General features: G+C 36.0%; 3 protein-coding genes across 4 annotated transcripts; all 3 read left to right on the top strand.

Moving 5' to 3' along the window:
• Nucleotides 1-684: 684 nt before the first annotated feature.
• On the top strand, nucleotides 685-1,301 carry LOC133795348 (uncharacterized). The gene is made up of 2 exons (XM_062232800.1): nucleotides 685-1,122; nucleotides 1,260-1,301. The coding sequence occupies exons 1-2, from the start codon at nucleotides 685-687 to the stop codon at nucleotides 1,299-1,301; spliced, it is 480 nt and encodes a 159-aa protein (XP_062088784.1).
• Nucleotides 1,302-14,691: 13,390 nt separating this feature from the next.
• LOC133797065 (transcription factor bHLH68-like) lies at nucleotides 14,692-19,176 on the top strand. Of its 2 annotated transcripts, XM_062234841.1 has the most exons (9): nucleotides 14,696-15,525; nucleotides 15,813-16,254; nucleotides 16,835-16,912; nucleotides 17,237-17,302; nucleotides 17,661-17,726; nucleotides 17,902-17,958; nucleotides 18,120-18,164; nucleotides 18,478-18,525; nucleotides 18,669-19,176. In XM_062234841.1, the coding sequence occupies exons 1-9, from the start codon at nucleotides 15,212-15,214 to the stop codon at nucleotides 18,813-18,815; spliced, it is 1,263 nt and encodes a 420-aa protein (XP_062090825.1). In that variant the 5' UTR covers nucleotides 14,696-15,211; the 3' UTR covers nucleotides 18,816-19,176. The 2 variants fall into 2 exon arrangements, with proteins under 2 accessions (XP_062090827.1, XP_062090825.1); XM_062234843.1 differs by lacking the exon at nucleotides 18,478-18,525 and having other exon boundaries at nucleotides 14,692-15,525.
• Nucleotides 19,177-54,480: 35,304 nt separating this feature from the next.
• Nucleotides 54,481-63,593, top strand: LOC133795347 (bark storage protein A-like). The gene is made up of 3 exons (XM_062232799.1): nucleotides 54,481-54,558; nucleotides 55,214-55,477; nucleotides 63,199-63,593. The coding sequence occupies exons 1-3, from the start codon at nucleotides 54,481-54,483 to the stop codon at nucleotides 63,541-63,543; spliced, it is 687 nt and encodes a 228-aa protein (XP_062088783.1). The 3' UTR covers nucleotides 63,544-63,593.
• Nucleotides 63,594-72,089: the final 8,496 nt, after the last annotated feature.

The raw sequence follows: 72,089 nt of genomic DNA, 5'->3' as shown, positions 1-72,089 counted from the left end.
TCGAAATGCGGTTTAAGGGAATGTATGTCGTGGGAAGAAGATTACTTACTATTTATTTATCTATGTCTGCCTCACTACAATAATTTTAATTGGCCTTTTTAACTTATATTTTTGTTTTCATATTCTCCACTTGGACTATACATAATCATATTATTTACTTGGAATGTTTTTCATAAAAAAATCAAACTATTTATAATAATAATAAATATAGCAATATACGTATATTAACACTAACACTAATTATTAGGACTAGCATTATTTGTTTATCCTTTCTGTTGTATTATGACGGTTGTTTGTTACCGTTATTTTGTTTGTTAGCTTAGTTTATTAGTTGAGTTAGTTAAGCAGAGTTGTTGGGTCTTTTTCAACCAATTCTGTTAGGCTTCTGTGAAGCTTAGCTGCTTTGTTCTATATATTAGTCTTGATGCTCGAATGTGAACTTTAACTGATTCAAGCTTAATAAAAGTTTTCTCCATTTTTTCATTCCGCAATATGGTATCAGAGCGGGAAGGTTAAGCTTCCCTGTTTTCCGATCCAATCTCCGGCTTCTCGTGCACAGTTCCGACGACGCCGTGCTCAACTTCCGATCCGTTCTTCATCAAATTTCTTCTGCTGCATTCCATTGTCTTCTGCATTTCAGCGCCTTCTTGATTCTTTCAATTTCGAAACTTCGAACTTTCAGAAATGGCTACAGATCCTCAAACTCAATCTTCGACCGATCAAAGCTCAAATCCTCCTGGAGATCCTCAAACACAGTCAGCCCAAAGTAATCCAAGCATACCGCTCACTATGATCAAGAATCCTCTGGAAGATCCGTCAAATCCCTATTTCTTGCATCATGGAGACAATCCGGGCAACACTCTCGTATCACAGCCATTAACAGGACAAGACAACTACACTTCATGGAGTAGAGCCATGCTTCTTGCCATTTCGGTCAAAAACAAGATCGGCTTCCTTGATGGTTCAATCTCTAAGCCATCAATTTCAGATCCTGTTCTTCACACTGCCTGGATCAGGAACAACAACATGGTAATCTCTTGGATCTTAAATTCTGTTTCTAAAGAAATATCGTCTAGTATATTGTACGATGAATCTGCCTCAACTATCTGGTCAGATCTTAAGGTTAGATTCCACCAAAGAAATGGTCCTCATATTTTTAATTTGAGAAAAGAACTCATGAATCTGAAACAAGAAAATCAGACTATAAGCATGTATTTTACAAAGCTCAAAACTATATGGGAGGAACTAACAAATTATAGGCCAAGTTGTGTTTGTCATGGGTGCACTTGTGGAGGTGTTAAAAAACTTCAAGAACACCATCACATGGAGTACATAATGTCATTTCTCATGGGGCTTTCGGATTCATACTCTCAAGTTCGAGGAAGCATCTTGCTCATGGACCCAATGCCGGAAGTAAACAGAGTCTTTCATCTCGTGACACAAGAAGAACATCAAAAAGGTAATGCTTTTGCAAGTAATGATTCTAATAATGCCATGGCTTTTGCTTTCAAAAGTGACAAGAATTCTGCACCAAAGAATGACAATCAAAACTTCAAGAATCATCCTCAAAAGAAAAGCAGACCTTTTTGTAGCCATTGCAATGTACTTGGGCATACCATAGAAAGGTGTTATAAACTACACGGCTATCCTCCTGGATACAATAAACGCAACAAACCTGATGAAGCTGCTGCAAATCATATACAAACCAAGGATTCTCTCAACACAGCACCATCGGATAATCATGCTTTTCTGCCTCAATTGACAACTGGTCAATATCAGCAATTACTGAGTTTGCTCGCATCTCAGCACAATGGTACGAATAACACAGATCCATCTACTTCCATAGGTAACTCAGGTATTGTGCTATCTCATCATTCCAATTTTACCTTAAATAATTCATGGATTATCGATTCCGGAGCTACAAGGCATATTTGTGGTAATATAAAATTGTTTCAAGTTTTATGTAAAACTTCTTCTACTAAATTAATATTACCTAATAACGAATCTGTATTAGTTAGTAAAAGTGGTACAGTGTGCATAAATGAGTATATCACTCTTAATGATGTGTTGTATGCACCAAATTTCAAATACAACATTGTGTCAGTAAGTTGCCTTACTAACAATACTTCTATTGCTATTGAATTCACATCTGAGTTTTTTCATATACAGGACAAGGCCAACCAGAAGATGATTGGAAGGGGTAGAAATGTCAATGATCTGTATATACTTGACACTACACCGACATCATCTTCAATACTTACTGTTTCTGCTGAAACATGGCATTCACGCCTAGGTCACCTATCCAATAAGAGATTACATTTACTCAAAGATATTTTGCCTTGTAATATTTCTGTTTTGCATAAACATGAACCCTGTTATATCTGTCCGATTGCTAAGCAAAAGAAGCTTTCTTTTAATCATAAAACCAGATTTTCAAGTCAAATTTTTGATCTTATACATTGTGATGTTTGGGGCCCTTATCATATCACATCACACACAAATCACAGATATTTTCTTACTTTAGTAGATGATTATTCTCGATTCACATGGGTATACTTGATGAATTTTAAATCTGATGCTTCAACCATTATTCCTGCTTTCTTGTCCTATGTTCAAAATCAATTTAAATGCATATTTAAAACATTTAGATCTGACAACGCTCCCGAATTGTTATTCAAGGAATTGTTTTCTAAATATGGAATTCTGCATGAGTTCACTTGTGTAGAAACACCTGAACAAAATGCAATTGCTGAAAGAAAGCATCAGCATTTACTTAATGTGGCTCGAGCATTATATTTTCAAGCTAAAATTCCTGTCAAATTCTGGTCTGAGTGCATTTTGACTTCTGCTTATCTAATTAACAGAACACCTACTCCTTTGCTAAAAGGAAAAACACCATATGAGTTACTGTTTAATAAAATTCCTGCTTATGATCATTTACGTGCCTTTGGATGTTTAGTCTTTGCTTCTACTCTCACTGCTCATAGACACAAGTTTTCACCAAGGGCTAGAACTTGTGTATTTATGGGATATCCTAAAGGAATTAAAGGGTATAAACTTTATGATATACATAATAAACTGTTTTTTATTTCTCGCAATGTTGTGTTTCATGAACAAATCTTCCCTTTTCAGAAACTTAATGCTGATAGTCCAAACTTGGACCCTTTTTCTCAAACTGTATTACCTCATACTACTATTACTGATTATATGCATTGTGATTATCCTCCTATGTCTCGCATTACTGCCCCTTCTTCTGCACAGGAAAATAACAATGACATAGCAGATTCACAAACCATGGACATCGACTCATCTGCACCTAATGAAGAACTCATGGAATCAGTTTCTGTCCCTCCTGTTCTTCGAAGATCCAGCAGAGTTACCAAAACACCAGCTTATTTAAGAGATTTTGAATGTTCCTCTTTCATTCAAGATCAATCCTCCACACCTCATCTTTTATCTAAAGTCCTATCTTATTCTAAGTTATCTGAGTCTTACAAAAATTTTGTCTTTGCAGTTTCATCTCATAAAGAACCACAAGTTTATTCAGAGGCTGTGCAGCATGATCATTGGGTAAAAGCTATGCAACAGGAGCTTGATGCACTTAACAACAATCACACTTCGACTATTACAGAATTACCAGCCAACAAAAGGGCAATTGGGTGCCGATGGCTGTACAAAATTAAATATAACAGTGATGGTAGCATTGAACGGTATAAAGCCCGACTTGTTGCTCAAGGTTATACGCAACAAGAAGGGCTTGATTTTTTTTGATACATTCTCTCCTGTTGCTAAAATGGTTACCCTTAAACTACTGCTTGCTATTTCTACTATAAAAAAATGGCATACTTTGCAATTAGATATTAACAATGCCTTTCTTAATGGCGACCTCAATGAAGAGGTGTACATGACTCTACCTAAAGGACTAAATCTATCTACTTCTCTAAATGCAGGTTCTAATTTGGTCTGTAAACTGCATAAGTCCCTGTATGGCCTCAAGCAATCATCCAGACAGTGGTACAAAAAGCTCTCGGATGCCTTGTTACAAGAAGGTTTCACTCAATCTTTGGCCGATTATACTCTGTTCACAAGAGGATCTGAAGACTCTTTTATTGCACTACTTGTGTATGTTGACGACATCATCATCACTGGTCCCAACATCACAGTCTTACACTCACTACAAAACTCCCTGCACCAGAAATTCAAGCTTAAGGCACTTGGCAACCTTCAATACTTTCTAGGCTTTGAAATAGCCAGAAAACAAGACAACTTATTCCTCTCTCAGCGAAAGTACACCTTACAATTACTTGAAGATACTGGCTATACAGGGAGCAAGCCTAGCAAAACACCCATGGATCCTAAGCTCAAATTAAATAATGAAGATGGGGAACTCATTGCCAATCCTTCTCAGTATCGCCAACTCATTGGCCGCTTGCTCTATCTCACCTTGTCTCGTCCAGACATTACCTATGCAGTCAATCATTTGAGTCAATTCATGTCTGCTCCTCGTACACCTCACTTACAAGCCATTCACCATCTACTTCGATATCTTAAGGGAACACCGGGTCAAGGCCTTCTATACTCTGCATCTTCTACTCTGCAATTACGAGGATTCTCAGACTCCGATTGGGCTTCCTGCCCAATCACTCGAAGATCAACAACAGGCTTCTGTATTTTTTTGGGCGATTGCCTCATCTCATGGAGAACCAAGAAACAACCCACCATATCTAAAAGCTCAGCTGAAGCCGAATATCGAGCATTAGCATCTACAACCAGTGAAGTTACTTGGCTTCAATACCTTCTCAAAGATTTCCATATTCCTCAACCGCATCCTTCCTTCATTTATTGTGACAATCAATCCGCCATCCACATAGCTAATAACCCCACTTTTCACGAACGAACTAAACACATAGAGTTGGACTGTCATTTCATTCGGGATAAGATCAAGACATCTCAGATCAGACTCATACCTATATCCAGCACCTTACAACTAGCAGATGCCTTTACGAAGCCCTTGACTTCACCAGTTCTCAACTCTCACATCTCCAAAATGTCTGTATACAACATATACAGTCCATCTTGAGGGGGGGGTATTAGGACTAGCATTATTTGTTTATCCTTTCTGTTGTATTATGACGGTTGTTTGTTACCGTTATTTTGTTTGTTAGCTTAGTTTATTAGTTGAGTTAGTTAAGCAGAGTTGTTGGGTCTTTTTCAACCAATTCTGTTAGGCTTCTGTGAAGCTTAGCTGCTTTGTTCTATATATTAGTCTTGATGCTCGAATGTGAATTTTAACTGATTCAAGCTTAATAAAAGTTTTCTCCATTTTTTCATTCCGCAATACTAATATATATATATATTGCGTTAGTAATCCATTTTTGTCCAGTTTTTAGTAGTAATCCATCTCAGTTTGGTGATTTAAAAGAATAAAATGGTCAATCATCAATTTGCTTACAGAATTTCATATTTATATTAATTTGAAAATTTTGAAAGTTGTTTATTATGATTGTGCTCAAATCACGTTCGTTAAATAAGTATTAATTTATTAAAAAAATTGGATGGAAAAACAAATCTTATAATGGCTATTCATCAGGGTCACGCGAATATCAATTTAATTAGGCTATTCCTGTCACATGTTAAACTTTTTTTTTAGTAGAACACGTATGTACATTACAATAGATTTAACTAAAGCATTTTGAACTTCTTTTTTTTTTAAATATTTTATTTTATAAAACTACGATTTATAATCCATTGAGGAATTTCCAACCTAAAATCAAATAATATTATTATATCTCTCAATTATTATTTTCTGCCAAGAACCATGTGTCTTTCACACTATCAACTAATTTCTTAATAATTCTTTTTACTTTTTCTTCATTAGTTGAAATATTGTCTTAATTAGTTAGTTTATTAATGAAATAATGAAGAAAATAATGATAAGTATGATAGTAAACCATATGGTTGAAGACTTCAAGTATGTGTTTGATATTTTAAGGTCAAATCACACGACTACTTAATTATGATCCAACGTAATATATAGTTTGAAATACGTCACAGATTAATAATCATGGAATAATCGAAGTCTAAGTGGAGATTCTTAAAACAACCAAATTGTGATATTATAACCTCTCACTATTTCTTTTGCAAGAGAATTACTCGTCTTTCTCGCCACAATTTTCCACGTCACGTATGTTCAGAGTTTGAACACGGCAACTAATATATATTATACATATTTATATCCAAAATAACGCGTTTTCACCCCGAAATTTCACTCTCGCCTTCTTTCTCAATTCATAAAATAATGCCAGGCCATAACCGATAAATCAATAGGTTTTTAATTAAACAATATTAGAGCCTTTTATGAAATTAAGTAAGAAGAAAGTGATTTTTTCTTCTTCTTATTATGTAGGTTAAAATAATTAATGCATGCACCTATTCTAAAATTATGAAAAAATGGCAATAGGGTATCAATCCTTTAAAAGTTTAAAATGTTAATAACTAGTCCTCCGATAAATAATAATTTAAGACCTCCACACTATGTTTAGACTTTATGTAGCTTTGAAATTATTGTGAACGGTACGTTTTAATGAATTTTTTTTAAGCAAATCAGTCGGATCTTTTCCTTAATATAAGGTTAGGTTAAAGTAATTGATTTCCGTACGAGTGATTAAGGCATTATCTATAATTCATATTTTAATAATAAATGTTTTAATATATATTTTATTTTGTACTTTATTAATTAAATGATATAATAATAAAAAAAATTGTGTGTAATTTTTAGTATTGTGGTTGGAATGAGATAATATTATAATGTTAAAATTACATTATTTTAGTGTTGATTTAGTATAAACTTTGTGATTGGAGGTCTCATGGAAAGCCAAAAATATTGATTTTTTATAAACTCTTATTCAATTAAGTCTATTAATTATAACTTTGTTATTTATATGCCACCAAAAAATAGTTTGTACTTTATTTTCTCTTACTACAACAATTTTCACTTTCAATAACTCTCTATGATGGCTTACATCTATGGTGTAAGACATTATAAGTATTTAGGGATATTTTAAGTTTAAGGAGGTAAGTCATTAAAAGTTTTTGTTTATAACTAAGTGGGTAAGTCATTAAAAATTGTGGTAGACGTTTTTTATAAATTAATTAATTTATAAAAAAACAGATTCTGAAGACTTTCAACATCTCTCATAGGAAGATGTGTAGGACATCTAATGTCTCATCTGGGAAGACGTGCCACATCGAATGTCTTCTCAAGAGAGACATCAAATATCCTACACGTCTTCATAGGGGAGATGTTATAGGTCTTCCCCTGATATACCCTAACCATTCCTCTTCTTCTTCTTCCCCGAGCCGCACGAACCAAAAAATAGCCGCGTTTCTAGGGCAATTTTCAGGTGCATTATTGCGATTTCGCCCTGTAAAAATCTCATTTCAGGTATGGTTTTAAGATTTAATGAATGTATTATAGTTAGGATAATATTTTTTTTGTTTATTTGTAGCGGATTTGGGCAAATCTTGTCTCAATAAAGTTGATTTCAAACATATTTTAGGTAATGTTTCAAGATTAAAACGATGTATTATAGTTAGAATAATAGAAAAATGATATTTGCGCATTCTTTTTTCTAATTTTTTTGGGTGGTTAAGTATGTATATGTTTTGCTAAAATTTATTTAACAACTTTGTCGTCTAAAGTAAGGAAAATAATTTGAATTTTATTACATAGCAAGTTGCATGTATAGATATAAGTAATTCAAGTATATATTTTTATGATTTTTTTTAATTTTAATTTTTATTTAATTCAAAATTTATATATTTGTATATATATTTTAAATATTTTATTAATATTTAAGTATTTAGGCAAAACAGGGGTCAAATTGATATTTTTTCTATTTGAATTTATATTAATATAATTATTAAGTATGTAGTATTGTATTAAATATTATTATAATAATGATATTTCATAACATTTAAATTTATATTAATATAATTATTAAATATTTAAATTTATATTAAATATTATTATAATAATTATACTTTATAATATTTGAACTTATATTAATATAATTACTAAATATTTATTTATCATATTTTTTTAATTAATTTTAAAAATATATTCTGTTAAATATTTGTAATATTCCGTTAAAGTTAAAAATATTAAAAAATGGTTAAAAATAAGAAAAACTGATAAACACTTATTTTTTATATAAAAAAAGATATTTATGTAACGCCCTGGATAGCCAAGACCGCTACACTGTGTGTTTATAAAGTGCCAGACTTGCTAATCAAGTCATTAAAGTAAAAACGTGTACTAAAATAGTGGAGGAACTAGGATTAAAAGTGTTTTGGTCTCAAAAGTACGTTTTCATTACTAACCATTGTTTACGATCATGGGATCCCAAAATTGACAGTTTAAAAGCCATTTACAAAAGTTACAACGTTTAGATACATCGACTGGCCATACTAAGGCAAAAGCGAGCTGTTAGGTAATCTCTGTCCTCACACACTCCTCGACCGTGGCGATCGAATGGCTGGCTATGTACATTACACCTCGGAGCTCTCCACCTCAGGCCTGGTCCAGCTTGCCCTTGCCCTTACCTGCACCACGAAGCACCCGTGAGCCAAGGCCCAACAAGAAAACACAGAAACAACAGAGCATGAACAATTAGTAACAAATCAATTACACATATAGCATCTCATCAACTCAAGTGTATCAACAGTCAAGTATTTCATAAACTAAGCATCTCAGCTCAAATACATAGTGCACAGACGATAACCAGGGCTAGCGCTCACAGGCAGCTCCCTCTGTTATCCTATTATTCCCGGCACTCAATGGCCAATTCGCGCCCCGTGCGCTAAACTCATGAACGGTACTCTTAGACCGCTTATACGTGTCCCTTGGCATAATACCAACGATGACACAATACAACTTTTGGGAGCACTTAGTCCCATTCACAACCATACATTCGGGTGCAGTTTTCTTACCTTTCAATTCAATAGCTTTAATCCCTCGACACCTTGAGCACGATCCCACTCGAGCCCTAGCGCTCACCTAAACACAATCATGGCCAAAGTCAACATCAACCCTTAAGTTCAAAACCTAGCCCCGGGGCCAAACCCGAGCCCCCGGGATGTCCTAGTTCCACCAAACAAGGTGGTGGAACCAAACCCCAAACCTTAGGTCAAAAACCCTTGCAAATTACCCTAAAATCCCCTTCAGAAGGTAGGGTAGCGCTACAGCGCTCTTGGGAGGGTGCTATAGCGCTACAGACAGAAACTAAAACCCTTCCAGCAAAATGGCCTAGCGCTACAGCGCCCAAAGGCTAGCGCTGTAGTGCTAGTCACAGACAGCCCAACACCAAATTTTCCCCTTGTGCGATTTTCTCGAGCCAACCTCAACCAAACCTCTTCCAACTCTTACCCAAACCTAAAAACAACCTCATGACCACACTCCACTCATCCCAAGCACCCTAAACATCTAAAACCCAAGCACATGCAATCACAAACCCAAAATTCACCATAGCCACCTCCAAACTCTAGAACCCAACATAAACCAGCTGAACATCAGAATTAGAACTTAGAATTCATACCTTTGATAGAATTTCGCCCACAAGCTATCCCTAGGCTCCCTTGGCTTGCTACTCCTCAGCCTTAAGCCTGAATTCCCCAAAGTTCCATTCAATTCAGCTCAAGTACCACAACTTAAAAACCAGAAACAGAAATGGATGAACTCTAGAATCTTACCTCAAGTGTTAGTGAAACCCTGCTAAACCTCTGCCAATTCCTTAATCTTAGGTCAAGATCCTTGATGTTTAGTTATCCCAGCTCTCCTCTAAGCTTTACTCCAAAAATTCTCAAGAAACAGGTGAAGGATAGTGTAAACCGACTTAGAGAAACTCCCTCTGTTTTCCCTCTTTCTTTTCCTTTCTTTTTCAGACTTCTTTCATATTCTACAAATTCCACTAACTTAAAACCCCAGTAATACCCATCCTTAAGAGTCAAATGACCTTTATGCCCTCCCAATTAACTCTAATCCTTTAGTCCACTTAAGGGTATTTTAGTCATTTTGCCTAATTCCCGCTACTTCCTCGAATGTATCTATTATTCCCCGCTTAATTCCCGATACCTAATTAATCACCAATAGCATTCCTCAATGTTACAATAATCTCCAGCTCATCTACTAAATTCCCATTTATACCCCTGAGCTCACCCCGAGCCGGGTATAAATCCCCGCTATGACTTTTCCACTACTTTGCTCACTAGGATCGTCTCGAGTCACTGATCGCGAATATATATCCACATAATAATGTGGTCTCAACAATTATCACATATATCAAAGCAGTTATGCTCATAATGGCCAAAATTACGATTATGCCCTTCTAACCTAATCTGGGCCTATATGCATACAAACACGCATAGTCATGCATCTCAAGTACTCAAGTAATCATATAACATGCTTTAAATCATAATTATACATCTAAATCACTAAAATCACACGTAATCTCCATTATGCCCTCCAGGCATGCTAATCAAGGCCCTTAAGCCTTATTAGCGAATTTGGGTCGTTACAATTTACGTGCACATTGAATATATGTTAGGAGTTAGATGGGTGTGCTTCAACTTTTACTTACAACTTCGGATCTCACCTCAATTTTGGCTTAGGTTTATAATTAGGTTAATGTATGTGGTAAGCTTAGCATTTTAAGGTAGGTAGAGTCAGGTTGTATGAATGAGTATCTCCTCTATAGTCTATACCTATATTTGTGATGATCATACCTAAATCCAAGTTTATATATATATAAGTAGAGCATCATTATAATGTTGGGTGAGAAATTGATAAAATTGACATTAATTATTATATTCATCATGTGTAAATTTATTTATTAAGAAATTAGTCATTTAATTTGTTTTTTATTGATGGAATTATATATCTTGTTTACTTAAGAAACGAGATTTAAAAATTTGAAACTTAAAATAATATTGATGTGACTATATTTTCCCTTAAATAACTTAAATTGTTTTTCTCTCTCCACAGTCCATCCGCTCCCTCTCGAATCAGATCCATATATAGTTTCCTGTCCCATAGAATCACATTTGTCAAACTCTCATGTATGTATCCCAAATATTATTACTTAATATAATTTACAAAAAATAATAGAAAATAAATTTTATAAAATGGTCGCCACGTCAGCATGAAACGTGACGTGAGGAAGAGACCAAATTTGTAATTAGGAGGCAAAAATATCTCTATATACAAAGTACAACTTAAGGCCGTAATTTGGGGGAAAAAAGTAAATTTTGACCCTTCAGGTATTATACGACGATAAGAAAAATATTTTAATACAATATATAACATATGTATTACTTGAAAATTATATATTTATAATTAATATACATTTTGGTTACAATATTAGGATGATTGACTATATTAAAATATATAAGATATTTATGCGGTGCATGCACCTATTAAAAAGGAAGCACTTTTTTTTTTTTTTTCAGTATATGAATTCTAATTTGTTTTACATGATAGTTGTAAATTGTATTGGTATTTAATTAGAATATCAAGTAAATTTTTTAGAAAATTATAAAGAATTTACTATATTGAAAACATGATTCAAACAATTTATTTTACATATAAAAAAATATACAGAATGCAACATTATACTGTTTGAATTATGTTATTTGTATAAAGTAAATTATTCAAAATTTATTAACATTTTGTATAATGTCTAAGTAATAAATACATTGTACACTTTCGTATAACCCACATGTATTGAATTGAGGATATGGTGCACCATAGAATTTCTCTTTATTTATATATAATAAATCAATAAATTTTTAACAAAATTCTTGTGTGTGTAATTGCATGATTCTATTTATTTTTGTAATTATCAAATAAAAATGATCTAAATTTCTCCTTTAATATAATTTATTAGTTTCTGAATTCTTATGTATAGCTAGCTAAATATTCTTTCTGTAATATAATATTATGGAAAGTGTGTGACGGCAGAAGAAAACAAAATAATTTTTGTCTTTGCTGTATATTGAGTTTACTGGTATGGCTTTAATCTTTCCCTTTCCCTTTCCCTTTCCCGTGGTCGAGAGAGTGAGCCAATTATTACATTTTGTTACATTTACATTGTTTTTATTTGTAATAATTAAGCAGCCGGTAGGTGGACCTACATTTAATTAATATTAAATTATATACAAATCTAAACTACTCTTTTTTTTTCTCCTACTTTGAATTTCTGGTGCTATTTTTTCTCAAACCATACAATTAATTTGAAATACTCAAAGTGTTAGATAATATTATATATAAAAGATAGAGGTAGGGGGCGGCCCCAACATTTATATATGGAGATGTAATTAAATGGTTAATTAATAAATGAAATAGTAGTAATTAATTTTAACTTCTAGGAACTTGTAATCATTCTCTTAAAGACCTGAGGTTAGGGATCTCCAAACCCTAGATTTTGACCCCTCGAAAAGTGAAATGTGTCGGTCATATCTCTCAATCTGAAATTTAGTAAAATTTAACCTGTAATTTCACGGGCAATCCACTCTGACAATAACCACATGTTTATTAATTAATTGAATTCTGTATGATATTAGAATTATATTAATTAGTTTAGATCATACATAAATTTGAATAATCGTTACAGCAAAACATACAAGCAGATACGGCCAATGTATGTAATTAGCTAAAACATGGGATAAGCCAATTTTATATAAAGTAGTATATATTGGCTAAATCTGTAATCTTATTACAATCCAAAAGTAAGTAGAAAAAAAACACATTAATATCAGCTTGATGACTATGGTTATCGTCATTATAACAAATATAATATATTATCACCATTGCAGGGCTAGCATGATTGATTATGAGGGGACTTATTTTATAATTTTTGATTTTAGGGTCTTGAATAAACTTTTTCTTAACACGTTAATTAATAACCTTTTAATCTTAAAGACTTTTTTGAAGAAAAAATATGAGAGAGACGCCCCGTCCCTTCCTATATGCATTAGATTCGTACCATATACGGCGAGAGCTTCTTTTCAATAATTATAATTGATTAAGTTTTTAGTACTATCAATATTAATTATTCTTTATTCTTGTGAATATATTGAGAGTATAATGGATTTATTATATGATGTATATTTAAAAAATAATTAAATTATATAATTACTTACTTATTCATGTATCAAGAGATAATACTTATGTGCACGGAAGTGTCAACGATGGTGAAAGGACTAGATCATTACAAGATGTACGTAAAATACACATTGAGAGAGATGGTTTGTCAATACTTATATTCTATGGTGTATTAATTAATTTACAAGAATTGAAAGTTGAGAGAGATGGGGATCAGCTAGTTAGTAATGCCTTGAGTAGTACTACATTAATAAATAAAAATTAAATATGAAAAATATAGTGAGAGTGAATTTCATCTTACCACTTTTTTATAATTTATCTTAATTATTAATATCGACTCCTTTTGTGGTGTTGATTTGATCGGATATGCATATTTATATCTATGAACATGAAAGACGGTTGGTTATGATTCAATTTTGTTTATACTTTAAATTAGATTCCATTCCCTTCTATATGTTGTCAACTAATAAAAATGGAAATGATCATTTTCTAATTTTGAAAATTATTTTTGGAATTTTATTTCTTTATAATTGATTTTCAATTATATATATAGTTATAATAAATAATAAGTTGGTGATCGCTATCCCAAGATTATAACCAAGACTCTCCCATTATTAAAATGAATAAATATATAAAATCCTATCCATCATAAATAATAGAAAATATAATCACTAAACAGGCTTCATCATATAAGTAATATTATAATCTTCAATATATATGTGTTCTTGTAACTATTGAATATATATATATATGTATATATTTTTTTTGTTCATTCCATAATTTCTTTTCATTAATTCATTTTTACTAAGACTTCCCTTTAAAGCAAAACAATGTTGACGATGCATGATGAATGATATGATGACCAAAATATGCACTTCTTTGCCCTCATCTCAAAAGTAGTAACAATATCAAATATGTATTGCTATATTATATATATATATATACGGCTAAATTAGCATAATTTCACACCATTATATATTTATTAGCACATTAATTTGATTGGAATAGCAATCTAGAAACGTATATGATAATTTCATAGAGTGAAAATAAAGATTTCTAATTAAACTATAGTAGTTGTAGCACTTATTATTTGGGTATGTTTCCTTTTTAGCTGAATAGAGCACAATAATCAATTTTATGAATTATTTTGAGTTATTTATAACAGGGCAGAAGTTTAATTAATCCAAAAAATATTCCTATGTTGTTTTGGTTTCATAGAAAAATGATATTATTTTCCAAATCCACATATATATGTGTATACACATTTTGTAGTTCGAAAGATTAATTATGCCATTTGTTACATGTAAGGGGAGTTACTTAACGTCATCATACCAAGACAGATGCCTTGAATATAAGAAGAATTTCGTACACTCAGCTGTCATTCTAGCAAGACCCATATATAATTTTTGTTTTCTTAATTAATGGGAACTGCTACACCTTTTCTGTCCCACTTTGAGATAAAGTAAAAGTTTATCAGAGAGAAAAAAAGCAAGGGAAAAAAGAAAGAAAGAAAGAAAGAAATAAAAAGGAGGGAGAGAGAGAGAGAGAGAAAAAAAAAAGAACAACAAAAGCAAAACCAATAAAGAAATGAAAGAAAGAAAGAGAGAGAAAGAGAAAGAGAAAGGAAACCCAAAGAGACAAAGGTTCTCAAAACTCCATGATTAATTCAAAAATTCTCTCAAAAACAGGACCTATTTTTTCTTTTTTTATTTAAAATTTTTTCTTTCACCCCCACCCCACTTCTCTTACTACTTAATCCAGTGTAAGAAGACCTCTCAAAGGTTCTACAAAGAGTTGTTTTGTTAAGAACTACAAAGCCAAGAGAAAAAAGAAAAAGAAAGAAAGAAAAGAAAGGGAAAGTGGAGATAAACAGAAGAGAAAAAGAAAGAGAAAGAAAAGTTAAAGAAAAGGAGCTAATAAGCTAAGCCATATAGTAGTATTAACAGTACTAGTACCAGTACCAGTAGTTTGTGTAAATCATTTTCAAGTTGTTTGACAGTATCATCAGTTGAGAGAGTTGGAGAAGGCTAAATTGAATTTAAAGGGAATATTATGAATAGAGCTGGTGTCTTGCAACAAAGCTCGCCGGTGCAACAAATGATGGCGGCCGGAAACCCTAACTGGTGGAACTACAACACCATGAGGCCACCAACTCAGCCAGTAGTGCTGCCTTCTCCTAGCTTCTTGTACCCACAATTTATTCCCACTAATACTGCTACTACAACTACCACCACTACCACCACCACTTCTAATTCCTCTTCATCTAATTCTTCTGCTAATTCTTCTCATCTTGAGCTTCCTAATATGCCTTCTTGGCATGATAATAACCAGGACCAGCTTCCCGAGTCTTGGAGCCAACTCCTCCTGTAAATCTCTTCCTTCTCTTAATTTATTTCTCTTTTTTTTTCCCCAGCATGAAACAGACACACATACATAAGTTATTTGATTTATATGAATATGATCTTTTTCATTTTTAATTATCATATTTCGTAAATCGATTTTCATTGTGTGTATGCGTGATCTATTGTGTTTTATTTATATATATGTGTGTGTATATAGATAATTTTTTTCTTGTTTTTATATATATATATATATATCTGTGTGTGTGTGTGTATATACGATTTTTATTAATTTTGTAAACGAAATTTAATAGGGGAGGATTGGTTGGTGAAGAAGAAAAGGCTATTAATATGATGAACCACTTTCAAGTGAAGAAGTTGGAGAATTGGGAAGATCATGATAATCAACACAATCATCATCATCATACTCATCCTCATCCTCATCAGATGCTGAGTAACACAACTCAGGCTTCTAATGCTTCGGTGGTAGATGTGAAGCAAGAAAATACAGCAGCCTATGTGTACGGACATGGAAACCAAGAGTATGAACCGGCGAAACTTGGTAGTCCTTGGTTATCTCCACATCATCAGCACCAATTAATAATGGCAGCAAGTAATAGTAATTCCTCTCCCAAATCATCCTGTGTCACAAGTTTCAGTAGTAACATGTTGGACTTCTCTAACATCAAACCTGATCACCGCACCACCACCACCACTACCCATCCGCCGCCACTACTTCAGGATCGGTCCTCTGAGGTAATTTAATTATAGAAGCTTTTAACTTATGCATATTTTCAACATTATATCTATATCTATATATATATGCATATTTAATTTATCTTTTTTGTTTTGCTAATCATTCTCTAGGGTTTCTAGAACTTGATTACTTTTTCAAGGACACTAGTATAGCTAATGAAGCTTTCTGAGTGAGAAAAAAGCTTTTGAGTTCATGTAAATATAAATATGATCGGGTTTTGAAGTCAACTAACTAGATTAGAGGCCTATATTTTAAGTGAAAATTAACTTAGTTATATAGTAATTATATTACCACTTTTTGTATAATATATGTACACACACATTAGCTTTTTCAGTAGTGGGATTGAATTATAAAGCTGTTTCTAGCACCTTATTAATTAATATATATGTCTCTGAAAATATATACATTTGAAAAATGATCATTATATAAATACTATATAGAGATAGCTTCAATCTCCATCTTTTTTACCCTTTTCTAGCCAAAAAATATCTAGAACAAAACTAAGAATCTATTCTCATAATTATTTTTTTTTTGATGAACAAAGAAAATTCTCATAATTATTTTTCTTCTTCTCAAAAGTGTAACAGCACTGCAACTGAAGGAGCGCCACTCAAGAAAGCTAGGGTTCAACCTTCTTCAACCCAAACAACTTTCAAGGTAATTAATGTTGAACAGAAACCAATTGAAAAGCCCTCATCTTTCCCAAACCCCAATTGATTGATTCTCTTAATTTTCATTCTTTACCTTTCGTTTCTCTCTGACACGCGCCCACGCGCCTGCAAAACATGATATGTAACATACTTACATGTGTTGGGGAAATTGTGTTGTCTTTCATGGTTTGTCCATTTTTCAATTGGAATAATTCTTTTTAGCTAGCTATCTCTTTAGATGTATGAATGAATATACATCCACATCGTACATGAAATTAATCTCTGATATTTCCACACCTCTTATTTCATATCTTCATGACATTATTTATAGGTGAGGAAGGAGAAATTAGGTGACAGAATTACTGCTCTTCACCAGTTAGTTTCCCCATTTGGAAAGGTAACAAATTTTGGAAAGCCTGCTTGTAGATTAGATTTACAAGTTTAAAAAGAATGGAGCATAATATTGAAACTTACAACTACTTTACTCTTGTATGTGCTAGTAATAACCTATATATGTATTAAAGGAACTTCTTTTCACATTTAACAAAGATTCCACATTTCTTTAATGATTTCAAATTTAACTTTTTGTTATTTTTTTAATTTCAACTTTTATTTTAAAGAAAAAAGAAAAATTAAAATCTTAAAGGTTTTGTGGGTTTTCCCTTTAGGCATTAAAGAGACATATAAATGTGACTTTGGTGTTTTGTGACTTTATTTTTTCTAATTTTTATTTTCGTTTCCTGCTCTTTTTGCAGACTGACACAGCCTCTGTCTTGTTAGAAGCTATTGGGTACATCAGATTCCTTCAGAGTCAAATTGAGGTGATGTTTGTTAATTCCCTTTTCTTTTTATTTTTTCTCACTAACAACTATGCTTATGAGCTTACTGTGATGGCACAATCTGATAAACAATTTCCAATTATAATTCTCTCACAATATATTCCTTTTTAACTTATTGTAAATTTCTCCATTTTCTTTTCCAATATTAATATTTCAGGCTCTCAGCTTACCTTACTTGGGCAGTGGATCTGGAAACATGCGACAACAACAGTCTGTAAGAAATCTTATTTATTAATTCTCTCTTCCCAAAGCAAAGAATCTCTCTCACTTTCTCTCTCTCTCCCTCTCTCTCTCTCTAAATTAAGAAAAAAAACACTATTATGGTTAATTATTGGGCATTAATTAATGAATGATTGCTTAATTTTGGTGTGTTAGGTTCATGGGGAGAGGAATTGCATGTTCCCTGAAGACCCTGGTCAGGTATGCTTTTTATTGGATCCATTAATATGCTTCCCTAAAGAGTAAAGAGGTGTTTTATGAACTAATATATATGTTATGTATATGTGTATGCTATTTCAAAAAGTGTTTAGAGCTGACTAGTTTCCATCTTAATTAAACAAATAAGCAAGTTGTTTAATTATATAGGGCATTGCTAGCAGCTTTAAGCAGGATTCTACAATCTCTAAAGATCATACAAAATAATATATATAAAGAAAATAATAAGTTCTAAATAAAAGAAAAATGCACAACACATATGCTAATGTGCTTTGTAACATTGTTATTAAATTTACAGCTATTGAATGATAATTGCATGAAAAGGAAAGGGGCTCCTGATCAACAGGTTTGTAAAATTTTATAATCACATGATAAATTAATATTTGTTTTTCTTTTTTCTAGGGTTTGTGTATATGTTTATACAATTGCAACTTTAATAAGTTTTTTTTTGGGGGGGTTAATTATATTTATATATGTCACCCTTTACAGGATTCTCTCGAGGAGCCAAAGAAAGATCTGAAGAGTAGGGGGCTGTGTTTGGTGCCTGTTTCATGCACACTGCAAGTTGGGAGTGACAACGGAGCAGATTATTGGGCCCCGGCTCTTGGCGGCGGAGGCGGTGGAGGTTTCCGGTAAACAAAGAATTAAGTTGGTCTAATGGCGCGGCAGCACAAAGAGAGTTTTGTTGGAGAACGATATAACATCATGAGCAGTCACTCTGCTAAAAAATCTAAGGCTGATTGCTCATGATGCTATACAATCTTCAACCCTGTTTGTGTTGTTTGCTTATTAAGCTGCTAGCTAGTAGTTTTTAATTGGGGATTTGCAAGTCATCCTTAAGAAAAAAACTCTCCCTCATTTTAAGTCTTTTTATTAAATTTGTCTGTCGTCATATTTCTTTAATTACGTACTCTATACGTACGTACGTACAATATTGCTGTTATTGTACATGCATGCATGCAGTTTTAGAAATGTACTAATTATCATTTCATTAAGATATCATCAACCGCTACTACTTAACTACGTACAAATCTAACTCGGGTGAGCAGAACTCGTCGAAGAAGCTAGCATTAGCAAGACCGATCTATATATTATCAAACAATTATAATATGTATATCAATGTGAAGCAAACAAAGTTAACGCATAATAATAACCTAAATTTTAAATCGCACATGCACCTAGCTTTCAAATTTTGAATTACATATTCCTGTTAAATGTATTTCATATATTGTCGGTTAGTCCAAATGAATAATTTGATGAATATAGTGTCTTAAATATTTTTTTCTGTGATATATATTATGAGGAATTTAAATGATGACACATCGTGAAAATATGTATCTGCACTACACACAAGATATATCATAATAAGTTTTATTTTTAAGTCATCTTGGAATTGATACCAATTACGAATTGTCACACGCACTAATTAACACTATTTCTACTTGATATCAAAAAAAGGAAGAAAAAAAAGTGTAGATTGTTGGTACGGCCTATGAATTAATACTACAAATACTATATATATTCGAACGACATTAGTTCGTACGGTCCATTAATATGATCGATGGAAGCGAATTTCTTTTTTCTACTAATAAAAGTACTATAGATGTGTGTGTGTGTACTATATTCCTAGCTAGAGCTAGCTCTCTAGATTTACGTGGTTTCGATTTCAGATATTTCTTTTGGGGTTAGGCCATATGTCCTATCAGAATCAAAGTAGAGCTATAACTTTTTACGCATGAGGAACATAGGACTTTAAATAATTATTTGGGAATTGAATTTAGTTTGATCGAAGAATAATAAATATATTGCATTGCTTATTACTAGGTTTTCGCAACTTGCAATTTAAGTTGGCTTTTATTATTGGCTGGCTGCTGCCTTTTATAATGACCTGCCGAATTTGACCCACTAATCAAATAGCCTAAATTAAAAACCTACCAAATGCTTGGCCATCTTTAATTTATATATGCTGGTCTCCATTATTAATGTTTTAGCTGGATTACTTTTATTAATTCCTCAAGTTCTGGCCAAGAGTTTCGTATATTAATATATTTATTTAGTTTTCAATATATCCTATACATACCGTTTCTAATATATGTATAATGTGTTATTCAGAACTCGAATGTAGTGTTACATCAAATATAAGTGGTCAATATAGGTTAGACATGACAATACAAAATAATAATAATAATCTTTAATTAACTAAAATACAATATCGATCGGTAGTACTGGACAAAGAAAAAAGGTTAACTTGACCACTATGATGTCGTATTGATGAACAAGCAAAGGTGTTTGCACGCTTTGGCTCAAAAAAGATTATTGTTTCTGAGATTCATCTGCCCGTAACTTCTTTTTTCATGTGTTCCTTTTTCTTTTTCTTGGCAAAAAGTTCTACTATAGCTTTTGTAGAATATATTGATTGGACCATGCGTTTGCATTTGATGGTAAGATCATTCTTCAAAGAAAGTAAGAAAACAACATGTATTTATTATTATTATTATTATTATTTCATTATTTTCATGTTTTTGTGTAGACATGCATAAATAAATCATTTTTTATGGGTACTGATTGTTTGCAATCACTATCTAAAGATATTTTTTTTGATTGATGCATGAATAAATTGTAATTCTATTTTTTTTTTTATGTATAATGTAATTGCAAATGATTCTCTACAAATTTTCAATAAATTCTGAATATAATTTAAAATATGAAAATAAGGATTCAAACAATCCGTCGCACTCACCTATAAATATCATGTTGCGTGCAATAAATTATTTAAATTCTGATTTTCATATCTTAAATTATCTACATATTATTTTTTAAGAAAAAATTATGGGAGGTAGATCATGTAAATAAATTATATACATCATATCATGTATTAAAAATAGAGTTGCAATATTATGTATCCAAAATTTTAGAAGTTGATATAAATAGTGGTTAACTTGTTTATATATCAAAAAGCATAGACAGACATTTCAAGATATAGATATAGATATAGATTCGTGCATAATCAGTACATTTTGTATATTGTAACAAGTCACATAAAACCAAGGTTAAATATCCTAGCGCACATAAATATAAAAATATGAAGTGGCCCTATATTTTATAAATTAAACCATGCATCTTCATTGATGTGACACGTGTCTATGTTAAGGGTACCATGGAATATCACACTGCTAATTGACATGATATAAAGATTGGAAACTGGTCATGTGCATGTTGGTCCATATTATTGAAAACATACTATTTAAATATACATATATAGTTCTTTTCATATCTTTTTATGGAAATAGAATTATTCAAAATTCTCCAATAATACTATCCTAAAACCTCAAGTGATTATTTGCTGTGTTGAATGCGCAATACTATTGCACCAATTATAAGATTTTCAGTATATTATTGTTTCTTTGATCGTGATTTGTTTCAGGTCAGTATTATTTTATTAATTTTTTTCATATATTATAGGTTGTATATTTATTCAGAATCGTTAAGCTAGCGCAGTAATATTGGTTGTCAACTTTATTGGACTTGGATGCTTTTTTTTTGCTTTCTCTTGATATCTTCTTTTGGTCATCGGATATTATCCTTTTCAATATTTAATCCAACTTTTGTTACTAAATCTTTTTTTAGTGAATAGTTGGTTAGAATAAATTTATGTGGTCTTAAATATTCAAAGGAAGTAATCCACGTATATCAGCAATTTCAAGCTAGTACTAGCTAGTACTGGAACGAAAAGCTAGCAGTTATGACCCAGAGGTAGAAGATTTTTGTATCTCTCTCTCTCTCTCTCTCTCTCTCTCTCTTCTAATAGTTAAATTGTATTGTATAATATTTTCAACAAAATGAGCATAAAATCCCTTGAAAAAACGTTCTGAAAATTTTACTTTCACCGCATATATATTTAAAAAGTAGTCCACATCTCTCTCAAAAAAAGGCCAGCATCCACCAATGTTGAAACTTTTCTTACATTGTCTAGTCTTCCTTTAATTTTTTGTCTGACTCTGAGAGAGAAAGGAAAAACAAAACTCATATATATAGTTCATTTTGAATCAAATTTTAAAATAATAATTATGAAGGAATGTGTAAAGAATGATTCTTCATTTTATAATTTGTCTAAACGATAAATGAGTGACTAAAATGTATTTTTAGTCATAATTTCATAATAAAAAAATTACTGGAAGAAAAATAGATAGAGGTATTTTTCATAGACGCACGCGTTTTATATTCCTTAAAAAATAATCACTGAAAACTAATTTCAGACAAGATTACAGGTCCATCATCCCATTCAATTCAAGTTGGGATAACTTGATATATACCCACTTTTAAAATTAATTAATAAAAAATAGTCACTAAATATATTTAGTTTAATATTAACTATTTTTATAGTCACATTTCTCAAAATATCACTTAAAATACACTGTGTTATGACTATTTGAGCAGAAAAAATAACATAATAGAAATAGTAACTAAAGTATTAGGTATAAAAAGAAAAAGTTTCAAAATATGGCTAAATACAATTGAAAGAGGGGGACTTAAAATGATAGTATACTACTTGATTTTTTTTAGGAAAAATTACACCTATCACTATAAATTTCGAAAAAATTTGAAGAATATATAATTTTACAAAAATACGGAAAACAGTCATAATTTTTTACAAATTCCGTATTTTTAGAATTTTTTTTAAAACCTTAAGTATTTTTGTAAATTTCTCTAATTTTTACATTTCATTCCACATTCTCCTCTTCAAGTTGGGCATTTCATTGGGCCTTAATGTTAGACTTGGACCTTACATTTGACTGACTAGAATTAGTGGGTGGCTCATTCAATTCAAGTTGGGCATTTCATTGGGCCTTAATGTTAGACTTGGACCTTACATTTGACTGACTAGAATTAGTAGGTGGCTCATTCAATTCAAGTTGGGCATTTCATTGGGCCTTAATGTTAGACATGGACCTTACATTTGACTGACTAGAATTAGTGGGGTGCTCATTCAATTCAAGTTGGGCATTTCTCTGGGCCTTAATGTTAGACGTGGATCTTACATTTGACTGACTTGAATAAGGGGAGGGCCCATTCATTCAGAGATATCTTTGACTTGATTATTTCATAGTATATAGGAAGTTTTATAAGTAAAATATTTATGTAGATTACAGTTAGCCAAATACGTATGGGGTGCTTCTATATAAATTCCTTTTGTTTTTTTCCCTCTACTTATAATTTTTAATAAATTTATCATAATTTTTTTTAAATTTATTTATACAACTTTTTTTAGTAAAAAATTGCCCCTATTAGTAAATTAGTAATAACTTCCACTTCTACAAATATTTATTCTCAAAAATGATTTTTTGACACTCTCAATTAATTTTTTTATAGAATAAAAAAAGTCCAATTACAATTTTTAATTATATTTTTAACTGAAAATAAGAACTAATATAAATAGTTTAAAATTATGTTTTATTTTATTAGAATTAAAATTATTTGTAAAATTACAATAACAAATTTTTATACTTGTAAAATTATAATATTATAAAAATTAATTAAAATGTTTTAAATTACTTGATATGTAAAAATATTTAATGAAGATATTTATATCAATTTACTAAAATAAGAAATTTGGTAATAATTAAATAATAAAGAGGAATGAAGATTGAAAAAATTGAGTGCTAATAATCTCACCCATACTTAAAATATTTCGATTTTTCTACAATTCTTACAAAACATTCTTCTCTTGTTTTCCTTAACAGCTTCTTATACTAATATTAAGATGAAAAACGACATATATTTTGTCATCCTATCGTCGCTGTAGTTTGTTGGAAATGAAGGAATTTCAAGTTCTGTTGCTTAGTGCTTACATGATAAAGCGACATCGTTTTCATTTACTTACCCTGTTTTCTTTTTTTTTTTGGCTTAAATGACTTGAGTATATTAAACTAGCAAATAGTATGACGCTTTTTTACTTTTTTTTTTTTTCTTTCTGCCACCTTAAACTTTGTTATCGTTAATATCATAAAAGATTAAGATTAATAATAATAATAATAATAATAATAATAATAATGATCTGCTGTCTCCATTTGTGTGCCCCATTTGTTTGTGTGTCCCAGCTTGTCCCACCAATAATAATTTGACATATTGCAAATTAAAATTAATTGAAAAATGAATTAAAAATTTGTTAACAGAAGTTAATTTTGCAAACAGACTTTTAGTATTCTTATTTTTTTTCCATCTTTCTCTCTCTTGCTTGCGATTGAATATCATTGACTCACCATAGTCAATTCTCCACTCCGGCCACCTAATGTCATTCTCACTGAATCTACAACACCAACAAGATTTTTAATCTATTACCCTCCACTTCGATGACGTAACCATCACCATCATTGTTGTAGAATATATATAATACCTTAAGCTTATATTGATCTTTTTTATTTAAACATAATAGATTTCTGGGTGGATTCAAAAGTGACCATCAAAAAATAAAAAGCATCACAAAACAAGTTATCCATGAAGTGAAGGTGCCAATTTTGGACAAGCAAGCTTCGCACTCCAATAAATAGATAATTTCTCAACCCATTTTTGTAAAGAGAAGTGTATATAGTATTGAGTATAAATTTTATAGTCGTAATGCTTAAAATCAAAGGTCAATATGAATACAATATGGTGATAATGGTAATTAGGTGGCCGGAGTGGAGAATTACGCAAGCAAGAGAGAAAGATGGAGAAATAAATAGGAAGGGAAACTCCATGAAATGACCCTATTTTATAGGGTAATACTAACTCTAATCCCACATTAATGTTTCTCATATTTTTAACTTTATACCCATGTGAAAAGACTAGCTTACCCTTATTAACATTAAGCTTCTTCCTCCCATTTTTTCCCTTCCCATTTCGTCTTAAGCCCCTTCTCTCTTTTCCTTCTCTCTCATAAAGAGAACAAACACTCTTCCTTCTCCCTCTCTCTCAAATCATCATTAAAGAGAAATCATCACAATTTTTCTTCTCACGAAACTTTGGAAAATGATGTAATCTATCATAATTTTTTTTTCTTCTCTCTCAAGTTGAAGAAGATTGAAGATTCTCCCAAACTTGAAGAAGTTTGAACATTTGATTTGATAATGAGTAAGTTTTTATTTATTTATAGGTTATGGGTGTTTTGTGTAATAATTTAAATAGAATTTTGGAACTACTATACACTAAAAAATCTGTGAAAAGAAATAATTTTATGTTGAGATGACGAATTTTCGAATGATTTTCGCGATTTAGGTCACTGTGTTCACACATTATTCACACTTGGTTCACATTTTCGCGATTTAGGTCAATGCGTTCACACTTTGTTCACACATTATTCACACTTTGTTCATACATGATTCATACTTGGTTCAGACTTGGTTCACGAGTACTTAACACATGATTCACATTTGGTTCACATATGATTCACACTTGGTTCACACATAATTCACACTGGGTTCACACACGTTTCACACTTGGTTCACACATGCTTCACACATGCTTGCTTCACACATTTATTTCTTATTTCTTTTGGCTAGTTTTACCTAATAACCTTTGGATTTTGAACCTTTTGTCATATGTTATACAGGTCAAACACATATAAATATTGTGGTGTTATATAATGGATCGTGGGAACAAGTTTTGAACGAAGGTTGGTCATTTAGTGCTAAACAAAGCAAGGGTATGAAGGTGCCAAAGACTATCACTTATAATAGTCTTGTTGATCAATTGTATACTTTAATCGGAGCTGACAAGTCTCGTATTGATCTTGACTTAAATGTAATCTATCATTTTGGAAGTAAAGGTATCCCTCCATCTTTGATTAGTAATGATGATGATGTTGCTTTTTTTCTTGATGAGATAGGAACATCTATCAATTATCAGACACCCCTATGTGTGTCTACTATAAAGAAGAGAAGTAATGATCCTTTGGTTACTAAAACACGTGAGTTGTATACTATTCCTCCAGTTCAAACCAAAGTGAATGATGATTTTTGCATTGATGGCAATGAAGATAGTTGTGATGATGATAATAATGATGCAGATGGCAATGAAAATAGTTGTGATGATGATAATAATGATGCATTAAGCTCAGATGATAATGAAAATATTGATAGGCCTACCTGCAATGATGTACTTGTGAAGCATAATTTACAACAGTCAACCTCCAATGAAGTATTGAAGAGCCATGATTCCTCAAATAATAGAGGTCGTAAAGTAAGACAGGTTGGTGAAGATAATCTATGGAGTACTCCACTTTTGTTGAATCAAGGGGAAAAAGGCTTTACTTCAGCCTCAACAACTCAATTACTAACATCTTCTTCGAGTATCAATTCGTGGGAAATAAAAGAGGGTCAAATATTTGAGAACAAGCAAGAGTTGAAGATGAAACTCCATCTTTATGCATTAAAGAAAAACTTTGAGTTTAAAGTAAAGAAGTCTGCGAAAAATATATGGTGTACAGTATGTGTTGATGATAAGTGTAAATGGAGGTTGAGGGCTACAAAATTGGTTAATTCCAATATGGTTGAGGTTCGTAAATTTTTCGGTGAACACACATGTTCATTAGATGTTCGACATAAAGATCACCGTCAGACATCCCCTTGGACATGTCATAAGGAGAAAATTTGAGGGTGATAATGTTAATTACAAGCCAAGGTCAATTGTAAAAGATATGAGTTTATCATATGAGCTATGCTAAAGCTTGGAGGTGTCGAGAGCATGCATTGGCTTACATAAGAGGTACACCAGAATCATCATTTCAGAAACTTCCCTCATTTCTATACATGATGGAGCAAAAAAATCCTGGAACTGTTACTCATTTGCAGATGGACAATGAAGGTAGGTTCAAATATTGCTTCATGGCCTTAGGTGTTTCTATAATGGGGTTTAAAACATATATTCACCCAGTTATATGTGTAGATGGAACCTTCTTGACTACTCGTTTGGAGGTACTTAGTTATGTGCCATGGGACAAGATGCTAACAAGCAAATATATCCAATTGCATTTTCAGTAGTTGACTCAGAGAATAATGACTCATGGTTGTATTTTCTACTGAGGTTGAAGGAAGCGATTGGTGAAGTGGAGAATCTAGTATTCGGGTCTGATAGACATACTAGCATAGCAAGTGCCTTGACTAAAAATTTTCCCGAGGCACACCACGGTGCTTGTATACATCATGTTAGCATGAATATCCGTGCGAAGTTCAAAACTGACCATTGCCATGAAGAATTCTTCCTTGCAGCGAAAGCTTATAGAAAGCGAGAGTTTTTACGCCATTTTGAGAAGATTAAATTCAAAGATCTTGCAATTGCTTATCATTCTTTTTTAAACCAATTACCCATTTCTTAAAACGTCTCATTTGCTTTTCGTCATATGGCTGTTAGGGGTGAGCATCGGTCGGTTTGGGCGGTTTTTTCACAAAAAAAAATCCAGAATTCGGTTTTCGGTTCGGATTGGTGCAATCCGAAAACCGACCGAACCAAACCAGTTTAAAAAAAAACCAACCGTTTTGGACCGCGGTTTGGCCGGTCCGAATTGATTTTATTTTTTTTTGTTTTTTTTTTTTGAAAGTTTTAGTTAAAAAATTAAAAATTTTGGATTGTTAGATTCCATTTTTGTATGTTTTTAAAACATAAATATATAGAACATAATTACATTTACAAGTGCCTTAAGTTTTTTTTTTATTAAAAATTTTAATTTTTAATAATTAATAATTATATAATATTATATTATTATTTTATTGTGTTCGGTCGGTTTCGGTTTTTTTGGTCGGTTCACCCAAAATTTCCAAACCGACCGAACAGTGGCGGTTTGCACCGTCGGTAGTTTTTTCGGTTTTCGGTTTAAACGGTTTTGGTTTTTTCGGTGTTCGGTAGGTCGGTGTACACGGTTTTTTCGGTTTTTCGGATTTTATGCTCAGCTCTAATGGCTGTAGGGGATTAATTTCACAATGATCAGTTACTATTGTCTTTGCTTTCTTTTTCTTCGTAGTTGGATCAGTAAACTCGGAACCAAAAATTCTTTTCATTGGAACCCTCATTCTCTTGAATTCCACCCCAGCCATATCTTCAGGAGATACCACCTTACAACTAGGGCTATCTTCTCCAACAACGTGCTCCATAATAAATGTACAGTGTGGTGAAGCAAGATGCTCATCTGATAATGAATCCTCAGAATCACTACCTTTACGTTGCGAGAGCACTGATTCAATTAGATAATCCAACTTCTCCTCCATTCTTTGTTGGTTACTTTTCAAAGTGTCAATATCAGCTAACAACTTTTTGTGGTGGGTGTTAATTGGAGTTGGTATCTCTTTCTGGTCTTGCTCATGATGATGCCCATCTGCTACATCGGGCTTTGTGGGAGATTCCTCACGTTCTTCCCTTTCAAACCCCAATTCCACATCATCGTCTACAAAACTAATAACACATCCCATGAGTAGTTCATCTGGTCCTTGAATAATAGAGTCATGAAATTCTTTCTCTTCGGGTCTTGGATTGAGCGTGGCCTTCACAAGATTCTGCAACAAAATAATAAATTAATAAGGTATAAACATTACTTATAAATCACAAACTCAAATAAAATCTTAACGACTTACACTTTTTTTTCTTAAATACACCTTCAATATCTTTCTCTTTCAGCATTTTATGCGATGACTAGCTAAGCATTATTGGAAAGGCAAGGGGTTGTTGATCAGCAAATGCAAAGAACTTTGTGAAAATTTCATAGGCTTAATATTGCAGAGCAATGGCATAACCATAAATTGTGTACGGAGGTGCTGATCTTTTTCTCTTTTGCTCAACATTCTTCAAGTATTTATTCCTTAGCCTTTCCATATCTTTTGTCAAGCCGAATAATGTCTTCTCGTACGATAATCTCCCCCAAGGATAGTTGAAGAAGTCATCTTCATTTTCCACCATGGAAAGGACATCAATAAAGCATTTCTTCTTTGGTTCACTAGGTAATAAAAGAGAGTCTACCAAAAAACATAGACCTAATTTCCATACGTCTTCTTTCACATCGCACCTTTTGAATCCATCTTCCAACTCTTCAGAAGACAAACATTCTTTATTGTTCAAGTATGTCTGGAGAAGTCTTTTACTCTTGGTCATTTCTTTATACTTTGCCTGATCCGGAGAAATTCCACAATTCAATCCAGTGATCAAACCAAATTCACTAATTCCAAACCTTGTATTCTGACCACAAATATTAAAATTCAAGTAGTATTCGTTCTTTCCTCTACCAACAACTCTCCTAAGCAATAACTGGTGAATAATAACTCCAGAATATTGTAGAGATGGAGCTAAGAAGAACTGCTTGAATGGTGACTGTTTCGCTCGTTCCAACAAGTCAAATGTCGTGAACTTCGTTATTATTGTACTCATAATGCTCCCTCCCCTATACGCAACCTTTGTTGGATACTGCCTTTCAGTAGGCAACATGAGGAGTGACATCTGAAAAGGTAAATTAAATAAGCGCTTAATACATAACTCAGATATATTCACACTTTCTTCACATACGGTTCACACATTATTCACACATGGTTCACACATGGTTCACGCATAACTCACCCAAATTCACACCAACTTCACACATAATTCACACCAAATTCAGACATAGTTCACACTAAATTCACCTCTGTTCACACAAAATTCTAACAAAGTTAGTATTTAACAAATATATACACATAATAATCCATAAGCCATCCCACTGTTGGTCTTGCTTGAGCTAAGATATTTCTCAATCAAAAACCCAAAACCTAAAAAAATATTACTTACATTCTGCAGAAATAAAATGATATTTCAAATGAGTTTTTCTATATCATTAAAAGATACTAGTTTTTCAATTAAATTCACATATAAACATTAAAAGAACATAAATTGTTGTGAAGTACACACTCCATAAGGATTCAATTAAAAACAATGGAGATAAATATGGTACCTATTATTTAGCTACTTTGAGCATGTTTGGCATTTGATAATACTCATTCATATATTTGATAACAAACTAGTGCATTTGAGTTACAAGTTCCTTCCAAAATTTATTTTCACTTATATATCATACATAATATGCTAATAAATTTATTACAATAAACAAAAAGAGTTATATACACACTAGAAATTGAGGCCATGCAGTTTTATAATAGGGTTAGTTAGCGTAGTTTCCTTTTATAATTCACACATTATTCACCATAAGTTCAGAACATGGTTCACACACCATTCACACCAAATTCAGACATGGTTCACACATCATTATCACATTATTCACCATAATTTCAAAACATGGTTCGCACATCGTTCACACACTATTCACACTAAAATCACACATGGTTCACACCAACTTCACTTCATACATGGTTCACACTAAATTCACACCACAATCACACATGGTTCACACCAATTTCACACATTGTTCACACTGAAATTACATATGGTTCACAACAACTTCACTTCACACCAAATTCACACTAAATTCACTCCTTATTTCCCAATTAAAACATGCCTCAAGTAGTTAGAAATTTAACCAAAGTCCAAACCTTACATTCTTATAACATGTTTCCAACCACACCATCAAATCTCAAAGCATCAATATGACAAATTCAAAATAAACAAAGGAGTCATAAATAATATAACAATAAGGGATCCCAACAACAATACCTTGGGCTAGGGTATCGGGCTTGCAAGGGGAGTGTGGGGTCTTAGGTGTTGTAAACCTTGGGCTCCGGTGACGTGGGCTCGACGATATGGCTGTGAAGCACGGCGAGGCAGCAATGTGGGTTCGTGGGGTCGGGAGCAAGCGGAGGGGATGGGGGCTGTGGTAGATTTGAGAGAGAGAGAAGGAAGAGTGTAAAAGGGGCTGAAAACGAAATGGGTAAGAAAAAAAGGTGGCTGTGGAGATGATGATGCAACTGGGAGGACATGCATCGGTGTGGGACGAGGTGGGTGCTGGCCGGAGACGACAACACCACCGCAGCTTCGACGGGAAGATAGTTGGGTTTGGGAGGGAGGGTTTTCAACGAGAAGGGGATGAGAAGAGTGAAATTGAAATAGGGTTGTTTCTAATTATTTGTTTAACAAAGGGGTAATTTTGTCTTAAAGAGTCAAAAATGTGAAAAACTTTAACTAAGGGTTAGAGTTATAAATATAGGGCTAAATAGGGTTAATTAGTGTAGTTACCCAATAGGAATACTAAAAGTTTGTTGCAAAATTAACGTCTGTTAATAAATTTTTAATTAATTTTGATTTTCCATATGTCAAATTATTATTAGTGAGACGGGATACACAAATGAGGACAGGGACAGCAGATTTTTATTCATTCTTTACATTAGGGTAGAAACCATCCCCAAGCTTTGACTTCACAAACACCTATTTTTTTTTATATATACACGATACTTATCGAACTAGCTTGCCTCGAAATCGAACCAACTATATATGTATATAGAGAGAGATAGAGAGATGTAATAGTATTTAACACGTAATTACCAATTCAGCTAGCTTTCGAGACTTTCCAAAACTTGGGGCATCTATAAAAAATTACAAAAAAAAAAGTATCTTCCTGTGATCTCTAAATAAGGTGATTAAACTGGTTTTTGAGATCTCAAAGTTTGAAAGATGACGAGCCTTGTGAGGATTATGCGGTGGCACTAGTGTTGGTTTTTGGGATTAGTTGTAGTAGTAGTGGCACAGCCAATGGAGCAGTTTCTCCAGTGACCAAGAAAAAGATTGATAAAATTAACAAGAAGGGACCTTATTTTGGTATTGTTGTGCCAAATGTCTTCTAGCTAAACCCTCTTTTGGAATCAAACAGTTTTGAGGCTGATTAGAAACTGCCGTACGTAGACATTTCAGGTATATATATATATACCAAACCAGCAAATAATAAGTAGTGTTATTTCATTTGTTGTTCTTTTCAACGTGAACATGTTTTTTTTTTGTTATCTGATTTGATGGTTTTTTTGTGCATATATATATATACATGATTTTGCATATACAAAATCCTTCCAGAACATTGCTTTCTCTCATTTCGTGATGACATGATGCCTTGATTTGTAAAATGTAATGTGTCTGGCTAAATATGAGCTTATTAATATTATCATCATAAATTGTTCTCATCGAGTACTATGGAGCTTATATCGAATAAACATTGAGTTCATCCAGTCTATATCGAGCCCCATCGAGCTTTCATTGAGCTCCATCGAGCTCTCATCGAGCTAATATCAAACAATAAACAACAGAACTTGTGTAGCCTATCGAGCTCATATCGATCCAGGCAACCCCCATCGAGCTCATATCGAGTCAATAAAAATAGAACTTGTAAAATTGAAAACAAAACATAATTTCTACCACTATCGAGTCATTAGGTATAAATGACTTACCCCATCATTGAGCCACGATTGGGGTGTTTTCCACGTCAGAAACCACGCTGGACCGTGATTCCCAGTCTTTACATCCCTCGGGGTCTTGTTGGGGATGTCTTCAAGCAGCCACTTGGACACTGTCCTATACTGTTTGCGATATGGCTTCTTTAGAGGGTCCAGAACTTGTGTAGCCTCATCTTCTGGTGCAGCTGCATCAGTGCAAGGTCTTTTCCTCGTGGGATCGATGTAGTCCTCAAACTAAACTGGCTTGCTTCTTTGGCGTCTAGTCCTCTGAAACCGAACCCCAGCAACATCCTCAGGGTTGACAATAATGACTCCCGGAATCGCAGCATCAGGTGTCACAATGATGGTAGGAGGCGTGGTTGGATCATCAACATAGTTAGAGGAATATCCAGTGACTCTGAGTCTGAATCTTCCTCGGAGCCCCTCGGTTTCTCCTTAATAAACATCAGGATCTGACTGACTGCGTCCAGTATCATTGACTGGTTCTTCAATAGGGTCTTATGTCGACCCTCGACTCTGTCCAACCGCTCAATCAGGTCGGTGAGCTCAGGGGCTAAGGCTGGGGCTAAGGCTGAGGTTGGGGCAACGGGAGGGGTGGGACCTGCAACCTCTTCCTCCGGGCCAACATCATCAAATATTTTGGCTGCCTCAGCTGCCTGAGAAACTATCTCCGCGACTTTCTCAAAAGTCGCATCCTCATCCTCATCAGCCTCCGAGGGATCCTGGCCAAGCTCAGGATAAAGGGGAAGATCTCCATCTGTCAATGAAAAATAATAGTCTTTTTCTGCCGGTCGAGGCTTCAACATCGGAAGGACGATCAACTGCAAACAACATCAAACATTTGGTTAACTCAAATAATCATAAAAGATAAGCATATAGATAAAAAAAAAAAATTGTTTAATGTCAATCAAATATAACTTACATTCTTCTTTGATAACATCGGTGAGATGACGGACTTGGTGAAATCCTTGTTCCTTCGATGCGACCAACTAAGCATCCTCGGGACCATGTTTCTCGAGCTCACAACAAACTCTGTCACAAGCTGCTGGATAGCCTCATATGCCTAGTACTGTAAGGTTGGGGGCATAGCCTTACATACTGTACTTGGACTCTTGCTGCACCTTGGCATCCTTCTTGTTGTTATAGTTTTCCTTTTGCTTCACCATGTCTTTCTTACAAGACTTCAATAGCCTCCTATAAGAGTACTTCCCCCATGGATAGCTGAAGAAGTACTCTATGTCCTCAACAATTTTAAGAATATCTCGCTGTAACGCCCTACTGCCTTACAACCGTTACTAAGTGAGTTTAAAACGTGCTATTAACTTGCTAATCGAGGTTTTAGTTTAAAAGTGTAACTAAGCCATAACAAAAGTCACATAATTTGAAAAATATAGTCCTTCATTGAAAGTTATAAAGCAATATACATCTGGGATCCCAAAATATTGTTTAGAAACATTTACAACTCAAAAATATAATTAAGGTCGACTAAACGACAAAATTAGGTCTGATAGAAACATCTCCCAAAAGTACCCCTAGCCGTGGCAGCCAGGCAGGCCAAACATGTACGCGTCACTTCACGCTCTCCGTACTCATGGTTTGTTGACTTTCCCCTTGGTCTTACCTGCACCATAGAGCACCCGTGAGCCGAAACCCAGCAAGAAAACTCCACACAAGCAAATAACATATGCATTGCTACCAATTATCATACAATAAAATCGCCAACGGGCTAAACACATACGACCATTGTAACGACCCAAAATTTCTAATAAGGCTTAAGGGCCCTGATTAGCGTGCCAGGAGGGCATAATTGGTTTATGTATGATTTAAATGATTTAATGCATGCTTATATGATTATACGAATAAATGAGGCATGATCATGAGAATTAGTATGCATGTAAGCCCTGTGTAGAATATTAGGGCATATTTGTAATTTTGGCCCGTTGAGAGTATACATGTGATAAATTGTGGAGACCGCATTATTATGTTGATATGTTTGCAGTATGCGACTTGAGGCGATCCTAGGGAGCTAGTTAGCAGAAAAGTCACAACGGGACCTAATACTTGGCTTGGGTCGAGTCAAGGGGTATTTCGAGTATTAGATGGTTATCTAGGTTATCAAGTTATGAAAATAAATATGGGAAATCTATGAAAATGCACTAACAGTTAAAAAAAACATGAAAAATACGGTGCATTACAAAAATACAGAATTTTTGGATAAAAACACAGAATGGCAAAAGTGTAAATACAGAGTGACAAAATCATAAATAAAAGCTGTAAAATACAATTTTTTGTGATCAACGTTTACAAACTAGTAAATATCTGTTACAAACTTGTAAATATCAGTTACATGTTTGTAAATAATATTTACAAAATCAGTTATAGAATTGTAGACTTTTTTTTTTTGTAGATAAAACTTACAAACAAATTCGTAACTAATTTTTTTTAATTTTTGTAACAATGGTTTACAAATCTAGTTTTACAACTAATAAAGATATTTTTGTAACTAACATTTACGAAAATATTTTATAGTTAAGAAATCATATACAAAATATACATAAAAATATTATACTTTTCTATATTGTTACAATATTGTACTAAAAATTACATGAACCATCATATTTATGCTATACAACTTAAAAATATACATTTAAGATATTCATTATTTATTAAACACTTTATTGAATATATAGTGGTGAAATACAATGTTTTTTTTGTAAACAAGTTTTACATTTTTGTAACAACAATTTACAAAACTAATTTCACAACTAAAAAGTTTATTTTTGTAACTCACATTTACATAAATATTTATAAATTTATTTAACATGATTATTACAAAGATTTACAAAACTAATTTTTTAACTTTAAATATATTTTTGTAACAAAATTTGAAACTTGGATTAGATTATGATTTTGGTTTAACATTAAGTGTTGAGATTTGACTAGCTATGATTTAAAAAATATATATAATATTTTTATAAAGAATAATAATATTGTGATTATCTTTATCTGTATATTATAACATATAGTTATTAATATTAATTTTAATTAACAACATATTGTAACTTGTATAAATATTTATTTATTTTTGAGTAATTGTATAAATATTAATTTTAATATTAATAAATACATTTATTTTAAATAAAAATAAATTAATCTACTTTATTTTATTTTATTGAAGGTAGTAACTATAATTATTATTAATTTTATTATTTAAACAAAGGTAAAAAAAATAGTTGGGGAAAATCGTATGCCTGAATTCAAAGACAAAAAAAAATTAAAACAAAAGTCAACATATATATAGCCCGTATTTTTGTAATTTATTAAACATACCGTATAAAACGAAATTTTTTTTATATTATGGTGGGAAATGTAATTATTCCAATTAATATTTGGAGATATATTAGAGAATAGGAAGCCTTGGTGGGAATACTGGGGAATTTTACCATTTTTGCCCTCAGGGACGTTTTGGTACCCGAGCCTCGGGATTGACTTAATTAACTAAAGTTAGACTAAGTAAAGTTGAGAAAACAGTAGAAGAAACTTAAACCGACCCTCTCCTTCTCTCAATTTTATCACTCTTCTTTCCTCTCTTTTTCTCTCAAGGGAAACCATTGGAACTTAAGGAAATTCAGCTGGAAATTTAGCGAATTGAGCTGAATTTTTGGAAGATTAATTTAGTATTTAGCTAAGGAGTTCAACCTGAATTGAGGTAAGACTTGAATCACACTCTTGGTTATTTAAATTTTGTGGTTTTGATGGAGTTCTAAGAGGTTTTATGGTTTTGAAATTGAAGACTGAATTGAAGCTAGGAACTTGGGAGTTAGCTCATAAATTTCTTAGAGAATTGGTGCTTCAGTGAAGGTAAGCTCGAATTTATGATCTAATGTATGAATCTTAGTGTTTTCTTGATTGGTTTTGATGTTTTTAAGCTTTTGGGTTTCATATATTGAAGTGGGATTTTGATGAGTTTCTAAGCTAAGTTTTTGCTGGATTATGTTGCTGGAAATGTGTTAGAAGTTTTGTGATAATTGAGTTGTGAAATTAGGGTGGTTTTGAGTGAGGTTTGAGTGTTAAAAATGGTGGTTTTTCTGGGTTCGAGGGGCTGGGTCGCGACTCTGTTCTAGAGTGTCGCAACCCTACGGAGCAAGGAAGATCTAGGAAGGTTCTAAGGTAAGGGAGCGCCGCGGCGCGTGTCTGTGTTCAGGGAGGCCTAGCCTTTGTTTTAGGGGGCGGGCTGCGGCATGGGTCTTAAGGGCCGCGGACCTTAAGGGAACTTTTGGCCTTTTGGAGGTTTTAAGTGCGGGAACCTAGTCTAGGATGCTCGGGATCGATTCTACTACCGTGTTTGGTGGAATTCGATGTCCCAGAAGCTAGAACTTTAATCGGAAACCTTTTTAAAATTGTTAATGGAATTCCTTATCTTGGTTGTGACTTGGTAAAAGCTAGGGCTCGGGAAACAGATTACGCTCAAAGGGCATTTCTTGTGATCTGAACACTCGGAAATTAAAGGTAAGAAAACTGCACCCGAATGTGAATTTACAATGGGACTAAGGGTTCCCTGTTTTGTATGCATTACGAAGGGTGGTATTATGCCATGTGAATAATAAACAAACGACCTAAGAGTGCCGGAGTTTACATTGGCGCACAGGGCGCAGCTCAGCCACTGGTAGCTGAGGACAACTTAATATTCACTGACTTTGGTTTAAGCGGACCGGAGTCAGTGGGATAAATAGAGGGTGCGACCTAAGGATGTCGACCCTGATTATCGTGAGATTTGGTTATCATTGTTGATTGATGAATTTGTCATGCTGAATAGCTGAATATTGGTTTGTATATCCTCTGGTTATGTCTATGGATTATGTGATTAATGTGGGATGTTAGTGTATGAACATGCTTAATGAGTTATTTAATTATTATCATTGTTTGTGCTATAATATTATGTTTTCTTGTTGGGTCTTGGCTCACGGGTGCTACATGGTGCAGGTAAAGGCAAGGGTAAGCTTGATCAGCCCTGATCGGAGAGCTCTGAAGGCAGAATGTACATGACTAGCTGCTTAGCCGCCACGGTTGAGGAAGGGATAGGAACATGAGGATCATAAATGCCTATTTTTCCCTTAGAGTGGCCAACAATTGTTTATACCTTGAAATTTTGTAAACTGACTTTCAAACGTTGTTTCTTTTGGGATCCTTTGTACAAAAACGTTTAATTTTATGAAATGTGTCTTTTATGACCAAAACCTTTTTAAACCCTAGTTCATTAGCGGCTTTAATGACACATTTTCAACATAATGACTTGATTAGCAAGTCCTGAACCTTTATAAATATACAGTGTAACTGTCTTGGATATCCAGGGCGTTAAAGCCATGCCCTCCCAGGCGCTTTACCAGGCCATGGGTTCGCGGTCTACATCATAAGGATATCTCAGGTATCCTTTAGGGTCTCACCCTAGCAACTCGCACTCTGCGTGCTTAACTGTAACGCCCCAACTCCAGGGACCGCTACAGTGCACATTGCAAACAGTGCTAAACTCGCTAATCGAGTCATTTGGCCATAAACGTGTAACTAAGTGTGATTAGCGGTTTAGGGGTTAAAAACTTTGGTTAAGATATAACGTTTCACTAGAACGTTTACTGTATACATTGGGATCCCAAAAATATAATTTCAGAGTTTATTACAAAAGATTATTTACAACAAGCCGTACTAAGCGGCAAAACAGGGTTCAGCCCTAGTTCCACTTTCAAACCTCGCCCAAGTATTGGTCGAGCAGCTGCATATGTACACGTCATCACCTAAGCTCTCCAACTCAAGGATGGTCCAGCTTCCTTTTTCCTTTACCTGCACCACAAAGCACCCGTGAGCCGAAGCCCAGCAAGAAAACTCATATGCTCATAAACAGTCATATCATGATATCAAATCATATCTGGCATGCCTAGCTATCATAGCTCTATTCAGCATGCAAATGAGTTCAAACAGATGCTGGGGTATCCAGGATAAGAAATCCTGGCCTTCTGATTGGAGGACTATCAAGTCAATCCTAATCAGATGAGTGACTGCCAAACAAGTCACTAACCAGATGGAAGAGTGGCTGCTAGGTTAGCCACTAGCCTTCAAGCGCTTATAATATTCATCAATTGAGTGTCGCAACACTTGAGGTTCCGATAAACCACGCTGAGTGACCGACAAGCGAGTCACTAATTCAAATGGAAGGGTGGCTGTTGGGTAAGCCTCTAACCTTCAATAGGTTCTGGTAAACCTTACTGAGTGACTGACAAGCACGTCACTAATTTAAATGGGAGAGTGGCTGCTGAGTAAGCCACTAGCCTCCAACGGGTTCTGGTAAACCGCACTGAGTGACTGCCATGCATGACACTAATTCAAATGGGAGAGTGGCTGCTGAGTAAGCCACTAGCCTCCAAGCGCTTATTTCATTCATCGACCCTCGGGGTCGGTCTGGCATTAATGCTCTTTGAGCCATTCAATGCTGATAATCGATTTGATCAAATATTGTTGGCTTGCGTGACACACGCTAAGGCCGTCCTGACTAATAAGTCAGCTCAACATGATCAGTGCCCAGTACCACTGCCGAACCTGACTAATAAGTCACAGCTTCACAGTTGATACTAACACCTTTGCCAATTCTGACTAATTAGTCAGTACCATGCACAAGTAAGCAATGCTATCAATGTGTAACATATGCCAATTATCCAAGGACAGGGCATTCAGCATGCTTACTAAACAGTTTCTAGCATAATTATGATCATGCACAAACTCAGAGACTCAAGCTCTGACCAATCTCATATTCATCATTCATGGCATGCCCTAATCACATGTTTCTTGTGCATCACATGCATCACATTTAATCATCCAGCATGCCTTGACAATAATCATATGCAAATGGGCAAGATTGCCAGGCATTCGTTATGCTATCAATGTTTACATTTAAACATTCAACATGCATCAATCATAACCATGCATGTCACATATGGGGTGCAGTTTTCTTACCTTAGATCCAAGCACAGGTTACCAACAAATGAGCCACAAGCACGATCCTGATCCAAGCCTCTAGTGTAAACCTAGTCACAACCAAAAATGGTGATCCAATGAGTTCAAGTTCTAAAACCAACCCTTGAACTAAAACTTAGCCTCCAAGACATCAATCCTCACTAATCCGGGTAGTAGGAATGATCCCGAGGCCCAAAACCATGTTTCCGGGGTCAAAACGAGCAAACGGGGTCAAAACAGGGCAAGGGCTGCGGCCCTAGCACCTTGGGCCGCGGCCCCCAGGGTTCTCTGAGGCAAGGGCCGCGGCGCCCACCATCAAGGGCCGCGGCGCCCAGCAAGGCCAAATCCTGGCACCTGCTTCTTCGAGCAAGGGCCGCGGCCCAACTTCGGGGCAGCCATTTTTCCTTCGTTTTAACCTTTTAAAACCTCCTAAAAACATGTCTAAACATTCCCAAATCATTAAATCAAAGTTCCCAAACTTCCCAATGGTCCAAAACCACCAAAACCCGAGGTTCAAACAACCTAAAATCTCAACGATTCACAAAGTCCAATTCAAGCTTAAAAACTTTTAAAAACTTAAAACTTAAACTTGAATTACCTCCGATTGAGTTGTTTCCAACTAAATCCTCCGGCTAATAAGCTTCTAATTCTCCTTAGGATTGCTATGCCTCGATCCTCGCTTGATTCCGAGTCCTAGAACTCAAGATACCTTCGAAAATGCGATCGGGAACGAAAAGGGAACTTTAGGGAGAGAGAACGTACAGATCGTTTTTTTTTATTTTCTTAAAAGGTTACTTCAAGCTTAAGTAGCTTCCAATAAAACCTAATGCTCGGGGTCCCGAAAACACCCCCGGGGACATTATAGTCAAAACTTCCAGAATTTCCCCCTGGTCTTACTAACTCCCAATTTATCACCAAATGTTAATTCCCATTACCCAATAACCCGGTAATGCTATAAATACCCCTTGACTTACTCCAAGTCAAGCTTAAATCCCGTTGTGACTTTCCCACTAGCTTACCTCCTAGGATCGTCTTGTGCTGGGTAACCCTGGCATAACCAGATAATAACAAAGCACTACGCCCATTTCACATATATGCCAAAAATGCCTGAAATGGCGAAAATATGAAAATCACCCAATCAATCACAAATGGGTTCACATGCATATTTAATACACCTAAACATGCATATTATCATTAAATAGCATAATAAAGCAATTATGGCCCTCCCGGCCTCCTAATCAAGGTCCTAAACCTTATTAGGAAATTTGGGGCATTACAACTATCCCCTCCTTACAGAAATTTCGTCCTCGAAATTTATCTGAATAGCCCGGACTATGAATTCCGCATAACTGATTCCAATTTCCCAGGTCATTCTCTTGACCTCACTGTTTCTGCAACATACCTTAAATCAAGGTACACTTTGTTCCCCAGAACCTCATAACTCAACTTATGAGTTCTTTCAACCCATGTCCACTGCATGGAAATGCATAACACAATGTACAACCATCAGAACCAAAACTATGGTCCAACAAAAGGTAATTTGACTAGTCCTGTCCAGGACTCAAACTGTCATACTAATCTAGGCTCAACTTGCCTTTACTCATCACCCCTTGCCACCGTGATTCTTTAGGAAGACACAACTCCCTACTTGGACTTCCATGTTCCTGCTTTCAATTCAGTAACACTTTTTCATTCAGTTTGAGAAGTGAGCATCCACGCTCCAATCTCTAATAACCTCTATGGTCCCTTGAACCATCACATGATCCAGATATTACATCTCACCCACCTCACTCCAATGAAAGGGTGACGAACATATTCCACCATACCTTATCTCATAAGGTACTTTTCAACTCTGGACAATTCTCTCTCTGATTATCATCAGTCTGAGAACAATGAACCGTACTGAGTTCCATCTATATATTCATCGCCTTCCCTCACCCTTCCATAACCTGGATGTAACAATAAAGTCTTCATCTAATAAGATAAGCCTTTAATTCTCAAGAAGGCACACTATCTCTCTCACAAAGAGATCTGAACACTAATCCACTGTGTTACCTATAACTTATTCTTATAACCAAAGAGAATCTTACTCACAACACTGGTCCAAAAGGTCCCAAGTCAATCATGCTGACCCACCTTCCTGGGTAGCCCCATTGCGAAACCCATCGCGATGCTTTCTTATTTCTATTATACAATACTCAAAGGCTACAGTAACCTTACTGATCCCTGATACCCTGTCTGAACCTATTAACAGGTTAAGGACTCAACCACACGTTCCATTATGCCCCTCTTCATCTCAGGCCATCATCATAAAACTTTCACACTCTGGTACACTGACATGATGCCTGAACGAAGAGAATCAGAAAGTAACATGAGATTCATCCAGAATCTCCCATTTAATCCCAGTGTCCATCAGACCCCAAGTCTGATCCTCATGACCCTTGTATCACAATAGATTCATATCTGATACTGTATCACCCCTAGCTAGTCCAGCTAGGATTTCCATTCAATCTTTCTCAACTGAGAGTCACTTAGTCATCTTTCCTTTTAGTTCCTCTGAGATAATAATCTAAAGCACAGAACTGGCCATTGTTCCACTAGAAACATCACTCTAGTTCTAATCAAATTCTTTTACCAACGTGTTACATAAGCAATCTTTTCTCTGTATCACTGAGGTGTCATAACAACCTATCAATTGATTCTGATCTGTATAAAGGAACTCAGAACTCTTTCCACAAAACACATATAATGCCATGCCCATCCAAGGAAACTCATGCCTTCTAAGGCATCCCTCGACCTTAGCAAGTTCCACAAAGAATACATCACAATATCATCGTCCCAGACGATTGCGAGTTCCACTCAAATAACCCCCTGAACGCTCTGTTCATCTGATCCATAAACACTTAGCGTAAAACAAATTCTCAAAATACAATCCAGCACCTCCTAGTGCTCTTTGTCTATTATAAACACCGCCTTTCGCATACTCTTTTCCCTTGATCCCTAACTGGTACTAACCAGATCAAAGATCAACTCTTGAGAATTCCTTCTCACTCAGTATCTAAGCCTCGAGTTCTTACAACTCTACTAAGCCATTCAATACAATGCTCTCAATTCAACTCTATCCCTGGTACTAATCAAACCACCATTTTATCTCTTCATATAACAGAAACCCTGACAAATCCCCTGAAAACACATTCAGGAACTCACAGACTAGTCCAGCCTGTCCTGATCCCAGTGACCCAATCTAAGTGGTATCCACCACACTAGCTAAGAGTTCTATGCATCTCTTTGCCATAAAACTCTAGCTCTCTGCACAGACGTCATTAGCATACTAAAGCTATGCACAACGCCAACTGCCTCAAGGCTTTCTATTCTCAGATCACACCTAAACCAGTCATAACTAGCTTTACTCAACCACTGAGGGGTCCTTCCATAACCCAACTTACCTTTTAAGCTGTCAATTCCATACTATGTTCCCATCACAACACAACCATGTCGTCATCATATCAATTTTATGCCTCTCTATATGCAACAAACAAAGGAACAACATGGCACCAAAGCCAATCAACATAACTCAGAAATCAAAACAAGAAAACTGACCTGCCACTCCTGAGGAGCTAGTCTCAGTCCCAGACTCTGACTGCTCTGGAATAAACACTCGAGCTGGAGTCGAGCTGTCTATCCCCTTTTTCTCAAACTCTCTTAGCTTCGGGCAATCCTTCTTAAGATGCCCAACCATGCCACAAGAAAAACATGACCTTGCTCGGCATTCCCCCAGATGATGCCTCTTGCACCGAGCGCACTCTGGGTAAGGCTTCCAACTTTTCTTGTTGCTTGCTCCAATAGATGGAGAAACCACTATCTGAGCTCCATGCCTCGTGGCACTCCTTTCCTCATTTCTGATGCTCTCAACAGCAAGAGCCTTCTCTCCCACCTGAGCATAGGTAGAGACTTCATGCACTGGGGCAACTCTGATGCCCTGAGCTATTCCAGGATTCAATCCTTGAACAAACCTTTCCTTCCGAGCCACATCTGTGGGTACCATGTCTAAAGCAAACTTGGCCAACCCATTAAATTTATTAACATACTCGGATACTGATGCCTTTCCCTGAATGAGATTCAGAAACTCATTCATCTTGGCAGCCTTAGCCACATTACAGTAATACTTTTCATTAAACAGCTGCCTAAACTCTTTCCAATCCATCACAGCTGTGTCTCGTGTCTGGGATATCACTTCCCACCATGTCTGAGCATCATCCCGCAACACATATGTCGCACAGATCACCCTATCGTGACCTACCAGCCCCATACTATCAAGAATGGAACTGACCATGCCCATCCATTGCTCAGCTTCTGAATGGATCTAGGCCTCCCTCAAAGACTGGAGGGTAATATTCCTGAAATCTTCCACAAAGAAATTCCCATCTGCTCTCAACCCTAGGCTGAGCCAAACCTGGAGCCATTCCTGACACAACATAGGAAGAGGTGCTTCTCAACAGATTCTGCTGTTGCCTCAGACACCTAATCTCTTCCTCATGCCTCTGCAATCTTGATTGCAAATCTGTGACTATCTGTTGAAAACTCTGAGGGGTAGATGAGGAACTCAACCCCTGGCTGAAACTCCCAGCCTCTGAATAACCACCACCAGGCCTCATATCCGCCTTGGCTATAAACCTGTTCTACAGTCAATAACTTGACCCATTAGCCACAATGAGCATATCATGAGTTTTCCCCCCACGGAATCAATCTTACCACACCATATTCATAAATCGCTGCGGTGCTATAAACATTCCCATGGCATTCTTACAACAATCAAATCCCTGCTCTTCCAACATTCACACCATGCCTCAACTCAAGCATGCAAATATCACAATTATGTAATCATGGAGCAGGTAATCAAATGATCATATTCATAAATATATTCATGGAGCATATAGTCAAATAGTCAAGAGCCAAGCTCTATCAGAATCTCATGCTCCCTAATGCAATGTGCAGGTAAAGCATTCACAATCTATTTAAGCAGCTAAGCACATAACTACAAAAATAGTTACCATTCCTTGAGTGAAGCTATCTTCAGTGATGAGTGTACATGCCCAGCTTGTCTTCAGGAACACATAAACCATGGCATTGCTCTGATACCAAAATTGTAACGCCCCAACTCCAGGGACCGCTACAGTGCACATTGCAAACAGTGCTAAACTCGCTAATCGAGTCATTTGGCCATAAACGTGTAACTAAGTGTGATTAGCGGTTTAGGGGTTAAAAACTTTGGTTAAGATATAACGTTTCACTAGAACGTTTACTGTATACATTGGGATCCCAAAAATATAATTTCAGAGTTTATTACAAAAGATTATTTACAACAAGCCGTACTAAGCGGCAAAACAGGGTTCAGCCCTAGTTCCACTTTCAAACCTCGCCCAAGTATTGGTCGAGCAGCTGCATATGTACACGTCATCACCTAAGCTCTCCAACTCAAGGATGGTCCAGCTTCCTTTTTCCTTTACCTGCACCACAAAGCACCCGTGAGCCGAAGCCCAGCAAGAAAACTCATATGCTCATAAACAGTCATATCATGATATCAAATCATATCTGGCATGCCTAGCTATCATAGCTCTATTCAGCATGCAAATGAGTTCAAACAGATGCTGGGGTATCCAGGATAAGAAATCCTGGCCTTCTGATTGGAGGACTATCAAGTCAATCCTAATCAGATGAGTGACTGCCAAACAAGTCACTAACCAGATGGAAGAGTGGCTGCTAGGTTAGCCACTAGCCTTCAAGCGCTTATAATATTCATCAATTGAGTGTCGCAACACTTGAGGTTCCGATAAACCACGCTGAGTGACCGACAAGCGAGTCACTAATTCAAATGGAAGGGTGGCTGTTGGGTAAGCCTCTAACCTTCAATAGGTTCTGGTAAACCTTACTGAGTGACTGACAAGCACGTCACTAATTTAAATGGGAGAGTGGCTGCTGAGTAAGCCACTAGCCTCCAACGGGTTCTGGTAAACCGCACTGAGTGACTGCCATGCATGACACTAATTCAAATGGGAGAGTGGCTGCTGAGTAAGCCACTAGCCTCCAAGCGCTTATTTCATTCATCGACCCTCGGGGTCGGTCTGGCATTAATGCTCTTTGAGCCATTCAATGCTGATAATCGATTTGATCAAATATTGTTGGCTTGCGTGACACACGCTAAGGCCGTCCTGACTAATAAGTCAGCTCAACATGATCAGTGCCCAGTACCACTGCCGAACCTGACTAATAAGTCACAGCTTCACAGTTGATACTAACACCTTTGCCAATTCTGACTAATTAGTCAGTACCATGCACAAGTAAGCAATGCTATCAATGTGTAACATATGCCAATTATCCAAGGACAGGGCATTCAGCATGCTTACTAAACAGTTTCTAGCATAATTATGATCATGCACAAACTCAGAGACTCAAGCTCTGACCAATCTCATATTCATCATTCATGGCATGCCCTAATCACATGTTTCTTGTGCATCACATGCATCACATTTAATCATCCAGCATGCCTTGACAATAATCATATGCAAATGGGCAAGATTGCCAGGCATTCGTTATGCTATCAATGTTTACATTTAAACATTCAACATGCATCAATCATAACCATGCATGTCACATATGGGGTGCAGTTTTCTTACCTTAGATCCAAGCACAGGTTACCAACAAATGAGCCACAAGCACGATCCTGATCCAAGCCTCTAGTGTAAACCTAGTCACAACCAAAAATGGTGATCCAATGAGTTCAAGTTCTAAAACCAACCCTTGAACTAAAACTTAGCCTCCAAGACATCAATCCTCACTAATCCGGGTAGTAGGAATGATCCCGAGGCCCAAAACCATGTTTCCGGGGTCAAAACGAGCAAACGGGGTCAAAACAGGGCAAGGGCTGCGGCCCTAGCACCTTGGGCCGCGGCCCCCAGGGTTCTCTGAGGCAAGGGCCGCGGCGCCCACCATCAAGGGCCGCGGCGCCCAGCAAGGCCAAATCCTGGCACCTGCTTCTTCGAGCAAGGGCCGCGGCCCAACTTCGGGGCAGCCATTTTTCCTTCGTTTTAACCTTTTAAAACCTCCTAAAAACATGTCTAAACATTCCCAAATCATTAAATCAAAGTTCCCAAACTTCCCAATGGTCCAAAACCACCAAAACCCGAGGTTCAAACAACCTAAAATCTCAACGATTCACAAAGTCCAATTCAAGCTTAAAAACTTTTAAAAACTTAAAACTTAAACTTGAATTACCTCCGATTGAGTTGTTTCCAACTAAATCCTCCGGCTAATAAGCTTCTAATTCTCCTTAGGATTGCTATGCCTCGATCCTCGCTTGATTCCGAGTCCTAGAACTCAAGATACCTTCGAAAATGCGATCGGGAACGAAAAGGGAACTTTAGGGAGAGAGAGCGTACATATCATTTTTTTTTATTTTCTTAAAAGGTTACTTCAAGCTTAAGTATCTTCCAATAAAACCTAATGCTCGGGGTCCCGAAAACACCCCCGGGGACATTATAGTCAAAACTTCCAGAATTTCCCCCTGGTCTTACTAACTCCCAATTTATCACCAAATGTTAATTCCCATTACCCAATAACCCTGTAATGCTATAAATACCCCTTGAATTACTCCAAATCAAGCTTAAATCCCGTTGTGACTTTCCCACTAGCTTACTGTTGGGGTTTTATGCCCTAATTAAAACCCAAATTCTTTGTAATCTCATTTTATTATCAATAAAAGAATAGAAATCATTTTTTGACTTGGTCAATCACTTTGCTCACATGTTTTATTTTCATGATTATTTATTTAATATAAACTTCTATTAAATGCCGAGCATATAGCTAATCTTATTTATAGTGACGTAATCACAGTGGAATATAAATATGATTATATGTTCAAAAATAAGTTAGTCCTAAGATTAGTCAGTGCACCGGATTTACACTGACTTGCCAATCTACGATATGATCTACTTACACATTACAGTGTTATGTTCTTTCCAGAACATTAGCAAAGTTGATAAGATCGGATGTATTTGTTACATCGGACAGGACCGATATTGACAGTTGATAAGATAAGTAAACATACCGTTATTATCTATTCTATTCATATCATATAGTTGACCATAGGTCAATTCAATCTCAATTCTGAGTGGTTAGTATTCTAACTGATTGTATTATTTGAGTTCTTTGACTTGTTCGTTACCAGCTTACCCTACGGACTAGCCCATACTTACATCTTGGGAACTCGGTAGTATAATTGAGTGGGAGTGTTAATCATAGATATGAACATCTATAGTTTCTGATGAAGAAGTGAAACGATGGTTTCCTTTTAGTTTGGTTCAAGGTGTTAAATGATAGAGATCTCATTTCAGTAATTAAATTAGTTTACTGAAATATCATTTACAAGGAACTAAGTGTTTTAAGGATAAAATACAATGAGGGGTAAAACGGTATTTTAGTCCTATCTCATTGTAGACCGTCTATAGAGGATTGAGTGACAATTATGGTTGTAACAATGGATAATTAATAGCGTATCTATATTTGTTATAGAGCGTTCTATGAATTCAAGAGTGCAATTCCAAGTCTATAGTGGAGTCACGAGGAATTAATAAGTTAGTAAATTTTTTTGTTAGATTTATGATAACTTATTGGAGCTTGATTTCATAGGCCCATGGTCCCCATTGTACCTTGGATAAAATCATCTAGATAGTCTCAATTAATTGATTTAATCATCAATTAGAATTATCAAAGTTGACCAGGTCAATTTTGGATAGTTTCACAGAGTTGTGTAATTTTGAGAAGAAAAGAGAAATTATGGCAGATTTATTAATTAAGATAAATTGGTATCTAAATTAATAAATAAATTTAAATCAAGGTTCAAATTATAAATAATTAATTTGATAAAGGATTTAAATAATTATTTAATTAATTAAATCAATAGAAAATAATACAGGCCTTGATTTTAAGTCCAATGGGCTTATAATCAAATGGGAAATTTCACCGGCCTATAGCCCATGATAATTTTGACTTAGGGCTTCAAAATAGCTGTTATTTTATTGATTTTTTAATTAAATTAAATGGCCTAATTGAGTCTATAAAAGGAGTGCTTATAGAGAAGTCAAAAAAAAGGTTTTTGATAAGTCAGATTTTCTGATAGTTTTATATTCTCTCTAAACACAAGTCCTTTTCTAAGCCACTTTCTTATTTTCTCTTCTTCTCTCTATATCTATCTCATGTGCTGAGAATTGCCCACACTAGTCTAGGTGGTTCTAAGGATACATTGGAAGATCGTGAAGAAAATAGAAGATCGGTTCAATTTCTTGATAATACTCTGCGACAGAGAGGATACAAGAGTTAGAGAAACTGAAGGAAGGACTCTTAATTCCGCTGCGTATACTGTAAGTATTCTATTTTTGTTTCTCTTTGAATTCAATTTTAGAAACATGTTTTAGGCTATCTCGTATTAATTTGTTTAATATTAGATATACATGAAAATAAATAAAGATCCTGTATAAGTTTTATCCAACACTTACCTCCTAGGATCGTCTTGTGCTGGGTAACCCTGGCATAACCAGATAATAACAAAGCACCACGCCCATTTCACATATATGCCAAAAATGCCCGAAATGGCCAAAATATGAAAATCACCCAATCAATCACAAATGGGTTCACATGCATATTTAATACACCTAAACATGCATATTATCATTAAATAGCATAATAAAGCAATTATGGCCCTCCCGGCCTCCTAATCAAGGACCTCAACCTTATTAGGAAATTTGGGGCATTACATTAGCGCTACTCCCGGCCCCTTGCCGTGCGGCCTTGCCATTCTCGGCCTTCGCTGTTCCTGGCCCTCGCCGTTCATCACAAATATGCACACATAGCATAATTTAAAAAATACCTAAACATATGTAAACATAATCAATGGGGCTACGCCCTGCATCACAATCACATAGGATCGTGCCCTGCAATACAAACTATAGGGCCACACCCTGCTCTATGGGTACAACAGTTCTCTTACATGTGTCCCAAGCTTCTTGAGCCTTGAAATCATGAGCACAATCCTCTAACCTGAGCCTCGCTGAAAACCTAGTCACAACACATACATAACACTCTCGTTACTAACCAATTTACAATTGTTCCCCAGAACCAATCCCGTGCTCTCGGGACCTCCCGTTTTCCCACACAAGGTAGTGAAAACGTCCCCCAAGCCCCCTGAGCCAAAACCCTAAAAACACAAAATCCCCTTTCCTGGAAATGGCCTAGCGCCGAGCACAACCCTATAGAGGTCGCGGCACCTAGCAGGGCTCCCTTGTCCTGATTCAACCCAGCGCCGCGACACAGAAGAATAGGGCCGCGGTGCTCATACGCAAACCCATAAAACTAGGTTTTTCCCAACATTTTTCCCGAGCCAAAACTCATCCAAAGCACCACCTGCTACATCCAAGTCCCAATTCGGCCTAAAACCCCAAATAAACAGTATGGCAACTCAAAAATACCAGCAACAAACTCAAACACTCAATCAAACCCAAGAATCACCTAGTGGTTTAAAACTCCACAAACTTAAACCACACTTTACAAAATTTAAACCACCCTTCAAAAAACTTACCCCACCACAGCAAATAAACTTCAGAAATGCATGGAATTCTTACCTCAAGTAGAAATTCGACCCTGAACTGCTTTCAAAACCAGTCCCAAGCTTAAATGCACAAATTCCTAAGCTTAACTTTGCCAAATCTTCACTCCAATAATCCACAAGATAAACACAATTCAGCTCTCAAACCACAACATTTCTTGGCTGAATTCAACAAGATAACCACTTAAAATCCTTACCTCAAACATGTATAACAACCTCTAGCTTCCTTGGTTTGATTCCCCACTTGATCCCACAAAATTAGAGGTCCTTCCTTTTTGGTTTCTGGTTTTCTCTAGAGGTTTCCTAAGCTAAAAATGAGAGCAACGTACCAGACCTTTCCTCAGCCAAAGCCTATCTACTACTAAAGCCAAATGACACAATTGCCATCCCCTCTAACTTAGACTCTAACTAATCCTCAAGGGCAGCCTAGACTTTTCCTTATCCTCTTGCAAGAATGCCACATTCCTACTTGATTTCCTACCTATAACAACTATCCTCAAGAGTTACTTATAGTTACCTAAGTTACCAAAGTGCCACTAACCACTAATTATTCCCACCTGTGACTATCTAGCTAAACCGCTCCCTAGGATTGTCTCGGATCGTGCAACTCAAATATATCCTCACTCACACGTGGTATTATTCATAATATACACAAATATTACATTTATGCCATCAATGAGCTAAAATTACAAACATGCCCCTAATAACCAAACATGGCCCACATGCATATTTAATTCACCTAAACATGCATCTCTAATCACATACTCATTAAATTCACATATTATAATAATAAACCACTTATTGCCCTCTAGGCACGCTAATCAAGGCCCAAAGCCTTATTAGCAAATTTGGGACTGTAATGACCCAAAATTTGCTAATAAGGCTTAGGGCCTTGATTAGCGTGCCTGGAGGGAAATAAGTGATTTATGGTTATAATATGTGAATTTGTGTGAATATGTGATTAGTGATGCATGTTTAGATGAATTAAATATGCATGTGGGTCTCGTTTGGTTATTAGGGGCATGTCTGTAATTTTAGCCTGTTGATGGAATAAATGTGATATTTATAATAATTGTGATATATTTGTGATATATCTGTGTTACACGATTCGAGATAGTCCTATGGAGCAATTAGCTAAAAAGTCACAACGGGGTCGAAAGTCTGACTCGGGGTGAGTCGAGGGGTATTTTGGGTATTAGACATTTTATGGGGTTATCGGGTTATGGAAATAAATATTTAGAGATATATTTGAAGATAGAATGTTTAGGAGGGAATATTTTGGGAAATTTACCATTTTTCCCTCGGGGACGTTTTTGGTACCCCGAGCCTTGAGGTAACCTTAGGAACTTGAGTTAAATAAAACAAAACTAAATGAAGCCTTTAGGAAAAAAAGGAAACGACCCCCCCCCCCCCCCCCCCCCCCCTTCTTTCTCTCTCTCTCTCTTAGAGTTTCATCCTTTGGAAGCTTGGGGAAACCTTGGTGAATCTAATCAAAGACGAAGGAATTTCAGATGGGATTTTGGGAGCTAGAGGCTTGGAGCCTAGATAACTGATTTAGGGATTCTCTTCTGTCTAAGGTAAGCTTTTTAATATGATTGAGTTATGTTGGATTGCAGCTGGTTTTCTGTTGAAATGTTAGAGTTTTGCATGTATGTTGGGTGAAGGATCATTCTTGAGATTTGATGGGGTTTTGAGCTAGTTCTTTGTTAGGTTTTGTTACTGAAAACATAGTAGAGCTTCTATGATTAATGGTTTGGATTGTTGGTTGGATTTTGGGGTTAATTGGATTGGTTTCTGTGGTAAAAATGGTGAGATTTTCTGGGCTCGAAGGGTCGGGCCGCGGCGCTGTTCTTGCTGAGCCGCAGCCCCTTAAAACATAGGGGCGTCTGGAAATGGAGGCGCGCCGCGGCGCCCTTCAGGAAGGGCCGCGACGTGTGTAGGCTGAAATGAGGCAGGGTCGTGGCATGAGTTCTTAGGGCCACGACACTTAGTGCATTTTTTTGGCTTTAAGGAGGTTTTAGGCTCGGGAATTCAATAGTTAAGGATCGGGATGGATTTTATCACCCGGATTGATAGAATTCAAGGTCCCAGAGACTAGAATTATGACCTAAAGTTATTTAATGGATTAGAGCTTGATGGATGGATATTTTTGGTGCGTTGTGGCTAGGGTTTCTGCGAGGCTCAGACTAGGGGACTGTGCTCAGAACATCGGTGCTTGGAAAGCTCGGGACACAGGTAAGAAAACTACTGTTTCTATGGAGCTTGTGTTGCAGGGCACGACCCTATATGATTGTGTTTCAGGGCTCGACCCTATTTGACTGTGTTGCAGGGCGTAGCCCTCTGATTGAATTTATATGTGTTTAAGTATTTGTTTAGTTATATTATGTGTACATATAAATGAATGAATGGAAAAATCTGGGAACGGCGACGGCCAAGAACGACGAAGGCTGATAACAGCAAAGGGCCGGGAGCAGCGTTTAGCACGCGGAGTGCGAGTTGCCAGGGCGAGACCCTAAAGGATACCTGGGATATCCTCACAGTGTGGATCGCGAACCCAGGGCCTGGTAAGCGCCTGGGATGGCATGGTCGTATATGTTTAGCCTGATGGTGGCTTGTTTATATGTTAAGTGTGTAATATACATATGTTATCTGCTTGTGAGGGTTTTCTTGCTGGGCTTCGGCTCATGGGTGCTCTATGGTGCAGGTAAGGGCAAGGGGAAAGTCGACCAACCATGAGTACGGAAAGCGTGTAGCGGCGCGTACATGTTTGACCTGCCTGATTGCCACTACCAGGGGTATTTTTTGGGAGACAGTTGTACTAAACCTGGATGTTGTCGTTTAGCCAACTCTGATTATATTTTTTAGTTGTAAATATTTCTAAACAGTATTTTGAGATCCCAAATATTAACCGCTTTATAATTTTCAGTAAATGGTTATCTTCAAAGTTTGTGACTCTGATTATAGTTTAATTACACTTTTGTCTTAAAACCTCGATTAGCGAGTTAAATGCACGTTTAAAACTCACTTAGCAACGACTCTAAGGTAGTAGGACGTTACAGGGACACTACACTCGCCATATGTGCAACTTTCCCTCTATGGCATTCAGAACACCCTCAACCAACAAACATAGACCAAGCTTGTACACATCTTCCACAACAGTACAAGTCTTGAAAGCATGGTCCACCTGTGAGAGCTTTACTTTCTCAGCATCGTTGAAATACTCCTTTATCAACCAGACGCTGAGATTACGCTCTTCCAACTCTTCTGGTGACGGGAACGTACTGAAATTCAACCCTGTCATAAGGGAAAACTCTCCCATGTCGAATCTACAAGACTTTGACCCCAAGAAGAAATGAACCTCATCTTCGTTGTTGCTAGCGATTTTCCTCAAAAGCACTTGATGCACCAAGACTCCAGAGAAATTAAACTCTGAAGCCAAAAAGAACTGCTTGAAAAGGGATTCCTTAGCCCTTTCAAGCAGCCCGAGCTCCACAAATTTTTTCTTAATATACTTGAAAGTGCTACCACCCCTATATGTCACTCGACCAGGAAAATGATCTTCAAACGGAACAAGCAACCTCGGCATCTGCATCGACACATGAAAAAATTTTGTAAGAAAACATAATGTTAAACAAATTTGAACAAAAATTCAAAAGAAAACTGAAGTAAACACTGTCATTGAGATGTTATTGAGTGATATCGAGCTCTATGTCGAGCTTCTATCGAACTGCCATCGAGACACTGTTATAACTAATCTTTTTAGGTCACCATCGATCTGCTATCGGGCCATTATCGAGCACATCGAGCCTAACTATATCAACCCCATCGGGAATTCATCATTGACTCATATCGAGCCCATATCAAGCTATCGAGCCTAACTATATCAACCCCATCGAGAATTCATCAATAGCTACTATCGAGCTCATATCGAGCTATCGAGCTAACGTCTACTTAGGTAACCATCGAGCTCATATTGAGCTATCGAGCCAAACTATGTAAACCCATCGAGAATTGACTCCTATCGAGCTCATATCGAGCTCCTATCGAACTCCATCGAGTTCAGTTGATCGAGCCCTATCAAGGGATATCGAGCTCTAATCGAACTGAATGTGAGCCTAAAATGTACATCTAATCGAGCTCTTACCGATCTTACATCGAACCCATCGAGCAAAATCGACAAAACCAGAGTAAAACCCAGACCTTCGAATCTCCACACTCTTTCCACGGAACTCAAATACACATGATTTTAACTACAAAAATGGACGAGGGTTCATGCTTTTACCTTAAAATCGAATGTGAGGTGGTTCAATGGAGGCTCTTTGTTTGCTTCAACGCTGTGGGTCTCGGTTTTCCCGTTCGACGGAGGAGCTCTTCAAGTGGGTCGATGGAGAGATGGGAGAGATGAGTCGATGGGGGTTGGGCTCGACGAGGGTTGGGGCTCAACAGAGGTGGGGGCTCGACGGATTTTGGGGTTTTTTGTGAGAGAGTGTGAGAGAGAAACCAAAAGTGTAGTGAGATGTTCAATTTTTTTGATGTGGAAAAATGAAAGGGGTATTTTTGGTAGATGGAGAATGTTAGCATCAAAATGAAAGAGTATATAATTGTGATATTTTTTTTTAATTAGAGAAATTACTATGTATAAAAAGTGAAATTTCCCTTAAGCTAATCACTTAAGCATGGATAGAATAGCTCTAGATGTTACATAAGTGAAAATTTTCTATTAAATCATCATTTTAGTTTTATTTTATTTGTCCTAATAATAATTATATTGATGGCGACTTTCATATACAGCATAAGTGAATATTTCTAAACAATCAAATTAATTATTATTCACTAGCCTTATTAAGTTTGCATATTCTACCACTAACTAGCTAGTAGATGATCCATAGTATAATGATTATTTATTTGCATATTAGTGATGATATTGATATATATATTTACTTATTTATATATTTCTATATATCTTCCTTGACAATTAAATTTTTGAGTAGAGATTTGGAGATGGGCCTGGAGATGAATTGCCCTTGGAATCCAATGGAGACTACACAAGGAAATTTGGCTACTTAAAATTCTCTAATTTCAACAACAAAACAACAAATAAGGATAATAATAATATGCCTATTGAAAACCTATTGAATAGTGTTTTGTATCCACCGAAAGAGGTCTTCCCCGTTTTTGGATATCCTAAAGTTAGGCAGCATGCCTTTTGGGTCCCAGTTAACCCTCAATACTTTGAAGTTACAAAGAAACTAGAGGTATCCTTGTCATATATCTCCTTCAAATGTATAAATATATTAAGAAATTTGTTCGATTGATTTTTTTAAAAGTAATTTTTTACTTTTATTATTTGTGATAATTTTTTGTAAAATGACCTATGTCTAAAAATTTGACCAGGTGATTAATTTTTCGATTAACTGTTGCTCAATTGTCTAAAATTTTCGACTCGATGATTAATTTTTCAATCAACTGTCTAAAATTTTTGAGTAACTGTATAATTTGTCAGAGGTCATTTTGCAATAAATTATCAAAATTAAGAGTAAAATAACTTTAAAAAATAAGTGAATTTGTTCTATATATATATCTGTTATTAGACTGATCGATTGTTGTTTGAAAAAGTGCATATATGAAGAAATAGTGAATGACTTGATCTTATTGATATATTTTAGTCGTGTATATATACAAAAGAATAGAAAACAGGAAACTAGAAAAGAGGAAACTAGAAAATAGGAAACTAGAGCTGTAATTCTAATCTAATTCCTAAACTCACGGTTATCCATATATATAAAACATTAAGAGAATATCTCAATACCCCCCCTCAAGTTGGAGCATGAGGATAAAAAATGCCCAACTTGGAAAGCAAAAACTGAAATTGACGGATCCCCAAAGGCTTGGTAAAGATGTCCGCAAGTTGAACAGTTGTAGGAACATAAGAAGGAAGAATAATGTCGTCTTGGATAGCATCACGAACAAAGTGATAGTCTGCTTCAATGTGCTTTGTTCATTCATGGAAGACTGGATTCCGAGCAATATGTAAAGCCGACTGGCTATCACAATATAGCCCAATAGCATCAGTATGTTGAATCCTCAAGCTAAGGAGAAGACCCTTCAACCATTTCAATTCACAAGTAAGAGAAGCCATAGAGCGATATTCAGCCTCTGCCGAAGAACGTGCCACAGTAGGTTGTTTCTTGGTTTTCCAGGAAATCGGGGAATGACCAAGAAACACAAGCCAACCCGTGAGAGAGCGACGAGTAAGAGGAAAAGCTGCCCAATCAGAATCACACCAACCAGTCAAGGAAAGAGAGCTATTAGCACGAAGTAAGATTCCTTGTCCAGGTGAGCCTTTCAAATAGCGAACAACACGCAAGGCGGCTTCCCAATGTTCCTGTCTTGGTTCTTGTAGGAACTGTGATAAAACGTGAACATAGTATGCCAAATCAGGACGAGTGACCGTTAAGTAAATCAAACGACCAACCAAACGACGATAAGGTTCTGGATTGGACAAAGAATCTCCTGAAGCATGAGCAAGCCGATGGTTTTGCTCAATGGGAAAAGATGCGGGCTTAGCACCCAGAATACCGGTCTCAGAAATGATGCCAAGAGAATACTTTCATTGACAAAGAAATATACCATCAGGACTTCAAGCTACCTCAATCCTGAGAAAATATTTAAGAACCCCGAGATCCTTCATATGAAAACACGTGCTCAAATAGTTCTTAAAGATCTTCAAAACAGCGGAATTATTCTCAGATATAATTAAATCATCAACATACACCAAAACATTGATTTGAGTATCACCCTTAGTATAAGTAAAGAGAGAATAATCAGCATAGGATTGTAGAAAGCCATACTCTTTTAAAGCAGTGACAAGTTTGGAAAACCAACACCTCGGTGCCTGTTTCAAGCCATATAAGGACTTTCGAAGACAACACACCATATCAGGTTGAGAAGACCCAAAACCAGGAGGAAGCTTCATATAGACTTCTTCATTGAGATCCCCGTGCAAAAAACCATTATGCACATCCATCTGATGCAGCTCCCAATTTTTAGATGCCGCAATGGCTAAGAAAGCACGAACGGTGACCATTTTTGCAACAGGTGCAAAAGTCCCGTTATAATCGATCCTGGCAATTTGATGATTACCAAAAACAACCAAACGAGCTTTAAGCCGTTCAACACTGCCATCAGAGTTGTACTTTATTTTATAGACCCATTGACTACCAAGAGCACGTTTACCAGGAGGTAATTTTTCCATAGTCCAAGTACCATTATCCTCTAAAGCATGGATTTCTGTGTGCATAGCATGACGCCATCCTTCATCTGTCATAGCTTCTTTAAATGATTTTGGTTCACAACCTGCAGTAACAGTGGCAAGAAATTGCCGATGGCTAGCAGAAAATTTTGCACAGTTAATATAATGTGTTATAGGAAATGGCGTACCAGAGGGAGCTGACGGCGCGGGTGAACTTAGAGAGATAGCAGATGGACTTTGTGTGATAACAGTATTAGTAACATAGTCACGAAGCCGAGTGGATGGAACCTTTTCACGGAGTCCACGTCCCATGTGAGTGTCATTGATAGAATTCGGAGCAGCCCCTGTGGACTGAACAGGACTCTGTGTAGCAGTCGGGCTAGACTATGCTACAGGAAAATGGAGAGTAGGCTCTAAAGTGGTAGTTGTTGGAATTTGGGTGGTGACATGTAGTGGGGAGGATTCATTTGTGGGTTCAGGTTCATTAGACAATGGTTCAGAATCACCAAAAAGATTAAAATCAAAGTCATCATCACCTAAACTCATGCTGCCAGAATTATATGTAGAGCTAATAGTAGAAGGATCATTTTCAGCAAAAGGAAATTGATTTTCAAAGAACTTAACATCCCTAGAAACAAAAAAACTTTTATTTTCTAGATCAAAAAGTCTCCACCCTTTCTTACCAAAAGGATACCCAACAAAGATACATTTTCGACTACGACTTGCAAATTTATCATTCTCAGCTCGTTGATTATTGGCATAACACAAGGAACCAAACACTCACAATTCATCAAAAATTGGCAAAGTATGAAATAAAATTTCATAAGGTATTTTATTCTGAAGAACACCTGAGGGTGTTCAATTGATCAAATGAGAAGCTGCTAATACACTCACCCCAAAAATAAAGAGGAAGATGACTTTGAAACGTAAGGCCCTTGCCACTGTTAAAATATGACGATGCTTACGTTCTACTCTACCATTTTGTTTTGGGGTCCCCACACAAGAAGTTTGAAAGAAAATAATCTTGCAAACAATTAAATTCTGTCCCATTATCACCCCGAACAATCTTAACCTTTTGACCAAATTGTCGATCAACCATAGCAAAAAACGACATAAACATTTTAAACACCTCCAATTTATCAATCAACAAATAAACCCATATAGCTCGGGAAAAATCATCCACAATAGTCAAAAAATAACGAGCCCCACATGAAGAAACAGTATTGTAAGGTCCCCATAAGTCACAATGTACTAATTCAAAAATTCGGGAGGCCTTATGGTCACTAAGAGAAAAAGAATCATGAGTTTGTTTGGCACGAGGACACACATCACATGCCTTATTTAATTTATCACTAGAATTACGTAGGAAAGGTAATGACTTTACTACTTTCTCTGAAGGATGTCCAAGACGTTGATGCCAAAGTTCCAACGAAGATGAAGAACCATCCACTGAGATAGCTTGCATTGTAGACGTTGGCCGAAAGTAGTAAAGTCCATCTCTCCGTTCACGTGTTCCAATCAGCTTCCTCGAATGACGGTCCTGTATAACACACATATTAGAAGCAAATTGTACAAAACAATGCATGTCATCAATGAGTTGTGTAACCGAAATTAAGTTGCAGTGCAATTTAGAGACATAAATAACATTTTTAAGAAATAATCCTTCCAAGAGTCTCACACTTCCCTCTTTAGTAGCAATTAATTTTTGGCCATCAGGGAGTCCAACGAGACATGCGGCAATATCATGAACATTAAACAAACAAGATTCATCCCCCGTCACATGATTAGAAGCACCAGTATCAATAAATAAAGAAATCCTGGAAAACTCACCATGTAAACGGTCGGTAGAGGAATGAGTATTACCAAACATAGTAGCGATAGTTTGCCATTGTGTTGCACTTAGGTGAGGAAGAGAGGCAGCAGTGTTTGACGTGGTGGCTGCATCATTGGAAGAGTTTCTTTGCCCATTGACCGAAGGGATAGGTGGAGGTGGAGGCTTAGTGGTATCGGTATCGTTACCGTCAGCTATTGCCGATCGTGTATCTTAGCCGTGTGGCTTTGATACCATGAAGAAATAGTGAATGACTTGATCTTATTGATATATTTTAGTCGTATATATATACAAAAGAATAGAAAACAGAAAACTAGAAAACTAGAAAACAGGAAACTAGAAAATAGGAAACTAGAGTTGTAATTCTAACCTAATTCCTAAACTCACGGTTATCCATATATACAAAACATTAAGAGAATATCTCAATAATATACTTATATTTTGTTTCTACTGAGGCCATTTGGATTAGACCTTAATTAACTTATGTTATCCCCAAAAATTGGAGATCGATGACGTGACAATAGAGGAGACAAGTGGCAGTGCATGGTCAATAAAAGATACATTAATAGTCAATAAATATATTGGCTCCTCAGAGTTGTGATAAAATTTTGACTGGCTTGAAACGTGTCATGACCGACCAGGCATGACCTTGTCCGACCAGTAGTAACATTACTGTCCAGGAGTGACATTACTGCCCAGGAGTGACCTTGCTGCCCAGGAATGACATTGCTGCCCAGGAATGACATTGCTGCCCAGTAATGACTTTGCTGCCCAGTAATGACTTTGCTGCCCAGAAATGTCATGCTAGACCAGTGTGGCATGCTAGACCAGAGATATGGCATGCTAGACCAGAGTGCCATGTTAGACGAGAGACATGGCATGCTAGACTAGAGTGCCATGTTAGACGAGAGACATGGCATGCTAGACCAGAGTGCCATGTTAGACGAGAGACACGACATGCTAGACCAGAGTGCCATGTTAGACCAGAGGAATGCATGTCCTACCAGCCAAGTGCGTAACTGGTCAGTAGAGGTATGGCCGACCAGAAGGTGATGTTCATCAACCAGGTAGAACAGACTGCGTCAAGATTCCCAGAAACGACTTCAAAAAGTATCGGTCTTGGCATACGCGGGAATCTCTCATTCTTCCCACGAATTGGGGGTTCTGTTAAATTTTGAATATTTTGTAATTTAAATATAATAAATATAATGAAATATCTCGATTCTAGGGGAGAGCAGGTGTATGATCCTAAGCCCATAAAATGACCCCAACAGCCCAACGGGTTAACGTGTCCTTATAAGTATAATCAAGGTGCACCAGAAAGATTATCTTCATCAAAGCAAAGAAAAACATATAGCCCACGAACAACAGTAATAAGAGGGACTATCCAGAGCCCCTTAAGTTTAAAAAACAAAAGAAGTGGTGCGAGGGGTTACACACCCAAAACATACATAGGCTGAGTACAAGGAGACCTACAAATCTCCACCTCGACCCTGCCACTCAGAAATCCTCTCGACGGCACAGTCCCCAAAAGAAGATAAGTCAACGGCGGGGTTAGTCCTCCAAACAGGATGCAACATTTTCTCGATTATTCGATCCTCAATGGTCATAAGCTCAGCTTTGAGCACAGCGATCCTCCCATTCAGAGATTGGACAGTAGCCTCCAGCTGAATGTTGGCATGAGAGGTTGATGCAGCCCGAGCCAATGCGGTATCCCTCTGGCAGACCGCCTCGGCCAATTGACTTGACAAGGCATCCTTTGCAGTCTGAGCCACCGATAGGTTCCCCAGTGCCTCCTCCTTGGCCATGCCGCGGCCCACCCCTCAGACAGAGGCGCCTAAACCCAGCAGCCCCCAAGGGCCGCGGCTCACCCCTGCCATGCCGCGGCGCAAGCTCCATTTCAGCCAAAACCCCTGTTTTTCCTCCCTTGCGTTTTCCCTTGAAACCAACCCTTCAAACCCAATTTAAACACCACCCAAACCTCTCTCAAACACCCATTTAAACCTCCAAACCTCACCCATAACTATCCCTCATCATAACCCAAGACAAACCCTAATCAAACTTCCATCAATTCCAATAATTCACCATAAAAACACAAGCTGAATTCTAATACTGAAACAAAGGTAAACCAGCAAGTTAATGGACAAAGCTTACCTCAAACCTGGAATTGAACCCTCTTCAATGGCTGAACCAAGTCTATAACTTAAGCCCCTTGATTTCCTAGCTTAGTTCCACCCCTTGAGCTCAAAATCTCCAAAGAAGAAACAAGGAAAGTGAAGGTACGGGAAGGAGGAGAAGTAAAATCTGTTTTTGTTCTGTTTTACTCTACAGCCTTCCAAGCTCATATATATCCTAGCCAAAAGACCATTATACCCCTAGGTCTTTAAAAGTCTCTAAAGCCAACTCAAGGGAAATTTTGGTACTTTCCACCAACACCGTTAACCATAATTAACGCTTCCCAATTCCCGCTAATCTCAATATCCTCAAACACCAATATTTCACCTCCCGTTACCCTTTAATGCCCGGTAACATTCTAATCATTAAAACACCCCGAGACTCACCCCGAGCCTCGAGCTTAAGCCCGTTATGACCAAACCAATAATTAACATTCCTTGATCGTCTCATGCCAAATGGCTCGAACAAACCCACATCATAATGTGGTCTCAAATTATATCACCAACATGCGAATAAATAATCAACTTTCCCTCATCGGGCCAAATTACCATCACACCCCTGTGGATAGAAATATGGACACACATGCATGCATTTCACATCATATCATAATATAATCAACATATACATGCATTTTATCAATTAATAACATAATTAAGCAAGTATGGCCCTCCCGGCCTACTGTTCACGCCGTTAAACACAACGGAGAATTCAGGGCATTACAATATATTTATGAACACCGAACATGGATTTTAACTAAAATTGTGTGGTGCCCTCTATTCCACTAAATGCGCCTTAAAATTACTATTTCTTTTGTTGCCAAAACAGGCTAATTAAGTGGATTTTAGACTTACTAAGTGGGGATAATTGTGTTAGTGATGATAATTGTGTCACTAAGACCATCTCTAATGGGTGAGGTATACTTTATGCTAAATTTGGCCCAAAATATGTGTCAATGATATATTTGACCTAATTTTTGTATTTATACTCTAATGCGCAAGGTGCAAACTAGCTAAAAAAATCAAGGGTTTATACCTTTTTGGACCCTGTGTTTTTTCCCATTACCTGTTTGGACCCTGTGTTTTGACAAATTACTTTTTGGACCCTATGCTTTGTAAAATGGTTAAAATAGAACCCTAAAGTCAATTTTGATGAAGAAAAAATTGAATATAACAACACAGTTTTTAAGCAGAATGATTTTATTATTGTTCTGAATTGTTAGTTTGGTAAATTATTTGTGATTTTAATTGAGAAAACATTGACCAATATCGGGTTTAGGGTTCTATTTTAACCATTTTACAAAACATAGGGTCCAAAAAGTAATTTGTTAAAACACAGGGTCCAAACAGGTAATGGAAAAAAACACAGGGTCCAAAAAGGTATAAACCCAAAAATCAATATAATTATTAATGTTAATTGAAACTATACAAAAATAATAAATTTTTTTATTAAAAGATAAATTAAAAATTAAAAAATTAATAATTTGTATTAATGAATGGCAAATAAGTAATTAAAAAATGTAATATTTATTGTAGGCCAAATTTGGCTCATACTATATTTTGTGCTAAAAAATGACTATACACTATTTTTATAGCATCAATTGGAGATGCTCTAACTGTCTATGAAAAGACGCACTAGATTAATGGTAAAACAAAAATAATAAGTATGTATACTGTCTTACAATACAACATTTGGAATAATGGTGTCAATAATGGATGCAGGATTTGAAGCTAAGAAGTTGTTTGAATGCAACAACTTGTCTACCAAGAAGAGCTGTTGTGGTAAGAGTAAAGAGAGGGATTAGTGCCAACGTGTTTGTTGACAATAGGGCATACAGAGAGTTCTTGAACTCACACTTTGAGGGTATTACCCCAATCGACATGGAGAGTGCTGCCGTGGCCATAGTCTGCTTCCAGCAAAAAATTCCTTTTATTGCACTTAGAGGGCTCTCTGATTTGGCTGGCGGTGGCTCCTCTCTCTCCAATGAAGCTGCCACCTTTGCCACTTTGGCTGCTCAAAATTCAGTGCAAGTTCTAATCAGATTGATTGCTTTGTTGTCATCATAGGGCTATGCTAAGCTTCAATTAATTAGTTTCTCTTTATAAATAATGGCAAAAAATTAAGCATTTATCCATGCTAGCTATAATCAAGTACTAAAACTTTGATCCACATGATAACTATTTATTATCAATGTAGGAAGAAAACAGAGTTTAAGGTGAAGATCAAAACTAAACAAATGTCTATTCTAAGTTTATGTTATCTTAAACTTATGTCCAAAAACAGAACAAATATTTCAAGATTTAAATGCAAAATATATGATAAACAAATAAGAGTAATAAAGAAGAAGAACACCAAAACTTTATCCTGGTTCAGCTAACAAAATAGTTAGCCTACATCCATCTTTCCCCAAGGGTTTTATTAATCTTTATCAGTTGTTTCACCAAGATTACAAAAGCTCCAAGTTGATCAGAATACACCAATCATTTCTGTACAAGAAAACCAGTAGATCACTAGGCTGATCTCTCTCAAAACACTCTGATTTTTCACTCAAGAATGAACCCCTCACAGTACAAAGATTTCCTCACACACTCATACAAGAATTCACTCAATTCTCCTAGGAATCCTCTGAGCTGAAACTTTTTGTACTAGTTCCTCTTGACAAATCTCTTCCACTTGAAAATCAGAGCTCTCTTCTCAATTTTCTCTCTTTTTTCTCTATCTCGATTTTGAAACATGAGCCACATATATATAGGTCTTCAAGGACTTGGACAGCTCAGCCAAGTTCTTTGACTTCAAGAAACAAACTTAATTGATGTTTAACTGAAATATAACAAATAATTAGTTATATCATGATTACAATATTTACCACAAATTCCTCCTTAATCATGACATGACTAATTATAAAACTCCTTGGGGGAATAATCTCAGATTTAGCCTTTTCCAACATTCATAAGTTCCAAACAATGTTGGAACTTAAGAACAAGCAAAATCTTTGTACCAGCATCAGCTGCATTCTCTTCACTGTCCACCTTTTCGAGAGCTATTTCTCCTCCTTCAATCTTATCCCTTATCTAGAAGTGTCTCACATCTTTATGCTTGGATCTCTCATGATAAACATGATTTTTACATAAGTGAATTGAGGACTGAGAATCTGAATATATAATAGCTTTTTCTTTCAAAACTTTGATCTCCCTTAGTATACCCGAAAGCCATGTAGCCTCTTTGAAAGCTTCTGTTGTTGCCATAAATTCAGATTCAGTGGTAGACAATGTCACTATAGGTTGCTGCTGAGATTTCCATGAAATACAACAACCATTTATGAGAAAACAGTAGGAAGTGATGGACTTTCTATCATCTTTACTTTATGCATAATCTGCATCAACAAAGCCTTCCAAATTAATCTGTAAGCCTCTATTTTGGTAGATTAAACCAACATCATATGTTCCCTTGAGATACCTTAGTAACCATTTTACTTCTTTCCAATGTTCCTGCCCTGGATTTGACATATAACTACTCAATATACTTAAAGAATGTGCTATATCAGGTCTGGTGCTAATCATGGAGTACATTATGCTCCCAAAAGCTTCATCATAAGGTATATTTTTCATCTGATTTATATCAGCTTGAGTTGTGGGAGATTGTTCTTTTGATAACTCAAAGTGCCCACCCAATGGGACAAGAACTTCTCTTGATTTTGCCATTTTAAACTTGTTCACAAGCGATTGCACATACTGAGATTGAGTAAGCACCATCCTTTGTTCAGTTCTGTTTCTATGGATTTCGATTCCAAGGATCCGTTTAGCAGCTTTTAGGTCCTTCATTTCAAACTCTCCATTCAATACTTCCTTAACTCTCTTGTTTTCTTGTATGTTCTTTCCCATGAGCAACTTATCATCCACATAGATGAGCAAGAAAGTGGGAAAATTTGAATCCAAACCTGAGAAATAGAGACATGTATCATAGGCTGACCTTTTGAAACCAATTTTAGACATCACCTCATCAAATCTTTTGTACCATTGCCTTGGTGAATGTTTAAGGTCATACAAGGACCTCTTAAGCGAACACACCAAATTTTCCAACTTAGATTCAACTTTGAATCCTTCGGGTTGCTCCATTAAAATAGTCTCTTCCAACTTGCCATTTAAGAAGGCTATTTTAACATCCATTTGTTCTACCTCCCAATCGAATTGCACAGCTAAAGCAAGCATCGTCCTTACTTTTTTAAGCTTGATAACAGGTGAAAAAATTTCTGAATAGTCAATTCCCTCAGTTTGTGAGTAACCCTTGGCAACTAACCTTGCCTTATACCTCATAGGATCTGTAGGAGTTATGCTTGGTTTCAGCTTATAAATCCACTTACACCCTATCACTTTATGTCCCTCGGGTCTAGGTACCAATGTCCATGTCTTATTTTCATTTAAGGATCTCATTTCTTCTTCCATGGCAGCCTTCCAATTGTATGAATCTTTTCTCATTGTAGCTTCAGAGTAACTGGCAGGTTCCAGATTTGGTATTGTTGTCATAGCAGACAAAGCAAAAGCAATATCGGATAGGAGGCTTAATTTTCCTTCTTTGTCTGTCACGAGCAAGTTGATAATCTTTCATATTATCCTCTTGTTGTTCATCTATGTCATCATTCCTTTTATTGATTTCTGAAGGAGTTATTTCCATTTCTAATCCATTTATTTGATCTTCTTCTTGTTGCTCGATTCCTGCATCATGAAAAATAGTACCCTTCTCATTTATTTTAAAAGGAAAATCAAGCTCATTGAACACTACATCTCTACTAATAATTGTTTTAGAAGACTCAATGTCAAATAATTTTTAACCTTTCACTCCTTGAGGATATCCTAAAAAAATACATTTAGTAGAACTCTTTTCTAGCTTATCATTATTTTGATGTGCATAGGCAGCACATCCAAAAAATTTAAGATGAGTTAAGTTAGGTGATTTACCTGTCCAATTCTCTTCGGGTGTAAGGAAATTATTTGTTCTGTTGGGGCTTCTATTAATCAGGTAGCATGTTGTACTTAAGGCTTCTCCCCAGAAAGATTTCTTTAGTCCTGACTCAAGTAACAAGCACCTCACTTTATTCAGCAAAGTTCTGTTCATTCGTTCTGATGTCCCATTCTGTTGAGGAGTTTTCACCACGGTTCTGTGTCTTTCTATACCATAATCTAAACACAACTTATCAAACTTATGATTAATATATTCCAAACCATTATCTGTCCTTAATGTTTTGATTTTAAAACCAGTTTGATTTTCAACATATGTTTTCCATATTTTAAATTTGTCGAGGCATTCATGTTTGTGTTTAAGTAAATAGACCCAAACCTTTTTACTATAATCATCCACTATTGATGAAAAATAATTGTTACCTCCTCTTGTGGCTGTTCTACTAGGTCCCCATAAATCAGAATGTACATATTCCAATATTCTTGTAGCTCGAAATTTGCTTGTGTCAAACTTTAGTCTATGTTGTTTGCCCTGTACACAAACTTCACAAAATGGTTTACATGTTTATAATTTGACAGAATACCTTGTTTAGAAAGCTCAATGAGTCCAGCTTCACTGATATGACCCACTCGGAGATGCCATGTCTTTGAGTCCACTGTATTCTGCTTTACAAATGAAGCTTGAGCTGGTAGAACTGTTTGCCCATCTAACACGTACAGACCATTTCTTTTAATCCCTTTAAACACCACTAGCTGACCTCTTGTGATCCTCATAGTACCATTGCCAATTTTATAATTGTATCCCTCATCATCAAGAGTTCTAAGTGAAATCAAGTTTCTTTTTAAATCTGGTATGTATCTGAATTTATTCAAGATTTTGACTGTTCTAGCAGAATTTTTGATAGCTATAGATCTAATCCCAAGAACCTTGCATTTATGATCATTACCCATTAATACATTGCCTTGTTCTACTTCCTGTAAAACCATAAACCAGTTTTTAATGGGGCACATGTGATAAGTACACCCACTATCCAATATCCATTCTTTAACTTCTCGATCTTGTGAGACTGTAAGAACTTCTCCATCTGAATTGTAATACTTGTCTCCTATGTTGCCATCTTGCTGTGTGACTTTAGGCTCTTCTTCCCTTTTCTTTTTCTTAAGTTCCCAATAGTTCTTGATGAGATGTCCTACCTTGCCGCAATGGTGACATTTTCTTGTTTCTTTAGGCCTAGATTTTGACCCGTGATGCCCTCGTGAATGACTTCTTGAATGATTTCTGTGAAAGTGTTTCTTGGGTTGTCTGCCACGAACCATTAAACTCTCTTCTGTTCTTTGTTGTTTGGCTGCCTTGTCCCAAGTCATTTCTGCATCTCGTGATCTTAGTGTGCTCAAGACATCTTCCAAAGTCAATGTATCTCTACTATACATTATGACAGTTCTCATCTTTTTGAACTGATCTGGTAAACTATTCAAGAGTATCACAGCTTGATCCTTTTCTTTTATATTCTCCCCCATATTGTTCAAGGCTAATACCAACTTTTTCATCTCATCAAAGTTCTGCTCTAGAGTATTCATGGCATTCATCTTGAAGCCATATATCTTTCCTTTTAGGAATATTTTCGATGCTGTAGACTTAGTCATGTAAAGCTGTTCCAACTTATTCCATAGTCCAGCAACTATTTTTCCCCAATAACTTGCCTTAACACATTATCAGAAAGATTCATTATTATGGCTGACCGAGCTTGTCTTGCAATCAAGTTCTTCTCTTCAATACTTGAAGAATCCTTCTCTTTTGGTTCTTTGGCATCCTTTGTGTCATTGATTAGAGCTTCATCAAGTTTTTGATATATCAAGATTGACATCATCTTCTCTTTCCACAGACTAAAGTCACTCGTTCCATCAAATTTTTCAAGATCAAATTGTGTAGAAGTTGATGCCATGGTGATGACTGAGATCTTGATCTGTAGTTGCTTGTAGCTTTGATCTTATTACCCTAGCAGCCTAGTCTCTGATACCACTGTAGGAAGAAAACAGAGTTTAAGGTGAAGATCAAAACTAAACAAATGTCTATTCTAAGTTTATGTTATCTTAAACTTATGTCCAAAATTAGAACAAATATTTCAAGATTTAAATGCAAAACATATGATAAACAAATAAGAGTAATAAGGAAGAAGAACACCAAAACTTTATCCTGGTTCAGCTAACAAAATAGTTAGCCTACATCCAGCTTTCCCTAAGGGTTTTATTAATCTTTATCAGTTATTTCACCAAGATTACAAAAGCTCCAAGTTGATCAGAATACACCAATCATTTCTGTACAAGAAAACCAGTAGTTCATTAGGCTTGTAACGCCCTGATTACCCCAGAACAGTTACTGTGAACGGTGAACCATAAATTTGACCCGTTACCCGAGTCCTTTGGTTAAAAACGTACTCTAAATGTGATTAACAGGTTAAGGTGGAAAAACCAATAAAAAGGAATGGATATTTTTCATTACAAACTGCTCTGCAGAGCTAATCAAAACATTTACAAGTTGTTCTCAGTACAAAGTGGTCATTACTGTTTCAAATTTACAATCTCGCTGACCTAAGCGGCAAAAATGGGGTAAACCCCCTAGTTCCTTTGAGAATGCCTTGGCCATGGTGGTCAAGCGGCCGCATATGTACACATCACCACCTAAGCTCTCCACTCAAGGTTGGGTGAGCTTTTCTTTCCCTTTACCTGCACCACATAGCACCCATGAGCCAAGGCCCAGCAAGAAAACTCAACATAGCACGATATAATATCAACAATGATCATAATAATCATTCAAGATTATCAGTCCAAAACAGATAGGTGACAGTCGCAAAAGTCACAAAGGTGCGTACAACCCCCTTTAGCCATGTGATGATAGGGTCACCAGGGCTTAATAGATAAGTGATCTTTTCATAAGTTTGAACAGGATGGGTGTATGGTGACTAGTCACCAACATAACCTTCCTCATGACGATAGAGTCATAACCCTGGAACATCGTTCCCTAGCCATGTGACAGCAGTCACCGGGGCCTTATGCCCTGGCTCTAAGTAACTAGTCTTAGACTAGCCAAGCACTTATAAGTTCATCGACCTTAGGGTCGGTCCAGCATTAATGCCATAGAGCCATTCAATACTGATATCGATTAGATCTAATCTTCATTTGGCCTTGCGTTCATGACGCTATGCCATTTCTGACTCTTAGGTCAGTATCCCTGACTAGTCAGTACATATACAAGTATACAAAATTCGCTAGCATATAATATGCAATCCATGTCCACATTTATCAACCAACATGCCTCAATAACAATCACGCGTGTAATATACAAATACAGGGTGCAATTGTATTCATACACTGTTTTCTTACCTCAGATTCGAGCTAGAATGATTAAAAGAACGACCCTTGAGAATGATCAACCTTTAGTCCTTCAGCGGTCACCTAATCATAACCAAACATGGGACATCATTAATAATAATGATCAACATAGGTTCCCAAACCAATATTTAGCCTCCGGGAGATCAATCCAAACCAATCCAAGTAGTAGGAACACTCCCGAGGCCTATAGCTAAGTTTCTGGGGTCAAAACATGCAAATGGGGTGAAAACTAGGCAAGGGCTGCGGCCCTAGCACCTTGGGCCGCGACCCCCAGAATTTCCTGAAGCAAGGGCCGCGGTTCCCTTCATCAAGGGCCGCGATGCCCAGCAGGTTCAGAGCCCCCACCTGCTTCTTCAAAGCAGGGCCGCGGCACCCCAGGAACAGGGCCGCGGCCCCCAACTCTGGGCCACTCCCAAACGTATTTTTAACACTCCAAAGCCTCCAAAATCATCCCTAAACATTCCCCAATCATCAAAACAAAGTTTCCAAGCTTCCCAAAGCTCCAAAACCCTCAAAACCCAAGGTTCAAACCAACCAAAAACTCAACAATTTACAAAATCTAATTCAAAGCTTAGAAACTCGAAAACTCAAAACTTAAACTTTGATTACCTTCGATTGGGTTGTTTTCTGTCAAATCCTTCGGTTAAGAAGCTTCTAATCTTTCCTAGGATCACTATGCCTCGATCCTTGCTTGATTCCGACTCTTAAAACTCGAGATTTCTTCAAAAAGGCTCAAACGGTAAAATGACCTAACGAAAGGGAGAACGAGAGGTTTTCTAACGTACGTTCTATCTGATAAGCTACTTTATGCTTAAGTAACCTCAAATAAAACCTAGTGCTCGGGGTCCCGAAAATACCCCCGGGGACAATATAGTCAAAACTTCCAGAATTCCATCATGATCTCAAATACTCCCAATTTATCATCAAATAAACATTCCTAATACCCCAAAATTGACCTCGTTATGAAAAAACCGCTAATCCACTATATATGACCGTCTCATGCCGAATAGCTCGAATATATCTCCATAATAATGGAATCTCATTCACAAATCACAATACGCACCCAAATATACAATTATGCTCTCAATGGGCCAAATTATCAAAATATCATAATATTCAAATGTAGACCCACATGCACACATATAACATCATATCATAATATAATTCACATATACATGCATATTATCAATTAATGGCATAATTAAGCAAGTATGGCCCTCCCGGCCTACTAATCCCGCCATTAAACCAAATCGGAGAATTCGTGCATTACAAGGCTGATCTCTCTCAAAACACTCTGATTTTTCACTCAAGAATGAACCCCTCACAGTACAAAGATTTCCTCACACACTCATACAAGAATTCACTCAATTCTCCTAGGAATCCTCTCAGCCGAAACTTTCTGTACCAGTTCCTCTTAACAAATCTCTTCTACTTGAAAATCAAAGCTCTCTTCTCAGTTTTCTCTTTTTTTTCTCTATCTCGATTTTGAAACATGTGCCACATATATATAGGTCTTCAAGGACTTGGACAGCTCAACCAAGTTCTTTGACTTCAAGAAACAAACTTAACTGATGTTTAACTGAAATATAACAAATATTTATTTATATCAAGATTACAATATTTACCACAATCAAGATTGGGCATCATATTATACGTTTCTCTATGCAGAAATGATTAGGATAAGTAGTTTACACTCAAATTGGCACATACTCCAACTTCTAAAAAACTATTTATAATTACAAAAAACCACTTCTTCATTATGTGTCATGTGTCCTACTCTATTTCATTATAGTTTAAAATTATGTTCTATTTTATTAGAATTAAAATTATTTGTAAAATTACAATAACAAATTTTTATACTTGTAAAATTGTAATATTATAAAAATTAATTAAAATGTTTTAAATTACTTGATATGTAAGAATATTTAATGAAGATATTTATATCAATTTACTAAAATAAGAAATTTAGTAATAATTAAATAATAAAGAGGAATGAAGATTGAAAAAACGAGTGCAAATAATCTCACCCATACTTAAAATATTTTGATTTTTCTACAATTCTTACAAAACATTCTTCTTGTTTTCCTTAACAGCTTCTTATACTAATATTAAGATGAAAAATGACATATATTTTGTCATCCTATCATCGCTGTAATTTGTTGGAAATGAATGAATTTCAAGTTATGTTGCTTAGTGTAGCATCCCAAATTTTACTAATAAGGTTTATGGCCTTGATTAGCGTGTTTGGAGGACAATAAGTGATTTAT

The sequence above is a fragment of the Humulus lupulus genome, chromosome 8 (genome assembly GCF_963169125.1).
Source record: "Humulus lupulus chromosome 8, drHumLupu1.1, whole genome shotgun sequence".
NCBI classification, from domain to species: domain Eukaryota; kingdom Viridiplantae; phylum Streptophyta; class Magnoliopsida; order Rosales; family Cannabaceae; genus Humulus; species Humulus lupulus.
Note: the sequence above shows the minus strand (reverse complement) of the source record. Positions and strands in the feature narration are given on the sequence as shown.

Coding starts and splice junctions, on each gene's coding strand:
- LOC133795347 (XM_062232799.1), top strand. CDS start 54,481: ATGGACGAGGGTTCATGCTTTTACCTTAAAATCGAATGTGAGGTGGTT. Junction 54,559..55,213: donor TCTTTGTTTGCTTCAACGCT/GTGGGTCTCGGT, acceptor ATTTTTGAGTAG/AGATTTGGAGATGGGCCTGG. Junction 55,478..63,198: donor AAGTTACAAAGAAACTAGAG/GTATCCTTGTCA, acceptor TAATGGATGCAG/GATTTGAAGCTAAGAAGTTG.
- LOC133797065 (XM_062234841.1), top strand. CDS start 15,212: ATGAATAGAGCTGGTGTCTTGCAACAAAGCTCGCCGGTGCAACAAATG. Junction 15,526..15,812: donor TCTTGGAGCCAACTCCTCCT/GTAAATCTCTTC, acceptor GAAATTTAATAG/GGGAGGATTGGTTGGTGAAG. Junction 18,165..18,477: donor TCCCTGAAGACCCTGGTCAG/GTATGCTTTTTA, acceptor TTAAATTTACAG/CTATTGAATGATAATTGCAT.
- LOC133795348 (XM_062232800.1), top strand. CDS start 685: ATGGCTACAGATCCTCAAACTCAATCTTCGACCGATCAAAGCTCAAAT. Junction 1,123..1,259: donor CTATCTGGTCAGATCTTAAG/GTTAGATTCCAC, acceptor AACAAATTATAG/GCCAAGTTGTGTTTGTCATG.